The sequence below is a fragment of the Capsicum annuum genome, chromosome 6 (assembly GCF_002878395.1).
Source record: "Capsicum annuum cultivar UCD-10X-F1 chromosome 6, UCD10Xv1.1, whole genome shotgun sequence".
In the NCBI taxonomy this organism is placed as follows: domain Eukaryota; kingdom Viridiplantae; phylum Streptophyta; class Magnoliopsida; order Solanales; family Solanaceae; genus Capsicum; species Capsicum annuum.
The window spans coordinates 133,138,377-133,203,200 of record NC_061116.1 but is presented as its reverse complement, the minus strand read 5'-3'; the positions used below and the strand labels follow the sequence as shown (position 1 = coordinate 133,203,200).

Sequence of the window (64,824 nt, the reverse complement as noted above, 5' to 3'; positions counted from 1 at the left end):
TTGACTATGGTGGTAGTTGGGTTGATCATTTGCCTCTTATAGAGTTTTTGTATAATAATAGCTACCACTCTAGTATTGGGATGGCTCCATTTGAGGCGTTGTATGGTAGGAGGTGTAGGTCTTCTATTGGGTGGTTTGAGGTTAGAGAGGCTGGGATATTTGGCTCGAATTTGGTTCAGTGAGTGATGGAGAAGGTGAAGGTGATTTGGGATAGACTTAAAGCTTTCCAAAGTCGCTAAAAGTACTATATAGATGCGAGGCATAGGGAGTTAGAATTTGTGGTTGATGATCGGGTGTTATTGAAAGTATCTCCCATGAAGGGAGTAATGTGGTTTAGGAAGAAAAGGAAGCTCAGTCCCTGGTATATCGACCCATACTTGATCTTAAATAGGATTGGTAGTGTGTCGCATATGAATTGGAGTTGCCTCTAGTTTGACCTCCACTCATCCGGTGTTCCATGTGTTAATGTTAAGGAAGTGTGTGGGTGATCCATTGCTGATTGTGCCTATCAAGGATATTGGTATTTTAGATTCCTTATCATATGAGGAAATCCCAATTGAAATTTTGGATCAGCAAGTTCGTCGGTTGCGAACGGAGGACGTAGCTTCGATAAAGTTTCTATGTAGGAACCACAAAGTTGAAGAGTCTACTTGAAAAGACAAAGGGGACATGAAGTCCAAGTATCCAATCTTATTTTCCACTCTGAATAATCGTGCATAAGATATGTGTTATTCTTAACATCTTTGTTTTCTGACTTTGTTAAAGGAAAGATTTATACCCTTGACATCTTTATTTTCTGAGTCCGTTAAAGGTAAGAATAGAGGAATATGAAGTAAATCCATGGTAGCAATTGCCTTGACCCATCATTTAAGGACGAATGATCTAAGTCGGGGAGAATTGAAATACCCCAAATTTTGGTCCTTGAAAATTTCTTGAGCTTTGAGCTCACTACCCTAGTTACGACTGAACTCCCTGAGTCGTAGAGTGTCCTGACGAATTGTTGGGATAAGTCGTAACCAAACCAGTAAGCTTGTGGATTGATTCTGCTCTGAGTATGAGTGGATCACTAAGAACCATAATGAGATGTTATGATTCGTAAGGTATAATCGTAGGGTCTCCAGTGTAAGTCCCAAATTGGATTCTGTGTTGGCTACGACTGGACCCTACGAGTTGTAGGGTCCCATTACGATTGGTGCCATTGAGTCGTAAAGATAACAGTGTAGGGTGCCTTGATGATACTTCCTTGCTTACGACTCATGGTGATGAGTCGTAAGGAATGGTTACGAGTCAAGGGGTTGACTTGTAATAAAAAATGATATATTTTAGCTTTTAAGTTGAGGGCATTCTAGACATTTTTCCTCTTAACCAAATAGAACCCCACGACTTATACCCTCTTTTTAGAGTGTCATTATCTCTCAAAAACATCTACGTAACTCCTCAAATACTCTCAAATCCTCAAGGTGAAGAACACTTAGAGTTTTCAAAAGGTTGATCAATTAGGGCTCTCAAGGATGATTTCTCTCTGTACATCTTACTATTATAGGCATGCTACTCTTCTCTCATTGTTAATTTTGAAAAAGCATGTGTTTTAAAGTATTATCCATGTGATGTTTATGCTTGTTTTGAAACAAAGGTTGGGGTTTTTTAAATGTTTATGAATTGAACAATGATTTCTCATGGTTTATATATGATTTTCATGCTTTAAATATGGTTTTGAAATTTTGGGTACATGAGGATGGTGAATGAACTAGGGAATTATGATTTTCCTCAAACTTGTGACTTTTGAAGTGGTTATGTCCCCAACTCCAAAACATGAAATTGAATTCAGTTATAAAAACTATGGAAATTTGTGAAATTGAATTAGTTTTGAATTATTGCATGATATAAAAAGGTATTTGAATACAATGGAATGATTTAATGAACAAAATCAATCAGTGTTCCCCAATATTAACGAACAAAAGGAGTTGTTCTCCCCGAGTTAATGAAACTTGTTTTGGCATGACGTGTACCTTTCAAGTATAGTTGGTATGACGATACCAACATTGTATGCCTTAATGTGGAATGTGGTCAAATGAATAGGAATGTGTGATACTTGTTTGAATTAGGATATAATAAGGGTTGTGTATCTGAGTTGTGAAAGTGGAGGTTTAAGTGATCGATACTGAAAATCATGTTTTTCGATGCAGGGTCAGAGTGACCAGGGAGGTTCGAGTCCCCTTAATTATTATTTCATTATAAGGGAGGTTCGAGTCCCCCGTAAATCATTATAGGATCGGGTGCTTAAGGGGGTGTTTGGATTGGCTTTTAATAAGTAACTTATAAGCCAAAAGTCATAAGTTGGTACTACCTTACTTTTGGCTTTTGGCTTATTTTGACACTTTTAAACTTAAAAATAAGTGCTTAAAAACACTTTTTAACTTTTCCAAACACCACCAAAACTAAAAAAAAAGTGCTTAAAAGCCAAAAGCACCTAAAAATAAGTCAATTCAAACACCCACTAAGTCATCTTGGTATATGTTAGAGGATTCGAGTACCCCATATGGCATATATGAGATTATTCTCCGATTCGTGTTGCTACATGTACTGTGGCCCGACTAGGGGGTGAGATTTGGGGTCCATATAGCCCATGAGTATTTTTATATGACGACGATCTACACAATCCAAGTTAAATTTTTGTAAAGCATGTTAAGCCTTGTTCCTTATCCCGTTATATATGTATATGTGTGTGTATTTGATTAGCTGCATTATTTTTTGGGGGATGATTTTTAAACTGTTGATCATTCATTATGTTATCCTTATCACCAAGTTACATGCTAGCGTTCACCCCACTAACCGTCTTCGAATCTTGTATCCCCATGTGATGCAGGAACTGGTCATACTTCTACTTCTCCTACTCAGTGACTTGAATCCGAGACAGCTAGGAAGTCAGATTGAAGTGGTGAGCTTCCATTCTTCCGAAGACCCCATTTCATAATTATGGTTTCCTTTACATTTTGACTTTTTTTTGGATTTTATTTTTGGCTATTGTCGGGGGCATGTCTCGATACTTTATTAATATTCAGTTTTGGGTCATAATTTAGAATTCTTTGTTTGGCTTACTGTGGCTATTGGGCGGCATCGGTCGGTCGGTTGGACGGTCGTCGGTGTTTGGTTATGGACATGTATTTAAACTTTCTTAGACTGTTGAACGCTATCTTGTTATATGTTCAAAATTCAGTCGACCATGGAGTATGGTGTGTCTGGTTTGGTTAGGTTCAGAGAGTGATCTCAGGTCCACGTTGGACTTAAGATACCTGTCACGGCCAGGCCCCAGTTTTTGTCGTGACAGTTAGCCTTATTTTGACACATAGGTTCTATATTTATTGGTTTTAGTTGATTTTGGGACCGTTCATAAGAAGTAGGGATTTGTGGCTGAAGTGTTGCGAACCGATTTCAGCCTTCAAGGTAGGTTATGGCTTAACTCTTTCAGACTGAGATGGGTAGTAAATATTGGTACAAAATGTATGTTAAGGGCGAGAACTAATCATGATAAATGACTATTTATGTGTTGTGCACGTGTGGGGGCCTATATGTGATGTAATTATTGAAATGAGATATTTTGCGATATGTATGACCGTGTGGGGTTATATGTGATGTTGATAGCCTAAAATATATGTGAGTAATTGTATTGTGTGGTTGAAAATGTCTTTCGTGATACTATTGGCGTATTGTAATATATTCATACTTGTTGGCATATGAAACACTTGGAAATTCATGGCTAAATGAAAATAATGATTGAATATTTGCTCATGTGGTTGTGGAAAATAATGAAGTTTGTTTTTTTGTACAACAGTGTATATATTGTATATTTTATTGTATATTATTTTACATACAATACTGTCTTTTTATTATAATGTGCAATGTTATATATACAATTATTCATAATATACATAATTATACAATATACATATTATATATGATGTTTAAACAATGTATCAAATTGTATATGTGCGTATAAAATGAAGAGGAACAAAAAAATCATCGGAAAAAAGAGCTTGTATTGTATTATACAACACAATATACAAATGTATACAAAAAAAGGACTTCGTCTTCTTTATTGAATCCAAGCGTCCATAAAAAAAAAAACACTTCAAAACTACATCAAATCATCCAAAACTTCATATTTGGGCTCTTAAATACATAGTCGATCTTTTGCAATCATGTCCACTTGAAACAGAACTTGTTTACCAAAAATTGATTTTCAAATTTTGATGCTTGAAACTTCAATAATGGTTGAAAATCCAAAAAATTCGTTGGAATTGGACTACAGATTTTGAACACATAAACTCATGTACCATTGAAATTTGAATGAATGAAGTTTGAGAAATTGAACGATAAGTCACTGTTCATCTTATTCTATATTGTTAAATAAGCACTGACCTACAGATTATAAAGTAATATATTTATTTTATACAATTGAATCATTTTTTGGTAATGTAATATACAGGAGGCTAATGTAACATTGTTGGATGCACTTGTACTTAATTTTTTCTTTTTTGTATGCCTTCAACTTCATAGGTATTGAACTGAACACAGCGCCTGAGCTTTTAACGTTCTGGCGCAGATATTGACGGCATTAGTCAGCGAATTTCGAATACAACCGAAATGTTATATCGCTAATATCTCTTAAACAGTAGCAAAAAAAATGGCAAATTTATAACAAACAATTAGCTAGCGAACAACAGTTCCACGTTACCTACTCATCCCACCCGTACATCTGCACGTTCGGCAAGACCTTGAAGGTAAACTCTTTTAGCAATGCGGCTCCACTGACCCAGTGCCAGGAGACAATTAAAAGAAAATCATGGAGTCAGGCCATAGGAAAATTGCTTAACTGCAAGTTGTGAAACACGTCATTTTGAATATAGCTCACACTGAGTTTACTAAACCTACAGAAATCTATCAGTTTCAACTTTGAATAATTAGACTCTGTATCTAAACATATATCTTCGAAGCCAATCTTCACCTTTTTCATAATAATCCATTCTACTGAATGTTTGCTGTGGGAATTGCATCGCAGAAGCATAGGCCGAAGCACCACGCCATGCATCCATAATTGGATCTGTTGCTCTAACAACCTTTATAGGAGTTCCACATGGCCTGATCATCCCAATCCCTGCTTCCAAGCGCTCAGCCATACCTGGGTATAGACAACTCCCGCCAGTCACAAGTATTGAACTTGTCATTTTATCCTCCAAGCCTAGTCCCCAAGTAGGCAACCTTCTCAATGACACTCCAACCATTTCATCCAACCCCGACTGGTCTATCCCAATGAAGTTGGGATTGAATAAAACTTCAGGACATCTAAATCTTTCAACCCCAAGAATGATTTGAAAATCCTCCTTTGTTAGAGGATGGAAACGTGGCGCCTCTGTGGCAGAGGCTCCAGATTCAGATCCTGGGAAAAATGTAGGGTCGATTTCCTGTGCAGATATGTAATATCAGGATACATCTATTAAAGAACAATCCAACACATCGACTAATCGCAACATGAAGTGTCAAGTAAACGTATTAACCTGAAGCCTAGAGGAGATGCGAGTCAACTCAGCTTCATCCTGGTCTGGCTTATCATCGTCATCGTCGTCATTTTCTCTACTCATTAGCTTGTAGAGTTGCCAATCTTCATCCCTTTGGCCAAAAGTATCTTCACCTTTCCCTCGATCAAATGCTGCTGTGGTTAGCAAGCGCATTCTCTCTCTCTGGGCAGCATTCAACCTCTCCCCGCGACCGACGCCTCCAGAAACATTATTATTGCCATTTGAATGGTTACCATTTGTCTTCAATCGCTTTCGCTGGTCAAGTTTTTCCAAGAGCTCTTTGTATTTGGCTCGCAACTGCTCCAAATAGCGTTCTGGGTTTTCCCTTCACAAAATAAGATGAATTTATAAAATAGAGAGATATCGGAACATGAAATATAGCACTATGCAGAATAAATGTAATTAAAAAAAGGTTACTTTTTGCTTCATCTTTATAAATAACTAACATCCATTTTGAGAAGAAAGAGACACTACTGCACATTATTGTAAACAAGTTTAATAATGCTACAATAAACTAGCTCAAGTATTATCTGACAAGAAATACAACATACAGGCGCTTTTGTTCCTCAAGTTTCTTTTCCTTCTCCTTTTCTAACTCCTCCTCCAGACGCTTTTGTTTTGCTCGCTGCCGTGCTTCAGTTGTGGACTTAAGGAACACCTGTCTTCTCTTCTCCTTCAGCTATTAAGAAGTTTCAGTATTTTCATTTCAGTTAAAAAGTTTTAGTAATAAAAAGATGATTTAGAGTCCGTTTGGATAGGATTAAAAAATTAGTTTTTTAGCTTAACTGATTAAAAGCTTAAAATAAGTGCTTATAAATTAAGCAGATAAGTGTTTGGATAGAAGTGCTGAACCTGAAAAAAAAAATTGTTGATGCGTTTGGTAAACAAGTGATATTAAACATTTCTTCGTTGTCAAAATGACTTAAATGTCCTAAAAGTTGTTAACACCATAAATAAGGTGAATTATTTATAATTTTTAATTCTAATAATTTAAAAATAATGATGGATTCGCTGAATACAAAGGAGAAAGATAAAGAGGAAACTGGAGGGAGGAGACAGAGAAGCGGCAAAGAGAAAAAGAAAGAAAAAGCATATATTTAAGGATTACAAGTCCAGGGTATTGTTAGAATTCAGGAAAATATAAGTGATAAAATAGTAAATGTTTTGGTCAAACCTAAAAAAATTTTAATCTAAAAAGTAAAAAGTTGGGGTACCCAACTTCACACTCACACTTATTGCTTTTTTTAATCAGCTTTTAACTTTTTTTTAAACACTTTTTAATTTTACCAAACACCTAAAAAGGCTAAAAAAGAGATTAAAAGCTGATTTGACCAGATTTTAATCCTATTCAAACGGGCTCTTAGAAAATAAGTGGAAGATGATTTTGCACAAAGTTGACCAAGATTGAAGTGGAGGAGACAATTCCAACAACAAATTTAGATACAGCAGCTCTCATTTTGTTTTAAATCTACTACATAAAGGACCAGTTAAGTTCACGAGACAAAGCATATGGGAATTTAAGTATAATATCTTACAAAAGATTAGCTATTAAAACACTATCATTACATGCATTTATTTCTCATACGAAGTGCATTAGTAACACCACAATATTCAGAATGTAAAGAGAAAAACAATTGGATATCAATTTCTTTACCATCACAGAATTTTCCGATATACAACTACCCACCAACAGTGACTACCAATATGGAGATATACGAGCATACCTGCTCCGCTGAAAGTTCATCATCAGGTATATCAATGAGATAATACTTCTCAGCTGCGGAAGCATCCACTTTCTCTTCACTTGGAACTTGCTCACCCTTGGCCTTCCGAAGTGATTGAGTAACTTTTGCAAAAGCGGATTCCACTTCACGTTTAGAAGTATAACCTCTACTCGCAAGGAACAACACAACTTCATCATCCTCAATGTTCTTGAGCTCCTCTAAGAGGAATTCCAAGCCTTTTAATTCATTTTCAAGCTCATTTATTTTTGAGGATCGTTTTGCTTCAGCCATCTCACGCAGTCTTTGACTTTGTTTCTCCTTCAAAGCTGCCTTTCTAGCAATTTCTTCTTCTGATGGAGGCTCTTCAGCGGGTGATGGAGTCCAAGGAAGCTGCCAACATCTGGTTTTTTCTTCAGCTTCCATATGCCCCCTCTGTCACAATAAAATCAAATACTTTACCTCCGGAGACCAGAGAGAGAGAGGCTGGGCGAGAGATAAGTGCTAATTACCTGAAATACTTGAACCTCTGAAGCATAATCTGCAGCTACGTAACAGTGTTCCATCTTCAGTTCTTCAACCCTTTCCCATGTAAGCTTTGATCTGTTTAAGCATTTAAAAAATGAAAACTGAGAAGCAGCCAAAAGTTCATAGCAACATCATGAATTTCAAAGAATTTATAACCCTACATGTGATGAGGGTACTTCAGTGAAAGAAGCTGCTTCAGATAATCAGTGACATGATATCCACCAACGTTAGTTCGACAGCACGCTTCATAGACAGGTTCTCCATTTATAAACTGAAAATACAACAAATTACGTCATATGTTAGTAGCATATGTTGAGAACTGAGAGCCTACTGCTAGCAAAAACTGCATCGTGATATGTCAAGCAAAAATTAGCCCAAAAGTCTATGAGGTCTTACATTGGTCTCTTTCACATACTTGGGACCTGCACCAAAAGGGAAAAGGGCCAAAATTGCCCTCAACTATGGAAAATGGGGCAACTTTACCCTTCATTTGCAAATGGTCCCAAATATGCCCTTGCGTTAATAAAGTGGGTCATTTCCACCCGTAAAAAATAACAGACCTCCGTCTCATTTTTTAACCCATCTTAATTTATACAAGTGGGAAATAAAGATAAAGATCCAAGAACCTATCTAAGACGTCCCACTAACCCAATTACCCGTTCCAGTCATGACAACATACAACTAGTTTCTCTTTCACTGTCAATCTAGACTGCTAATCTGATACTTGTCCACACTCCACAAAGGCCTATACACTATCTGAACTGCAGTGTGAAAAATTTTAAACTCAGATGGACTCCTCCTTTCTCTCTTTAACCTTGTTAAGAGAATAAACAAGGGGGCAGCCCGGTGCACTAAAGCTCCCGCTATGCGCAAGGTCCGGGGAAGAGCCTGACCACAAGGGTCTATTGTACACAGCCTTACCTTGCATTTCTACTAGAAGCTATTTCCAAGGCTTGAACCCATGACCTCCTTGTTAAGAGAATTGCAGATAATATTTTCGTTCTCCTAGCAAATATCTTAAAGTTCATAGATTAATTGAAAAAAACTATATTCCTCATTCTACCAGTTTAGTAGAACAACCATTCCATTGACATAACTACAACTACTATACAATACACTTTTATCTTGTCCGTTTTTCTGTCTTCGTTTTGTACTCTCATATATACTACCAAACCAATGTTCTTTTCTTTTCTTTTCTTTTCTTTCTGTTGATTTGGTTTTTTCACCGGGGAAAAATGAGTTTTGTTGTTTGTAAAGAATGGATCTTGGGCCTAACTCTACCTCAAAAGCTAGCTCGTGAGGTGAGGATTGCCCAAGCCCATATAAGGAAACCAAGTACCCATCCTTTTTTCGATGTGGGACTCTTAACACTCTCCGCATGCCCATTCTTTGTTAACTGGAGCATGAACAATATAATATGAGGGCCCAACATCGGTGAACAAAGAATTTGGATGGGCCTAACTCTAGTAACACTTGTTGGGTTTGAAATAGATAGGGCATCATGAGAAAGCTAATATAGTTGCAAACCAAGTAGATGATAATTCAAATATAAAAAAACGGCATCCCGGTGCACTAAAGCTCATGCTATGCTCAGGTTCTGGGGAAGGGGCCCACTACAAGGGTGTATTGTACGCAACCTTATCCTGCATTTCTTTCAGACAGAAGTTGTTTTCAAGGCTTGAACCTGTGACCTCCTGGTCAAATGGCAACAACTTTACCAGTTACTCCAATTGGTCAAGTAGATTATAATTCAGATGACAGGAAAAAAACATACGAAAAACATTATTGATATAGTTTGGCCAATTGAACTACATATTATGAAAACTAATATTGAAAACATAAAAATGTTGGGAGAAAAACTCCTAAACAAGACTCTTTAGTGACTACACTGTGGATTCTACTATGTTGTGGAATAAGAAGGATCCTCAATTTATAGTGGTACAAAATCATTCTTCCACAAAAGAGGTCAGCCAAATATGAAATAGAATTATATTTTCCTTTCAGGAAATGTAAAAGTAGTTATGGTAATACTTTTATTTTTCTTCAATAGAGAATTAAAACTCAAATTTAGTAAGAAAATCAAGGCAAAACCCCTAACAAATCTTGACAAAACATGATCCACTTTCTTAACTTGCATGATCTTCCTTCTCCACATAATCTCCATCACTGTTGCTTGTCATGGTTAAAAATAAGGTTTAAAATATAATGGTTAAAAATAAGATTTAAAATATCATGGTTAAAAATAAGATTTAAAATATCATGGTTAAAAATGGGTTAAAAATTAATTTTTTATTTTTATTTTTTTTTTGAAATGCAGCAGAAATGTTGAAAATATGGTTGAAACTTCTTCTCCAAGTGTAGCTGGACAAAATCATCATTATCATCAAATTGGTTGCAGTTTGATTTGAAACTATCTTGGATCTGTCTTTAATCTCGTTTAACCAAACCATTGGACCATTGGACCATTGAACCATAAACTCTGATACATTGTGAAAAATATAATAGAAGAATATTATTGAATTATTGTATCTAAATGATTACACGGAGATCCTATTTATAAACATCATATTATAATACTATTCTTCTCTTATATTTAAAAAAAATAACCCAGTGAGATATAATATAAGAATATTATTGAATTGTTGTATCCACATGATTACACGGAGACCAAATTTATACACACCACATTCCAATTCTTTTCCAAATAGGACACTACATTATAATCATTTTTCAAGTAGGATTCTATACGTTATTCCTATTTCTACTCATATTCTAACACTCTCCCTCAAGCTGGTGAATACAAGACATATGTACCAAGCTTGTTATGGATGTAATTAATAAGAGAATTAGTGATGGACTTGGTGAAGATATCTACAAGAAAACTGATAAGGACTACTCTGGACGTATGTTAGACCTCAATTGAAAAGGAACAAACTGGAAAAGTGGTTGGTAAAGTAGTAAACGTCGTTGAAAAGTTGATTTGTTGCTGGAAAATTGACAGAAACTGGTGTAAAACATATGGGTCATCTCAAAATCAAGAGATGAGTAGATCTTGAACAAGAAAGTCGATGAAAAACTAGCTGAAAACACGCCGAATTATTAGATTTAATGTCTGAGAACTGGTCACAATTTGAGAAAAAATTATATGGGTAGGGTTAGAATGATAGCACGACCGTACTGAAAAAGAGAAATAATATGGGTGGGGTTGAAATGATGGCATGACCCTATTGGAAAAGAGAAATTATATGAGTAGGGTCAGAATGACGGCACGAGCCTACCAAAAAAGAGAAATTATATGGGTAGGATCGAAATGCCAGCTCGACCCTACTGAAAAAGAAAAATTATATGGATAGAGTCAAAATGATGACACGGCCCTACACAATTCAGATCTGAGGAGCCACCAGAAAAGGGCACGGAACTATGCAAATCAGATCCAAGGAGTCACCGGAAAGACGCACAGTGCTATGCAATACAAATGTGAGAAAGTAGTCTAAAAAGATGTGCGATACTACCCAAATTAAATATGAAAAGTAGTTCAGAGAGATGCACGGTGCTACGCAAATTAGATATGAGAAAGCAGGCACCCAAAAGATGCATGGAGCTACGCAAATTAGCTAAGAGAAAATAGTCGCCGAAAAGAAGCACGATGGCCCAATCTTTTGTTAACATAATCATTGAATGGGCTACATATATGGATTATAGCAGCCCGCCGATAGCAGAAGCTATTTGATTTTCTACCAAGATCGCAGAAGCCCTGATACCATCTGAGAAATATAAGATAAGAATATTATTTGAATTGTTGTATCTCTATTTGATTTTCTACCAAGATCGCAGAAGCCCTGATACCATCTGAGAAATATAAGATAAGAATATTATTTGAATTGTTGTATCTACATGATTACACAGAGACCCTAATTATAGACACCATATTCCGATCCTTTTCCATATCGGACACTACATTATAATCCTTTTCCAAATAGGACTCCATATGTTATTCCTATTCCTACTTAAATTCTAACATTCATGAAATTGGCAACTCGCGAAACTTTCTGGCTAGGTAATAATCGAGGACTTTTCTCGTGCAACTCTCTCACTACTAAATTTAGCTTTGAAAGTTTTCTTCCACTTTGTATTTAAGGTTGGGATTTTTTTTTCTAAATTTTATATTTCAGATCTACTAATGTTGAATAAGTGAACGAATAATTTGGAGCTATGAATACAACAAGATACCCAGTGAAAACCCACTAAGTGGGGTCAGTGTGTACGCAAACCTTTCCTCTACTTTTTAGAGGTAGAGCGGTTGTTTTTGAAAGACCCTTGGCTCAAGTGAAGCAAATCAAAGTAGTAGTGAAAAGGAAGAAAAAGAATTGGCCCTGAAGAAACTAATAGGAAAGTAGGGTGGGACTGCAACATAAACAATAAGGTGTGACCACCTAAACATAGTAAACAATAGATGAAAACAGATACCAAAAACCAAAGACTACATGAATAGAATAATACTAGTCCCGGTGCTCTAGACTACCACCAAACTAAAAAACTGTAGGAATAGGTAATAGTTGAAGCTATGAATAGTTTCCCAATATTTAAATGTCACTTTTAAGTAGAGATTTTGAGATTCAGTTTATGATTTAACGTATGATGATGGAGGATAATGTGACTGTGGAGATCAGCGGGTGTAGTGAAGAAGAAAAGCTCTTATGCGTTCGAGTCATTGAATGGGTAATTAGGCTAGTGGGACAAGCTAGATGGATTTTTATTTTCCATCGATACAAATTAAAATGGGTGACAAATGACATGGAAGTCTGTTAGTTTTTAAGGGCACAGATAGTCCAATTTATTAATGGCAAGGGCATATTTGGGACCATTTGCAAATGAAGGGTAAAGTTGTGACCCATTTTCGATAGTTGAGGGGCAATTTGGGCCTTTTTCATTCTTCACAAATGACACATTCTTGCTTTACTTTTGGCATAGTCAACTAGGGGCAACACTGACACCTTTTAACATGTGATAACGGTTTGTTGAAGATATCATTAAGTAGATTAAAGTGTTTTCTATCTAGTATCAAAGCTTTAGAAAATATCATTATGCAGCATACCAAATAAAAAACTTGTCCTCTAGAAATTTTATAGCAAATTAAGGGGTTGTTAACGTCGGAATCTTTTTCGTCGGTGTTGTGCAAAAGTAAAATCACCCCACCGTTCCTCAACCTCAGGTAACTAAATTCCAAAAAAGAAGCTTCGCCAAACACCGCCTCATGTGTTGTCAGTACTATTGGCAGTTTAGACTCTTGCAGTGTTCAGGAATGCGCTCACATCGTCGCATAATGCGATGATGCGAAGCGAGGGGAGCCCCTCTCGCTACGTGTGGTTGATGCAAGCTCATCATGATGTTATTTTTAGGGTCAATTTTAAATTAAAAAAAGAGTTACTTCATGTTGATTTTATATTTAGGGTCAATTTTAAATTTAAAAAAATAGTTTGTTGCAGTGACTACCACTACTGCAATTTTCTGAGGTTAACTTTGAAGTTCATCATTGCGACTTCTTCACTTCAATGATGCCCTCGCATCGCATCACGCTTCGCGTAATGCGTGATGCAGAGCCTTGTCACTTTTTTCCGCATCATGAACACTGGACTCTTGTGACTCGTCGGTCTCATGCGTCGATGGGTAAACCCTTTTCATGCCATTTTTTTACTCCTTGGGTTCCCGTTCCCTGGTCAGAGTTTGAGACCACCCTTCTAAATTACTGTAATTTTCGACCACTGGGGGTAGGGTTCTATCATTCTAGAGTTGTTTCGGCAATATCTCTCTTCTCCGACAACTTTTTTGCGTCCAGTGAGTGTGAGCCATTGCATCCTCCAGTTTAATTTGCAAAATTTGTCGATTTTCTGGCCAGTTTCAGACTGCAAGCTTCACTAATGAAATAAAGGGTTCACTTTATCATTGTGTATTGATGAGTTTTTCCAGCAAATCAATTTTTTTTTATCGGGTAAATGATTTCACTGCGAAAATCGATCGTACACAAGAAGCATACCAAAAAGTAAAGAATGCTACAAACATATATTGTTCTCTACAGGCATTCAATCCTCTATACGACCCTGAACTACATGGGTGCACCCAAAAAAATAAGGATTGAAGACTACTACTCAACTGCCCAAAACTCATTTCTACCCTTTCAAACGCCCTCATGTTTCTCTCTCTCCAAATGATCCACATCAATGCGATGAGAACAACATTCCACACCCTGCCCTATCTCCTACTTCTTCCAGCCTTCCCCGCGAAACAACAGTAGTGAACAATCGGTCCTTCACAGATTTAGTTATCGCCTAAGACATACAAAACCAACTAAACATATCCACCAATGTCTCGTGACTTGGCTGCAAGTAGAAGAAGATTATCTTTAACTTCACCACCTTCTTGCATAAGTAACACAAGTTGATGCAACAACCTTCCTTTTACTAATACTTTCCATCGTCAAGATCTCTCCACTACCAGCTAACCGTGAAAAAGGACACCTTACTCGGCACCTTAGGAATCCAAATCACTTGTACTGGAAAAGCCTCCTCCACCCTCACCAAAAGCTTCTCATAAAAGGACCTAACAAAGAATACATCATTGTTACCCTGCTTATATCTCAATTTATTCGATCTACCCAACCGGCCCAAAATGCTGATAGAGAAGTGCTAACATCCTTTGAAACTCATTCACCTCCCAATCTTAGAAATCCTCCTGAACCTCAAATCCCAAAACATTTCACCTTCTTGTGTACCCCGTATCTGTTGGATTACCGCCTGACAGGGACCTATACATGCTCAGAAACTCATCTTTTTGTAAGATGTCTCCACACCATACATTTCCCCAAAAAGGGTCTCTTCTCCCATCCCCTACCTTGAAATAAATGTTCTCATAAGAATCTACCAATCCTTTCATGATATTCCTCAACACTCTACAATCAAATGCTAATGTGATATCATTGATTCTCCAACCCTATTCCATCGGCCCCATATTTATCTACAATCACTCCTCACCATAGTGATTGGACCTCCACCCCAATCACCACAACCATTTCCCCAACAAGGCTTTGTCGAAGACCCTCAAATCTTTTAACTCTAAACCCTCCCAATTTATTGGGAATTGTCTATCGAGCAAATGAAGCTTGCTTAACCCATTCGTTGAATCCCAAAGAAAGGTTCTTAGAAATCTTTCCAATTTTCCTATGACACTGATGGGAGCATGAAACAAAGACATACAATATGTGGAGATGCTTAGTAATGTGCTCTTAATGAGCACTTTTTCCCCGCCTTTGGAAAGATACCTCTTCTTCCAACCTGCAAGCCTCTTCTCGGCCCTCCGAACTACCGAATTCCACACACTAATGTCCTTACTTGAGGTCCCCGATGATAACCCAAGGTATGCAGTCGGGAGAGTCCACACCTTGCAATGCAAAACCTGAGTGAGCAACTCAATGTTGTCCATCTCGCCACCAGGAATGATCTCACATTTTCTGAGATTAATTTTAAGGCCAGACACCATCAGAAACCAAGTTAAGACTTGGCCTAGAAAATCTAGATGAGCCCAATCCACCCAACAAAACACTAAGGTATCATCTGCAAACAAAAGATGAGAAATCAATAATGATCCAACACCTTCAACCACAACACTGAACCCTTTCAAGTGTCCTCCTAGAACAACTCTATCAACAGTCCTACTAAAAGATTCCATCACCAAAATGAAGAGCATAGGTGATAAAGGATCCCCTTGCCTCAGACCCCTCACACTTTAAAAAAAATAAAAAATAAACACACGGGTTACCATTCACCAACACTGAGTAGTGCACTGAGAAAATATAAAAACGGATCCACTTTCTCGACTGTTCTCCAAAACCCATATTTAACATATTGAAATAAAAATCAAGGAACTATTGGTTTACGTTATCATAAACCTTTCCAAGATCCAACTTGCACACCACTTACGGCAAGACTGATTTCTTTCTCGAATCAACCACTTCATTAGCCACCAAAGTTGCATCCAATATTTGCCCTACCTTCCACAAAACCATTTTGTGAAGTTAATATTGTCTTGTTCAGAACCTACCTAAGTCATTTAAAAAGCATCTTAAATATAATCTTGTAGATACTTTCCACTAGACTAATAGGTCTATAATTCCCGATGTTATTAGCTCCCTTCCGTTAGGGATAGTGATAGTGAAAGAAGCATTTAAACTCCTCTCGACCAGCCTTCTTTCTTGGAACTCATCAATGATTTCCATAACACTGCTCTTACAATGCTCCGGCAATGTTGGAAGAGACCAAATAAAACCGCCAGAACTCGAGTCCTTGTCTCCCGGACAAAATCCCTCTCCAACTACCTATTACCTCTTCCAATGTGACTAAACGCTCCCCCCCCCCCCCCCCCCCCCCCCCCCCCCCCTCTTGACCAAACCCCCCCCCCCCCCCCCCCCCTCGGGGTTTAGCATATGGAATCAGATACTCTTCTGATCAACCTTTTTGGCTATATTTTGGGGGATTTTTTAAAATTTTTGGCTAGAACTCTTCAATCCAACATCTTGTAGCTTGATTTTGATGTTTGTATGGTTCCAAAAATACGATATTCGAACTTGAGCCCCATGATTACTTTGGAACCCTTACTTGGAGTTTCTAACTAAAGGTGGCAGAATTAGCCATGATGACATGACCACCCAAGTTTGGGCAGGTTAACTATTTGCTGCACCCATTTATTAGCTCAGCCATTTTGACCTGCCCAATTCAATCCCAACCCAAAGTTGACTAATTTGGGCTACATATATGGCCTAAATTAATCCATAATTAACCTTGACAAAATATTATAAAAGACTTTGTTTGATGTGTGTTATATATAACTAGAATAAACAGGAAAAAAATTTACAAGTTTTGTATAACAATGAAACAAAGAAATTAAAACGTGTTAATAGTTGCGCAGATCGGGCTATAACCCATTGCTTAGCCCATCTTGGCTCAACCTATCTCAGCCAAAGCAACCTTATTAACCAGCACATTCATTAACTCTACGCATATTTACTTATCTAAATTCAGGCCAACCCACCCATTTGACCCTCCTGGTTCTAACTGCTTCGTTTGGGAGATTCAGTAGAGTACCTGTGAAATCAAATCGTCTCAATTAAAACCTCATAATCTGATCTCCTTTTAAGTGAGTATCGGCATTCAGTTCCTACATCCTATGTTAGATGACTAGGACTGTGTTATGCTCAAGGTCTATTTCTTAACATGATATCAATACAGGCATAGGTTCTGATACGGGAATTCCTAGCTCGAGACCTTTCACACGAAGCCAAGAACGTGAGTTGCAACGACTCCAAGCCTTGTTCACATTCTTGGCCATGTGTGAGGCCCGTATGAACCCATCTAAGGACCTATATTTAATAAAATGTGAAGAGGCCTACCAAGACCCCAAACCCACCCACTTAAATGCCAAGGGTATTTTGGTCTTTGTCCCTCCTTTCTAAGTGACTATATAAGCCATGTAATAGGGCTAGTCTTGCTTTAGTTGATTCCTATTATTCAAGAAACACAAACAACAACAACAAACCCAGTGTATTCCCACCTAGTGGAGTCTGGGGGTAAGATGTACGCAGTCCATACCTCTACCTCTAAAGAAGTAGAAAGGTTGTTTCCGATAGACCCCCGGCTCAAGGCACGAGATACCACACAAACACATAGTAAAGCACAGAAGCAGATTACATAACATAAATACGTCACCCATAAGTAATATAAAACAGAGGAAAGCAGAGGAAAGCACACAGATTCGTAATAAAACATGGAACACAGAACACGGAATCATAACAGGAATAAAACCCCCACCAAGTAATTCCCTACACTAGCGACCCAAACTGGCCCTAGTCCTCTGCCCTAATTCGCGTCCTCCAGACCTTCCTATCTAGGGTCATGTCCTCGGTGAGCTGTAACTGCTCCATGTCCCGCCTAATCACCTCACCCCAGTACTTCTTCGGCCTACCCCTACCCCGCCTAAAACCATCCAACGCTAGCCTCTCACACCTACGGACCGGGGCATCCATGCCCCTCCTCTTCACGTGTCCAAACCATCTCAATCGGACTTCCCGCATCTTGCACTCCACTAAAGTCACACCAACCTTCTCCCGGATAGTCTCATTCCGAACTCTATCCCCTCTAGTCAGCGCACACATCCAGCGCAACATCTGCATTTCTGCCACCTTCATTTTTTGGATGTGGGAGTTCTTAACTGGCCAACACTCCGCTCCATACAACAGGGTCAGACGGACTACCACCCTATAGAATTTGCCTTTAAGCTTGGGCGGCACCTTCTTATCATACAGCACCCCCGACGCGAGCTTCCACTTCATCCACCCCGCCCCAATACGGTGCGAGACATCCTCGTCAATCTCACCGTTACTCTGGATCACGGACCCAAGATACTTGAAATTATCCCTCTTACATACCTCCTGTGCTTCCAGCTTCACTACTACCTCATTCTCCCGCCTCACGTCATTAAACTTGCATTCCACATACTCTGTCTTGCTTCTACTCACCCTGAACCCTTTAGACTCAAGGGTTTGCCTCCAGACCTCTAATTTGTCATTCACACCCCCTCGAGTCTCATCTATCAGAACTACATCGTCTGCAAAAAGCATACACCACAGCACCACCCCTTGAATACGCCGCGTCAACACATCCATCACCAACGCAAACAAAAAGGGACTAAGAGTAGATCCCTGGTGTAATCCTGTCAGGACAGTGAAATGCTCTGAGTCTCCTCCCGCCGTCCTCACCTGGGTTTTCGCTCCATCATACATATCCTTAATTGCTCTGATATATGCCAGCGGTACTTCCCTCACCTCCAAGCATCTCCAAAGCACCTCCTTGGGGACTTTGTCGTAAGCCTTCTCCAGGTCGATAAACACCATATGCAGATCCTTCTTCCTTTCCCTATACTGTTCCACCAACCTCCGTAGCAGGTGGATTGCCTCCGTCGTCAAGCGGCCGGGCATAAATCTGAACTGGTTTTCCGAAATAGACACTATCCGTCTCAGCCTCACCTCGACCACTCTCTCCCAGATCTTCATAGAGTGACTCAATAACTTAATCCCCCTATAGTTATTGCAACTCTGAATGTCCCCCTTATTCTTATAGAGAGGGATCATGGTACTCCACCTCCAAGCCTCGGGCATCTTTGCCGTCCTGAAGATTTCATTAAACAATCCAGTCAACCACCTTACACCAGCCTCTCCAACGAACTTCCAAAACTCCACCGGTATCTCATCCGGCCCCGTCGCCCTACCCCTTCGCATCCTGCGAACAGCCTGTCTAACCTCTTCTACCTTAAAACGTCTACAATAGCTAAAATCCCGACACTCCTCTGAGTGCTCCAGTTCCCCTAACATAATAGCTCTATCCCCTTCATCATTCAAGAGCCTATGAAAGTACGACTGTCATCTATTCTTAATGTGGCCATCCTCCACCAACACTCTACCGTCCTCCCCCTTAATGCACCTCACCTGATCGAGGTCACGACCCTTCCTCTCCCTAGCCTTAGCGAGTCTAAACAACTTTTTCTCCCCTCCTTTCCCCTGTAACCCTGCATACAAGCTCTCAAAAGCGGCCGTCTTAGCTGCCGTGACTGCCGACTTAGCCTCCTTCCTCGCAAGGTTGTACTCTTTCCTGTTTACCCGCTTCTCCTCTTCGTCCCTACTCTCCACCAACTTAGCATACGCCCCTTTCTTGGTCCCCACTTTCTTCTCCACCTCTTCATTCCACCACCAATCCCCCCAATGGTGCCCGGCCCGGTCCCTAGAAACACCCAACACCTCACTTGCATTCTCCCTGATGCACCTTGCCGCCCTGTCCCACATACTATCCACGTCCCCCCTACACTCCCACACCCCCATTCCCGCCAACCTCTCCTCTATCTCCCACGCATTCACTGGCGTCAGGCCGCCCCACTTAATTCTAGGTCTACACTCCTTACTCCTCCTCTTTCTATTCTTCTTTATACCCAAATCCATAACCAAGAGCCTATGCTGGGTCGAAAGATTCTCACTCGGGATGACTTTACAGTCCTTACACAACGCCCTATCTCCTTTCCTAAGCAACAAAAAGTCAATCTAGGTCCTGGCTATCGCGCTTCGAAAGGTGATCAGGTGCTCGTCCTTCTTCGGGAAGCCCGAGTTCACCACCACCAGCCCAAAGGCCCTCGCAAACTCCAATAGGGTAGCCCCTCTTCATTTCTCTCCCCAAAACCAAAACCACCATGCACATCACCAAAGCCTCCTAGTAACGCCCCGATGTGCCCGTTGAAATCCCCTGCTACAACAATCTTCTCCGAACTAGGCACGCCTCTCACCACCTCCTCCAAAGCCTCCTAAAACCGCATTTTCTCCTCCCCTCCGATCCCACTTGCGGCGCATAAGCACTACACACGTTCAGGGTAAACCCCCGAATGACCAACTTAATAGTCATCAACCGTCGTTGATCCTCCTCACCTCTACTACCTGACCTCTAAGCTCTTCATCTACTAAGATGCCAACTCCATTCCTACGCCTCTCGCTCCCAGAGTACCACAGCTTGTAACCATCCACATCCCTAGCTTAGACCCTACCCACTTGGTCTCTTGAACACACGCAATGTTGATCCTCCTCTTCCTAAGAATCTTCACAAGCTCTATGGACTTACCCTGAAGGGTCCCTATATTCCAAAACCCAACCCTCAGCCTACCGTCACTATCCACACGCCCTCCACTACCCCCCCCCCCCCCCGCTGCCAAACCTTGGCCTCCCTCCCACTCCCGCCCTCTCCTCATTCCCCGCCCCCACCACGGCCCCACGCCCCAACCCCCTCGGACATGACCCTATCCACCCATTACCACCCACAGCCACAACTACACGAAAGTATAAGAAAATATAAAGATATACACGGTGGTAGTATCAAAGCAGCAACAAGAAATACAAGGCTCACACACATTCAAAGAAATACTCCCGAAACAAAACTATACTCAATTAGGGGGCAAACACCACTGGACTCAACACCCACAGCCCCAAATACAGATTCCTAGCCGATAACCCAATCCAATGCAGTGCAAGAAACGACCACAGCAACAGCAACAAACAGACAACAGACAATATCCACAAATCCCACGCAAGTCAAGGTACAGGGGCTACTACTAGCATAATACTAAGAATGAAATATGAAATAATGAAATAAAATGAAATATGAAATAACGAAATAACAAAGGTTAGAAGTCACCAGGTTACGCTTGTAGACCAAGCCGGAAACCAATCCCAGTGTTGACCAGCTTCCGGGAGATTCCGGTGCTGAGATGGAGAGGCAAAAACTGAATTCTCACTAGTAGAGTGATACTAGTGTTGTATCTTGGCTAGAAACTAGGTTCTTGGGGTACTTTGAGTTCCTCTTGGTCCAAGTAAGAACTTGGTATTGATATTTATTAGTCTTCGGGTCCTTTCTCTTGTTAGGGTTCTTAGATTAATGAAGATTGTGTGTCAAGTTTCTTAGATTAATGAATATTGTGTGTCAAGTTTCTATCTCTTTCTTTGTAAATCTTGTTAACACTGTGTTGTTGAATATAAAAGTCTAGTGAAGCCATGTGGGGCTCTTTAGATTCGCTAGCAATATTGTCTTTGTTGTTTTTGTTGTTAAACTCACTTTTTTAGTTCAAACAAGTGTTGCAAGCCTAGTGAAGCCGTGTGTGGCCATTTTCGATTCACTAGCACTTTGTTGTTCATCTTGTTGTTCTTGTGTTGGTTGGAATCTCTTGATACACACTTAGCATTGTATCATTTGGTATCAAAGCTCAAGGCTAGGTTTTGTTCTTACAAAATCAATCTTGGGAAGCTCTTACCAAAAAGTATGTTCTTGAACATTTTGGTCGAAAAATTGGTTGTAGATCTACAAAAGATTTTACTTGTTTAGTTTGTTTCCTGTGTTGATTTCTTCCTCATCAACACAAAAAGTGTCTAAATCTAAAGTTGAGCTTAATTGGAAGAGAATTGTTGTTGTGAAAACTTGAAGTGGCCGTGAGTTTTAACTTGTGTTGGGGCGTTGGAAGTGACCATTGTGGTGTATTGTTGTTATGTTCTTGAAGGTGTTGATGTTGTGTTCATCCTAAACTTCTCATCGTATGTTTTAACTTCTACAAAGAGAAATAGATCCAAAAAAAAAACGGTTGTAAGAAAAAATTGAAAAAAATTGTTTATGAGAGTACTTGCCAACATCACCTTTTCAAGACTTGACAACCATTTTTCCTTCAAACAAAGAACCTTGTCTCGTGGGACTAGTGAGGTCAAACATCACCTTTTGAGTTTGAAAAAAAAAAAAAAAGTTGAAAAAATTTACAAGACCTTATGTTTTCCATCCCAATAACAAGTCATCCATTACAAAAGATCTAAGGGGACTAAGACTTCAAGTTGATGAACTACTTATGTGGACCCGCGGCCAATGACATGCTGCCACGTCACCTAAGTTACTGTTCACGTGATAATTAAACTCAAATTTGGATGTTCTAGTTTCTAATTATTGATTCCTAGTTTCCTCTAATTGACTTGAGAACTAATTAACAAACTAGTACATTCCTACTAGCTTGTCAATTAGTCCCTTGAACCCTTGTGTTCGTGTCAACGTTTGTTTGTGTGCTTCTGTCGTTTGAATACGCTGTAACTCTTGGCTCTAGTCCGACGAGAATTCTTTGAGTTTCAAACAAGAATCCATTCCGGGCAAGAGCATACTCATACCTTACGGATTCACGGGTTCCTAGCCAATCTACAACACTTATGGAACTTGAGTGTGAGTGAGGAGAGGAATTTTAAACTAACTTGTTTGTTGCTTGTGTAGGTGATACCTTGATAATAGAGGGAACCACATCTCAAACCATGGATTCTAATGAAATGGAGAATATGAGGGTCACTCTTGAGGCTATGACCCGAGCTCTTGAAAGGTTGTGTACGAAAGTGGGAGCCATAAGGGGAGAAGTGACAACTATTAGTAGGAGGTTAGAACAAGTGGAGAGTCAAAGGAACTCTCGTCCTTCTACTCCTTGACATGTTTCGTCAAGTGGACATGATAGAAATTCCTCCGCCACCGTTACTCCCGAAACATGGCCACAATTGCCAAATCCTTCACTAGCTACACTAAATGCCGCAAGCCAAACCACTTATAACCCTCTAAACCGAGACTCCAATAGACCAACCCATTCCCAAACGCCTCAAGTTCCGCAAGAGGTACTCGGACGTCAAATGCCTCCACAAAATCTGAAACCCCCCTTCCAAGCTCCACTAAACCAAAGACCACCACCTCCACCAGATCCAATTCCTCCGAATCAAGTTCCAAATGTCCAAAACTGTCCCGTCCACCTTGAGGAATATGGTAGAGAGGATTATGAAGGGTATGGAGCCTTTGACGATGCCTACATGAGGGAGGAAGAAATGAGAGGGGGTCATGTGGATCCAAGGAGATATCGAGGGTATGGAGAAAGGGGAAACCGACACCTAGAGAGAGACGTAGGCATCAATACCATCAAATTGAGCCTACCTATCTTTAAGGGTTTAAGTGACCCCGAGGTGTACCTTGTTTAGGAGTCGGCGTGTGATAAAGTGTTTCAAGTAAATGATATCTCAGAGGAGAAGAAGAGTTGTTATGCCATAGCTCATTTTGAAGGCTATGCTAACACTTGGTGGGAATACGTCAAGCGGTTCGGCAACGAGTTGGTAGAGGGACAACCACCACCATGGTTTCGGTTGAGGTACCTAATGAGGCAATGGTATCTTCCTAAAAGTTATTGTCATGAGTTGCTTGCTAGGTTGTACAATTTGCAACAAGGGAATCGAAGTGTTATGGCATACTCTGACGAGTTTCAACAACTCATGTTGAAGCTTGATCATCAAGGAGAACAAATTGACCATGACATCATTCGGTTCAAGTGTGAGTTGAACAAAGAGATCTTCACTCATTTGACGCTTCACAAGTTTGATATCAATGAAGGGATTTTCCAAGCGGCTCTTAAGATTGAAAGGGAGCTTAAAGAGAGGTCGTCGTTCAAGGCAAAGGGACCATCAACCTCGGGGTTGGCCGAGGAGCAAAGATATGGTTCAACCATCTTCGGGTTGGCCTAAAAACAAGGACCAACCCACCACTACAAGGATGCCCAAGCCTAAAACAGTCCACAAATTTCCTCCCCGGCAAGAAGCTCACAAGTATCCTAATCCTAAAGGGTTCCAATGTTTCAAGTGCCAAGGTTGGGGATATAAAGCCAATGAATGTCCAAACTGGCGCAATGTGATCCTAAGGGAAGGGAGATTGTATTACCTTGGTGAGGAAGTGGGTCTTGAAAAAGAAGAGAATGAGGCCGAGCCTCAAGATGGAGAGGAACCCAAAAATAATCCACATAATGATGATGAAGATTGTGAGGATGCTTATCCGCAAGAAGGGGAGTGTGTGGTTCCAAACTTTGTAGTGAGGCGTGCCATAATTAGTAAGGCAATAGATGATCCTAGCCAATGGGAGAATCTATTCCATACTAAATGTCTTGTGAAGGGAAGTATGTGCACCATGGTGATAGATAATGGAAGTTGTCCGAATGTGGTTAGTGTTACAATGGTGAACTTCTTGAAATTGTCGACTACGCCTCACACTAGTCCTTACAAGTTGCAATGGTTGAATGAATACGGCGAGTTAAAGGTCACAAGGCAATGTGTGATACGTTTTAAGGTAGCCAACTACCATGACGAGGTGCTTTGTGACGTGATACCAATGCAAGCTTGTAACTTGTTGTTAGGAAGGCCTTGGCAATACGATAGGTCGACCAAACATGATGGAAGGTCCAATCGGTATACACTTGAGAAAGATGGCCGCAAGGTCGCTCTTCATCCATTATTGTCTTCCCAAGTGAATGAATTACACCAAAAGATGCGAGAATTAAGGGAAAAGGGAAAGAAGGACGAGAGTGAGGGGAAAAGAGGGGAACCCGAGAGTGAGGGAGTAAGGGAAACCGAGGGATCCTAATTTCTAAGGGGCAAGGAAGTGTGGTGATGATGGCTAGGAGGAAAGAATTATTTGTGGATCATGACGAGGACACTCCGATGCTCCTCTTGGCTCATTGTTTTAATACTGACGCCACTAACATTTCCATTTCTCCTCCTATTTCTCATGTTTTGCAGGATTACGAGGATGTCTTCCCAAAGGAATTACTGCAAGGATTGCCCCCACTTCGGGGAATTGAGCACCAAATAGATTTTGTGCCGGGTTCACAATTGCCCAACAAACCAGCTTATAGGAGCAACCCGATGGATACCAAGGAATAGCAACGCCAAGTTAAGGAACTCCTCAACAAAGGGTATATCAAAAAGAGTATGAGCCCTTGTGCGGTCCCGATGCTACTAGTTCCCAAGAAAGATAGGACTTGGTATATTTGCGTTGATTGCCGAACCATCAACAAGATAACGGTAAAATATTGTCTCCCTATTCCTAGGTTAGATGATATGCTTGATAAATTGAGTGGTTCGTGTTTGTTTTCTAAAATTGATTTGAGGAGTGGCTATCACCAAACTTGTATGCAACCGGGTGATGAATGGAAAACCGCCTTCAAGACCAAATTCGGTCTCTATGAATGGATGGTTATGCCATTCGGCCTAAAAAACGCTCCAAGTACTTTAATGAGGCTAATGAATCATGTGATGAAGCCATTTATTGGAAAGTTTGTTCTTGTTAACTCAGATGATGTGTTGGTGTATAGTAAGTCCTTAAATGAGCATGTAAAGCATTTACAATGTGTGTTTGATGTCCTCCGAAGGGAGAAGTTATATGCTAATCTAGAAAAGTGTTCTTTTGGTGTCCATGAGGTTGTATTTCTTGGGTTTGCGGTAAGCTCAAGAGGGGTCGAAGTGGATGAATCTAAGATTGACACCATTAAAAATTGGCCAACTCCCAAAACCGTAGGTGAAGTGAGAAGCTTCCACGGGTTGGCTAGTTTTTATAGACGTTTTGTCAAAGGATTGAGCACCATTGTCGCCTCCTTGACCGAAGTGATTAAGAAGGATCGGCCTTTCAAGTGGGGAGATGAACAAGCTAAGGCCTTCGAGGACTTGAAAGCTATGCTCATCTCGGCCTCTTTGCTACAATTGCCGAATTTTGACAAGACTTTTGAGGTTGAATGTGATGCTAGCAAAGTCGGCATAGGCGCGGTTTTAATGCAAGAATTGAAGCCTATTACCTACTTTAGCGAAAAGCTCAAAGGAGCAACTCTAAACTACTCTACGTACGATTTAGAGTTGTATGCCTTGATTAGAGCCTTGACCACTTGGCAACATTATTTGTGGCCTAAAGAATTCAAGATCTGAACGGATCATGAATCCTTGAAGCATCTACGGGCACAAAACAAGCTTAACTGGCGGCATGCCAAATGGATTGAATTTCTTGAAACTTTCCTTTATGTTATTCAATACATGAAGGGTAAAGACAATGTGGTTGACGATGCTTTGTCTCGAAAATATGTGCTTGTGTCTACTTTGTCGTCTAAGTCGATGGGGTTTGAAAGCCTCAAGTCTTTATATCCCGAAGACCCTCATTTCGCTCCTCTCTATAGGGAAAGTGAAGAGTTGGATAGGGATAGGTAGGTTACGGATAGGGGTTCCCAGCCCTATATCAAATTTGATGGATACTTATTTAAAGATAGACGATTGTGTGTTCCCTCAAGTTCGTAGAGAGAATTATTTGTGAGGGAAGCACACAATGGCGGTCTAATGGGCCATTTTGGGGTCGAGAAGACCCTCGAAATTTTGGAAGAACAATTTTATTGGCCTAGAATGCACAAGGATGTGGCCCAAATTTGCGGCCAATATGTTGAGTGCAAAGGAGCCAAGTTACGGCTCCAACCCCACGGGTTGTACACCCCATTGTCCACCCCTTTGCGTCCTTGGCTTGACATATCAATGGACTTCGTGTTGGGATTGCCTAGGACTAGAAGGGGGCGGGATAGTATTTTTGTCGTGGTGGATCGGTTTTCCAAGATGGCTCACTTTATTCCTTGTTCTAAATGTGATGATGCGCCTAGTATAGCCTCTTTGTTTGTTGATAATGTTGTAAAACTTCATGGTGTTCCGAGGACCATAGTGAGTGATAGAGATTCTAAATTCCTAAGCCACTTTTGAAAGTCCATGTAGGGTAGACTCGATACTAAGTTGTTGTTTTCGACTTCATGCCACCCACAAACCGATGGCCAAACGAAAGTAGTAAATAGGACCTTAGGGTCTATGCTACGGTCTATGGTTAAAGGAAAAACAACTTCTTGGGAGGAACACTTACGTTGATTGAGTTTGCTTATAATCGTGTTATACACTCGAGCACGGGGATAACACCCTTTGAGTGTGTATACGGCATCAACCCCCTCACCCTTTTGGATTTAACCCCTTTGCCAAGTGATCTTGTGATAAGTTTAGATGGAAGCAAACGGACCGAGGCCATGAAGAAGCTACATGAGAAGGTGACGTTGCGGTTGGAGAAGAAAAACCAAGAAGTTTCGAGGCGAGCCAACAAAGAAAGAAGAAAGCTCATTCTTGAACTGAGAGATTGGGTGTGGGTGCACCTAAGGAAGGATAGATTCCCATCTCAAAGGAATGCTAAATTGATGCCACGGGGTGATAGCCCGTTCCAAGTATTAGAAAGGATCAACGACAAAGGCTACAAGATTGATCTACCCCCGGAATATCAAGTGCACAACACTTTCAACGTGTGTGATCTCTCTCGGGTGGAAACGGTGGAGGATGGCAATGATCTGAATTTGAGGACAAATTTCCTTCAAGATGAAGAGGATGATACCGGAATTCCTAGCTCGAGACCTTTCACACGAAGCCAAGCACGTGAGTTGCAACGACTCCAAGCCTTGTTCATATTCTTAGCCATGTGTGAGGCCCATGTGAGCCCATCTAAGGGCCTATATTTAATAAAATGTGAAGAGGCCCACCAAGACACCCCAAACCCACCCACTTAAATGCCAAGGGTATTTTGGTCTTTGTCCCTCCTTTTTAAGTGACTATATAAGCCATGTAATAGGGCTAGTCTTGCTTTAGTTGATTCCTATTATTCAAGAAACAAAAGACTTGAAAATTTTTTACTTCTCTTTCTCATTTGGAGAGGCCAAAACCGAATTCTCATTAGTAGAGTGATACTAGTGTTGTATCTTGGCTAGAAACTAGGTTCTTGGGGTTCTTTGAGTTCCTCTTGGTCCAAGTAAGAACTTGGTATTGATATTTATTAGTCTTAGGGTCCTTTCTCTTGTTAGGGTTCTTAGATTAATGAATATTGTGTGTCAAGTTTCTATCTCTTTCTTTATAAATCTTGTTAACATTGTGTTGTTAAATATAAAAGTCTAGTGAAGCCGTGTGGGGCTCTTTCGATTCACTAGCAATATTGTCTTTGTTGTTCTTGTTGTTAAACTCACTTTTCTAGTTCGAACAAGTGTTGCAAGCCTAGTGAAGCTGTGTGTGGCCATTTTCGATTCACTAGCACTTTGTTGTTCATCTTGTTGTTCTTGTGTTGGTTGGAATCTCTTGATACACACTTAGCATTGTATCAGGTTCTAGCTTGAGTCTCACCGCCATTCATCATCACAAAAAAGTTCATGTGTTTGACTCGTTAAAAAGGAATCAAGCCAGTAGGTGAGGGGCGCGTGGAAGATACAACTAAGTAAATAAAAGTGTGTTTTCTCTAATAGTTTAAAATTTTATATGCGATGGTCACATACCTCAACACTACCCATAATTTGTTTTTTCCTTTCTAAATAGATAAGGCACAATGCTACTACCATGTCAATTCATTACAGCTGAATGATAGGCCTCTAAAGCATACCGGGATGACATGAGTTGTGGTAAATCCTGAGCTGATTGCAAGGCCTGTGTCATTACAAATTCCAAGCTTTTGGTTGTATTTATAACTGAATGCAGCATCTACACCAAATGCTGCAACATAGTAAAAATGTCCATTGTGAGCAACAAACAACAATAACAACAAACCCAGTAAAAATGTCCATTGTGAGCAACAAAGTTCACATAAATGCCACACAAAGTCATGTTATCAATTATAAAATCTGCAAACTGTTGTTTGGTGAGAAGTGAACCAAGTAACTATTGTCACTAATGAAAGAACTTTCAACAAGATCATGATAAAACAAAGCAATCTTTAGGATGCTAAAAAAGATTACACGATTACAAATACGCCAGAGGTCTTCATGAACAAAAATCGAAAACAATGCACAACAGCCCTGGACAACTGACATGGGTGTTCATACCTATGGAAGGAACTCCATATGACTCAAAGAGAAGCTCAGCCATTTTGCCACGAGATTGAACTGGATTGCAAGCACATTCAGTAATTAAGATAGGATGGTCAATCTGCCCTGCCACCGATTTTAGAATGAGAATTGGTTCAAGGGGCTGCAAACTGAAGTTTAATAACAGGATATATGCAGCAGAAAGTAAATGCACAAAATCAGATGGACATGATATGTTTGAAGAAAAGGGGGAAAAAAAAAAAGAATGTGAAAGGTTTGCCTTTCACCATAACTTAAACATCTTAGCTTTGCCAGTCAAACTTATTTTGTTCTCAATAAAGTTAACGATTCTACTAATATGATAAGGAAATTGTGGATGTATACTTAGGGGTCGTTTGGTACGACGGATAAGGTGGGATATATTATAATTAAGTTTGATATTAGATTTATACCATGTTTGGTTGATGGTATAAATTTATCCCAGTTTGATGACGATAATTACCTTCACCAACACTGACGCCAACTGAATGCAGCTTGGTGTGTAATTACAGCAAAAGTTCATGGGTTGATTAAGGACATGTATGATGGAGCCAAAACCCGAGTATAGACAGAGGGGGGAAACTCAGAGAACTTTCCCGTGTTGATAGGGTTGCACCAGGAATCAACCCTTAGCCCGTTTTTATATGTCTTGGTGATGGATGTTTTGATGCGGCATAGTCAAGGTGAGGTGTCTTGATAAATGTTATTTGTGGATGACGTAGTTTAAATTGATGAGACTCGCAACGGAGCTAACAATAAGTTGGAGGTTTGGAGACAAACCTTGGAGTCCAAAGGGTTTAGGTTGAGCAGGTTCAAGATTGACTACTTAGAGCGCAAGTTCAGTGATGTGATACATGAGATTGATGTGGAAGTGAGGCTTGACACAGGCCATCCAAAAGATCTTAGGTCTATTTATCCAAGAAAATGGGGAGATTAACAAGGATGTCACTCATCGTATCGTAAGATGGATGAAATGGAGACTCTCTTTCGAAGTCTTATGTGATAAGAAGGTGCTAGCTAAACTAAAAGAAAAATTTTACATAGTGGTAGTTAGACTGGCTATGTTGTATGGGGCGAAGTGTTAGTCAGTCAAGAACTTTCATATTCAGAAGATAAAGTTATTTATGTAACTATATACTTCAGTATGGTATTCGATATTTCGGTATGTCATTTATACATACCAAATACCGTACCATATACCAAAAAAAATTAAATTAAAATACCAATACCATAATACTAAAACCAAGGTATCAAAAATATTGGTCTGGTATGGTAATTTAGTATATACCATACCATGCCCACTCCTAGTGACAACGCTCCGAGTCCAGATGGTTTCTCTTTGGCTTTTTTAAGCTTTGCTGGAAACAGTTAAAATTGATGTGATGGATACTAGTTTGATGAGTTTCATGAAAGAGGTGAATTCGAGAAAAGCATGAATGTTTTGGTCATTATCATCATCCCCAAAAGGGAGGGAGCTACGTGCACGAAGGATTATAGGTCTATCAGCCTAGTGGGAAGCATCTATAAGATCAAGTCTAAGGTGCTTTCTATTAGACTTAGGGGTCGTTTGGTAGAGCGTATTAAGAAAAATAATGCTTGCATTAGCTTTGTGTATTACTAATATCTTGCTTGGTACATTTTTTAATCCCATGTATTACTAATGTTTGTTTTAATTATATACTCTATTTGGTATTAAGGAGTGAATTACCAATGCATAGAAATCCACGGTATTAGTAATGCACTGGATTCTAATGCATGCATTAGCATGGTTATAGTCATAATTGTCCCTCAAAATCTTTTCCATATTCTTTCCGCCATATTTATAAAGGGTATTTTGTAATATTCTTTTTTAGAAAGTATGTAATTCATGTTATTTTTAATGCACCCAACTAAACATTGCATAAGAAAAATGCAAGCATAACTAACGCAAGTATTACTAATACACAATATTTTGCACTATTCTTATACACCCTACCAAACGACCCCTTAAGGTGTTAGACGAGACTGTCTCTACTTCACAGAATGTTTTTGAGGAGGATAGACAGATTCTAGATGCAATGCTGGTGGCAAAAGAATTGGTGGATTCAAGGTGAAAACATGTGGGTCGAGCGTGTTGTGCAAATTGGATCTTGAAAAGGCCTATGATCATGTAAACAGAAAACTCTAGGATCTTATTATGCTTCAATGGGATTTGGGGAGAAGTAGAGGAAATGGATTTATTTATGCATCTCTTCCGTGAAATTGTTTGTGTTAGTGAATGGTAGCCCATGCAATATTTTGCGAGTTCGAGGGGTTTGATGAAAGGGGATCCTTTATCACCGATGTTGTCATTTCAGTTATAGAAGCATTGACTAGGATGATGGATAGAGCTATTTTAGGGGGTTACTTCAAGGGTTCCAATTATGCAGTGGGAAGTTTAGGGTCCAGTCTCAGTGTCTTAGTTATTCGCGAATGATATCTTGGTCTTTTGTGCAACTAAGACCCAATTGGATTATTTAGGCCAGGTCCTTACTTGGTTTCAGAAGATATTAGGCCTCAAAATCAATTTGAGGAAGTGTGAGATGAATAACATTGGATCAGTCGCTCAAGTTTTGAATTGTAGGATTGGGGCCTCTCCGACTACCAAACTTAGAGTTACTTTAGGTGCTTTGAACAAGGATCAAATGATGTGAAATTCGCTTCTTCGAAGGTTTGAAAAGAGACTACCAGGGCGACAGAAAAGATACTTGTCCAAATAAGGGAAAGAAGTGCTTATTAAGAGCAAATTGTCGAGCATCCTCACTTAGCACTTATGTCTATTCTTTGCTCCAACTTAGGTCACGAAAAAGTTGAAAAAGATTCAGAGAAATTTCCTATGGGATACAGCAGATGGGTTAAGAAAGTTTCATTTGGTGTGTTAGGAGTCTGTCATATCTTCTAAATTGGGGATCGATGGGAATTAAAGATGTAAAGGTCTTTAACAGCGCTTTATTGGGTAATTATTGTGGAGATTCAAGTCAGAAGTTCAAGCTTTATGGAGGGGCGATTGTTGATAAACATGGAGTTATAAAAGGGAGCTGGAGAACTAGAGATATCACTTCGCCTAGTGGGTTGTGAAGGAATATCTTGAAGGGATGGGATAATTTTCAGGACAATACCTCATTCAAGGTTAGAAATGAGAAAGAACAAATTTTGCGGAAATAGACGGTGTGGGACATGATTTGGAAAGATGAATTCAAGAGTTTGTACAAAATATCTTGCTAGACAGATTTGACAGTTCAACGTAGCAAAAAGTTACAACATGAAGATATTTGGGACTAGAGATTTAGAAGGGATTTTCATGATTGAGAAGTGACTGAGTTCCTGAGATTATTAGCCATTTAGCCTTACTGCATAGACAAGTCATTCGGGATGATAACCCCGATACTTAGTGGTGGGGCTTGGGAATATTGGAGTGTTCTCTATAAAGTCCTTTTATGAGAAGCTTCCGGTTAGGGAGTTTGATTTCCTAAATAATGTCGTATGGATTCCAAAGGTGTCAACAGTGTGCTTCTTCACTTGGCTAGCCACTAGGGGTGATTTTGCCAGTGGAAAATATCAGAAAGCGGAAGGTTGTTTGAGTTTATCGGTGCTACATGTGTAAGGAGGCGGGTGAGGACGTGAATCATCTTCAACTACACTATGGACTAACTATAAGGTTATGGGTGGGATATGCCCAACTGGTTGGCTCTTCATGGGTAATGCTAATCATTGTGAGAAGAGTTGATGTTCAATTAGAAGAGCGCGAGAAGAAGGAGAAGACAAAGGACATGGAATATGGTTTCATTTGCGCTAATGTGGGTTGTTTGGAGATAGAGAAATAGGAGAGCTTTTGAAGGTGTAGAGTTGAATTTAGAGCTTTTGAAGGTGTAGAGTTGAGTTTTTTTCAATTGAGAAGCAATCTCCGTTCCCTTATTTTCTTTTTGTGCTCCCAGAAAGTCACTTGTTGTTTAGAGGATGGAGTTTGTTGAAAATCATAGCTTTTTGTAAATTCTCTACGTTTTGGTATATCTCTTGTATACAGCCATTGTGGCCATCTTTTTGAATGAAAATACTTTTACTTGATCAAAACAAAGTTGGATGGAAGCAAGCATACCTGTGACTGATCAGCACCTAATCGATCAAACCCAAAGTCCAGGATCTGTAGATGGCAAAAATAATGGTGACATGAGTACCTTTTCAAGAAAATAAAAAAAACATTATGGTAGCATGATTAATGCAAACAAGACAAAGTAGAAAAATGAGTTAATATCTACCCATTTGTTTCATCTGGTTAGCAACACAGCGTCACATAAACCAAATGTATGCATTCAACTATTGTCTACACCAAGAGTGCCATGTTTGGCGTCAGTGCCAGCCAAAAGTAGGAAAATAAGTCATTATTGATGAGTTTTGAGCTACAATAGGCCACGCATAAATATTTTAGACAGATTACACTGTATTGAAACTCTAATATAGCATCATGAATTTGCCTTGCCCCCTTGGCCTTACATCCCAAGGAGGTTACAGTTAAAATCCAGAGAGAGTCTTCTCTCTTGAAAATAGGAACAGGTCATAGAACACAGTAGTTAGACTTGAAGTCTAGATAAATTGTCAGCTCTCTTGCTAGATTCATGCCCTGGTAGATATAGTTTGATCTTGCTTTCTTTGTTTCGGGGAGGGGGTTGTGAATAAAATTATTTCACAAATTTCATGGTCAAGCCTACAAACTTAAAATCTTTTACCCAAATACTATCCCCACCAAATAGAAAATCTTACATATTCCATTATTTCAAACTGATAAACAACATTGCTCTCAAATGCTGAACGAGGTCCTGAACGCGTGCAATCAAAGTACTTCAGAAGCGCTGGATTATGATCACCAACAACTGTTACTGTTTCACCTGCAATATGATATGGTAAACATAACAAAAATTTGAAGCCAACATTCACCATTGAAATGATGATGCATTATATGTATCACTATTTAAAAACATGTTCATGGTAGATGAAGTTTAACAATAAGTAATTTCGATCATTTCTTCACCAAACTTCACTACAGAGTGCAGATTTTTCATTATGGGAACTTTTTTTTTCTTCTGAAAATGGTTGTGTCCAGGATAACATGCACGCACCTCAACTATTTAAAATTATCTTCATAGAAAGAGTTTTTTAGCAAGTCATTTTGATCATTTCTTCACCAAACTTCACTATAATCTGATCATCTTAGAACTTTTTTTAAAAAAGATGGTGTTCAGATCAAGTCGCTTGCCCCTTGACAAATCTACCAAGTGCTTGCTACCTCCCATTGGCACAAGTATGGAGTAACTCTATCCGCCAAGACTCATACAAATGGGAAGATCTTGTTTCTCTACAAGGATTTGAACCTTGGTCTCCTTTGGTCCATTTAAACTTCATTAACCTTTAGGCCATACGCTTGTGCTTCATTACAGAATATTTTTAATCATAAATGGAGAATTAAGCACATATCAAGTCAGAAATAACAGTAAACTCACCATCCAAACTGGTCCAGACATTGCTTCCAAAAGTGTTATCATTTTTCAATCAACTACCAAATGATCTATCAGTTACATGATCAGTGGATGTTTTATGGTGACAACCAGTAAACCTACTGTGGAGGTAGAAAATTTGGTACAAATCCCTTCTTCTCAATTAGATAACTTAGGATGTGTTTGGTACGATTTCAAACTATCCGTTGGTCAAAAATTTTGGAAAAGGATCCTTAAAAATGACTTCCCTAGCTGAAGTAGAAAAAATTAGTTCCACATGTGACAATAAATATCGATTAAGTCCTCCCCACTCTCCAATACACATCATCTTCAACCCCGCTGCAGTAGCCCACCACCCCTAGCCGACCTTCACCTCCCATAAAATTTGTCGCATTTAGGATAATATTTTTTCCTCACGTACCGAACACAAGAAAATATGCCAGAAACACACTTATTTTCACATTTTCCTTCATAATGTACACAGCCTTAATTTAAAATCTTCTTAGTCGAGGAAAATCATGAAAATGTGGTTCATTTTTGTTATGATGTTTGACCTCAATTGGAGGAAAAATTAACAAGAAAACATACCAGTGGTTTTGTGACGAGGCCTCTGAACAATATTTCGGAAGATAACACGAGGGTCATTCTCACCAGCCCACCTGTCAATTAACAAATCCAGAGGAACTGTTAAACCATACTAAATACAGAGACAAAAAATATAGAGAATTGGGGGAATGAATACCCAATACGGAAATAGGAAGCGCCATTGTCAATGACAATAGGGCAACTAGAGTTGAAGGAACTGTAATCTGATTGCCTCTCTGTTTTCGATATGAAAGGCATTCTTCTCTTCTTCGCTCGCTTCTGGCTAGCTCTGTCCGAGTGTGTCACCAACAAATTAGTCGTAGCCCAAACTTTTTAATATGCGGGACTTCAGCCAATAATTGTTGAGTGACCCTAATTTTTTGACAAGTGTTTTAAGAAAAATTGAAATCAGCTAGGCATTTCTATTTATATAAGAGCTGGTTTCGACCGGTCGGATTTACTTTTTTAATCTCATTATTTATTATATTACATCTATATTTGTAGACATCTAAAATTTGTGGACTCTTCAATAAAAATTTAAATTTTGTTAGAATTTTAGAAGGCCACTTTACCTAAATCTTCTATTTAAAGATAACATGCTTCCCCTATTTAAAGGTAACATGTTCCCTGAAACAGGCATCTTGAATATCCCATAAACATTTTAGAAGGCTATTTTACCCTAAATCTCACCTATTTAAAGGTAACATATTCCCCCTATTTAAAGGTAACATGTTCCCTGAAACAGGCATCTTGAATATCTCATAAACTGATGGGTATTCGTAAAAAGATCGGGATCTCCAATATCCCACAAAAAATCATGGGATATTCATAAAAAGATCATCCAATATTCGAGAATAAGCCACTAACGGCCCTTGAATTACAGAGAAAATCAAGAGAAAAGAATCAAGGGAGGAACAGATTTGTAACTACAATTGTTTATCAATATCAAATTTTTGTTTCTTCATATTTTTTGTTTGTGGTTAAAATTTATTTTCCATGAATTTAAATTATGTTGCAAACAATATTACCCCTAATTAATTATTATAAGTCATTTATAGAAAATTAATAATATTTAATTAAAAATAGATATTTATAACGTTTGTTTCAGCTGTTTTAACCATGATTTTACTATATCATCCCTAATTAATTATTATAAGTCATTTATGAATTAAAAAATTAATAATATTTTATTCAAAAAATGAATTGCTATATTACCCCCTATCATTTACTATATTACCCCTAATTGCTCTGTGATTTACTATGTTATCCCTAATTAATTATTATAAGTCATTTATATATTAGAATTAATAATATTCTTTTATTATATTATTCCGAATTAATTATTATCAATCATTTATATATTAGAATTAATAATATTTAATTAAAAATATATATTTATGACGTTTGTTTTAACTGCTTTAATCGTAATTTAACTATATCATCCCTAATTAATCATTATAAGTCATATTCGTATTAAAAAATTAATAATATTTAATTAAAAAATAGACGACATATCTGCCTGCCCTGGTTTCAACCAATGCTTCATTATTTACTATATTATCCCTAATTGTTTCGTGATTTACTATATTACCCCTAATTAATTATTATAAGTCATTTATATATTAAAATTAATAATTTTTTATTATATTACCCCTAGTTAATTATTATAAGTTATTTATATATTAGAATTAATATATTTAATTAAAAACTAGAAATTTATGACGTTTGTTTCAGCTGCTTTAATCGTGATTTTACTATATCATTCCTAATTAATTATTATAAGTCATTTATGTATTAAAAAATTAATAATATTTAATTAAAAATAGATGGCATGTCTGTCTATATTATGCTTAATTGCTCCGTAATTTATTATATTACCCCTAATTAATTATTATAAATCATTTATATATTCGAATTAATAATATTTTTTTAATATATTACCCCTATTTAATTATTATTAGTCATTTGGTTTCGACCACCGCTTTGTCATTTACTATATTACCCTTAATTGCTTCATGATTTATATATTACCCCTAATTAATTATTACAAGTCATTGATATATTAGAATTAATAATTTTTTTATTATATTACCCCTAATTAATTATTATAAGTCATTTATATATTAAAATTAATAATATTTAATTAAAAAAATAGATATTTATGATATTTGTTTCAACTGCTTTAACCATGATTTTACTATATCATCCCTAATTAATCATTATAAGTCATTTATATATTAAAAAATTAATAATATTTAATTAAAAATAGATGACATGTCTGCCTATATTACCCCTAATTGCTTCGTGATTTACTATATTACCCCTTATTAATTATTATAAGTCGTTTATATATTAAAATTAATAATATTTTTTACTATATTACCCCTAATTAATTATTATAAGTCATTTATATATTAGAATTAATAATATTTAATTTAAAAAATAGATATTTATGACGTTTGTTTCAGCTTCTTTATCTGTGATTTTACTATATCATCCCTAATTAATTATTATAAGTCATTTATGCATTAAAAAATTAATAATATTTAATTAAAAAATAGATGACATGTTTGCCTATATTATCCCTAATTGCTCCGTGATTTACTATACTACCCCTAATTAATTATTATAAGTCATTTATATATCATAATTAATAATATTTAATTAAATCAATGTACATTTATGTTTGTATCTCATCAATATCAAATTTTAGTGTTAAAAAATATTTATAGTGTCGGGCCCGTGGTGACACGGGCCATGCACCTCTAGTTTTAAAAAGAAATGACCCAACTATAATGTATTGACAAAAAGTAATATGATCCAAATCTAACATCTTTTAGGGTGTGTTTGGTATGAAGGAAAGTGTTTTCCATGGAAAATATTTTTTTAGAAAATATTTTTCTAGAGAACAAGTTGAGTTTTTACTTGTTTTTTTTATGTTTAGTTGGTGGATGGAAAATATTTTTTAGAAAATATTTTCTAATATTTGGTTGGAGAATGAAAACATATTTTTCAAAAAATACATTTTAGTGTTTAGCTAAAGCGTAAAAATACATTTTAGAATCCTTTTTTAAAAAATAAATTAAAAAAATTAAATCCTTTTTTAGAAAAGGGGTTGGTAGGCGAGTGGGTGGGGATGTCAGAATAGGCAGTAGGGGTGGGGTAAGAAAAAGTTTTAAATTTTTTTTGTTAAAAATTTTTTAAAAATTGGTACGGGGGAGGGGGTAGGTGTGGGAAGGGGGGTTAATAAGAGCTAGGGATCAGGGTAGGGAAGTGAGGGGAAGAAAAAAATTAAAATTTTTTTAAAAATAATTTTTTTTTAGGTTGGGGTAGGGGTGGGGAGGGATAGGAGAGAGGGTTGGTAAGGGAGAGGGTAGGGGTGTGGGGTAAGAGAAAAGTTTGAATTTTTTTAATAAAGTGTAGATATTATTTTTGGACGGGGGGCTAGTAGGGGTAGGGGTGGGGTGGGGGTAGGGATGGACTAAGAAAAAAATTTAAAATAATTTTTAAAATAATTAAATTTTAGGGGGTGAAGGATTGGGATAGGTGTAGGGGTGGGGTGGGGTGGGGGTAGGGGTGGTGTCGGGGTGATAGGGTGTTGGGGGTGGGGTAGATGATTTTGAGAATTGTATGAACATTTTAGTTTTAAACTGAGGTTGAAAGAGAGTTTTGGAAAATGTTTTCCTTACTTTTTGAACGAAAGTCATTTTCCTTAGATTTAAGGAAAATAAGTTGGTTTGAAAAATATTTTCCAAAATATATAAGCCAACCAAACATAAGAAAATTGAAAAATATTTTCTGGAAAATGTTTTCCTTCATACCAAACACACCCTTAATTAGTAGTAAAAAGAAATATCAATTATTTTATTAGTGTACTTTTTATTTTTGATTATTCTTTTCAAAATAGGATTTTTTTTCTCTACTTTCTTATTTCAAATAGGGTTCTTCTCTACTGCATCTATTAAGATCAACTCATATCTCAATCTAGTGTTTAATTTGTGTCTATTTTTTCTGTGCATTGTAACCATTGTAAATGAAATATGTTGTGACGGAGTGAAAGAACAAAATGAAGGTTGTTTTGAAATTGACTGGTAGAGGGATCAAATTAAATCCAAATTTGTTGTTAATGATGACGATTTTGTTGAATTACCAACTCTTGATGTTCAATTGAATTATTTGAACATTGTTCATCCTCATAAATTGTCAAAAGAGTTACAGAAATACTTAGTACTCCCTCTAATCGAATGACACGATCTCAAAGTCATACACCATCTGCTACAAAAAACACATCTTAATGTAATATTCCTTGTCAAATTACTAGATCTCAAAATTAAGTATCTGTTGACCCATCAAGACTACAACAAAAAAAATCTTCTAAAGAAAAAGAAAATATAGGGTTGAATGATAATTGTCTTGTTGTTCCTCCAAAAAAAACAAAAAAGAGGAATTCAATCAAGAGATGGTGAGGATGATGTTCAATCATCAAAAAATAAAAGAAAAATAATTTTTGTTCATCGAAAGAGAAAAATACCCAACCTATCTAATTTTGATGTACATTGTGTATGCCTTGTATCTGTATATTTAGTGTATAAATTGCATTTGTAGTATGTTAAATCTAGTACTACAATATATTAGGTTTAATGAAAATACCAGCACCTGTATTCTTACTGCAGAGAATTTGTATCACTATTATATAGGAGATGTGTATGATTTACATATATGTTTAATTATTGTATAACAAGTATTTCAATATTGGGATAGATATGTTATTACTATGTAAGACATGTATCAGTATTGTATATGAAATGTATAGTGTTATGATGCATGTATTTTTTTACTGCATAAAAATTGTATCAACATTGTATAGGAGATGTTTAGAGTTGGGATATATGGTGTTATTACTATATAATGTCTGTATCAACAGTATCAACATTGTGTAGGAGATATATTGAATTGAATATTTGTGTTGTTACTATATAGAATTTGTAACAAGCTTGTATTAAATATGTTGTATCGATTTCTATAGATGGTAAGTACTATATGACACATGTATTTATGCAGGAGGAGTACTATATGATATATGTATTTATGCAAGAGTGTGTATAAACTGTATGATTTAATCTAGTTATATGATTATTGTATAGAAGTTGTACAATATATGTAGCTTTTTTGAGATATTTAGAACTTAAAAGTATACTTATTCATTCCAGGTTTGGGATTTGTTTGTTGGTCCGGCGATCACTATAAGATCAAATCAGTATGCACATAAATTGTGCTATTGTGACTACCTTGGAAGCTAAGTTCGATGAGAAACATCTTGCTTTATTTGAGAATAGTTGCTTAGAGTATTTCTTATCCTTCCCAAGTGTTCATCCAAAATAAACTAATTTATGGAATATTTCTTAGGAAAATTATGTGTGAGAAAGATGATGAGATAAAGATTCAAGTGAATAACACTAAGTTACTGTTTAGATTAAAAGAGTTTGTTATAATTAGTGGATTAAAGTGCACTGTCAATTACAATAATGATTTTGATCTTAGTTGGTCAAGTCACCTTATGGAGTTATACTTTCCAGGAAAGTCCAAGGTCATAAATCTTGACATAGAAAACTGTTTCATGGAGAAAAAATAGTAATGTGATGAGGATGAATTAAAAATTGCTATTTTATTTTTCTTTCATGGCTTTTTTTCTATCACGTATGGTGATGTTATAACAAATACTAATTTCTTGTTGGTTGAATTGGGAAATTATGAAGCATTTCCTTAGGGGAATTATGTTTCTGTCTTATGTTGTAGTCAATGAAGTCTAAGGTTTATCAGAGAAAAAGTATGTATAGTTGTGGTGGTTTTTCCTTAGTATTTCAGTGTTTGTTTTATTAGTGCAACCCATATGTTGATGGCGATCTTACTGGTTATAATGATCCTTTAGGTTTTTTTCTCGATTTATGTGCATGTTTGACATTTTGATCCTTTCCAGAGTGGCTACATATCATTTATCACTTACCGAAATGGTCAGTCTGATTATCAAATAGTTAATTCGTGTTTTAGGATTATTTTCTTATTTTGGAGATTTCGGTGTTAAAAAATTGGTCTTGGATCAAAACTCATAGTAAACGACCTTGTATGAGAATTACAATAACACTATCAGCTCTGAAACATTAATTTTAGGCTAGGGGACCCTAGGTTCAGGTCCTGAGGCAAATTTAGACTCATTTTTGGCTTTTGGGTGAATTCTATGAAAATGGAACTATAAGTATGGGCCCTACATTTAGTCACAATGATCTCGGATGAAAGTTTTGATGGTTTTATTGAGTCCACAATGTTGAATTTGATATGGTAGCATAGTTCGTTTGTGCACACGGGGTTCTGAAAGAATTTCGAACACTCGATCGAAGTCCATTTTGGATATAGCAAAATCTGGTTTGACTGATTTAGTGATCATGGAGTCTCTTTAGAGGCAAGCACTTTAGTGCCCATGATCTAATTTAGTGGCCTTGACCATTGGGCTAGGGTCCACTTTAGCGGTTAAGGATCGCTTAAGCGAACATCGATTTAGCGCTAAAGTGACTGCTTTTGTGGTAACTTCGCCTCGTGCTAGACCTCTTTAGTGATTGAAGATCTGCTTTAGCAAATTTCTTAAGTGATTGGGTGATTGCTTTAGCGATACTTGGGATTATTAAATCCCCTTCTTCACCCGATGTTTCATTATTTTTTTTACCATTTTTACACTGTTTTAAGAGCTGAAGAGAGAAAAAAGTGGGGAATCATCCATTGAACCTAAGGTAGCCCAACACTCCTTAGTCATTTCCATTAATTTTTTCGTCAATTTTCATCCTATTTCATTATCGAATTCTTAGAAATTAGGTCTTAAATGACTAGACCATAGGGGCTAATTTGGGTCTCGATTTATGCACCATTTGTGCTTAACTTTTGAGCATATATTCCTTGTCCTTTAAGGGACCTCATGACAAATTCAATTTTGGATTACATTTGCGAGCCCTATGTGCCCGTTCTAGACTTGAATTTTGACTCGACCCTTTATATAGTAATATAGGTCTCACTTTACTCCTAATTATGTATAGATGACTATTTTAATAGTGTGGCGGCAGTTCAGAATCATACAACAAAGACGGATGATTTATGGACGATTCAAGAACTTGCAGATTGGCATTGAGGTAGGCTTTGGTCTGCTTTTCTTTACGAGATAGTGTATGATATATAATACATGCTAGGTAAGAATGATAGGATATGATTATAGATAAGATACTGTGACGTAGCTTAATTTATGAGTTTGGGGATTGGAGGATGAACCAACCCTTAAGTTGAAATCCGTATTATAGTGATAGAAGTCAGTCACCCTAGCTTATAAACATATTAACCAAAGTTGATACTGAGTATCTTTTAGTACTAGTAGCCGGCGTTGATGAGATTTCTACTTTCTAGTTCTGATTCGAAATAGAGTGAGCTTGTTATCGTCTGAGGCTGATCATCTTGTATCTGTTCGAGTTTAGTCTTTTGTACTCGAGATTGCTTGTATATATTGTGTATGTTTTGGATTCTGTATAGTACTCTGGGTATCTTTTAGTAGTGGCTTTAGTACCGACCTTACCAGATCTTGGAAGGAATTCATTTGTATATTTAAATCCTTTTTTTCTCTCGTTTTGATATACTTTATATGTTTCCTTTCTATTTTTTTGCTTACTAGTATTACCATTATCATTATATATGGTATTTTCTGGTTTCTGCCAGTTACATATCATTTTGGGCTATGGCTTGGCTTGTCTGCTGGTAGGGTTAGGTAGGCGTCATCATGACTTAAGATATAGTATTGATATTGTGATAGTTATGTACTATTGGGCCCGAGTCCTGGTTATGATACCAGTTGGACTCCAGGTGAGTATTCTACCTTTATAAAGGAAACAATTTAGTCTATAGACGCTTGGATGCTTATGATTATATTGTTTGGATACTGGTGATGGTATGCATAAATTAGGGTACACTCATGCTCACTTAGTGGTATGATTCCAACTAAAATCTTGATTTTACTACTATTTTTCTAAAAAGGTATTTATTTTCACTTTTCACTTTTAAAATGATTTCTTTTATAATGAAAATCGTACCATCTTAATGGATGATTTATGAGCTTTTGAAACTAAAAATAGTGTTTTAGAAATTTGATCGAGGTAGATTCTGGTCCATGGTTTTACCACTATATTTTACTTTGGTTGTGAGAGTTTCCGACCCTTCATACTATATTATGATAATTTAGTCCTAAAGTTAACCCCAGTAATATATTTACAGACTTACACTCTTTTATCATGATTTAAGTATGTGCATTTATTATATATACATCTCTTCAGTATTGGACGGAGTAGATTGATAAGGATGATATGATGATGATGAATGGAAATCCTGGATTAAGACCGGGTTAGTATATACGGGCACTCCTGAATTCCCCAGGGGATCCTTTATCCATGATCTATCGTGTCAGAGAAGATAGGTCATTGTAGGTCATGTATTTGCAAGCCATCGAGCTGGGGGAGGTGTATACACTGGGTATGTTATGACATTTTGATCGATTATGGTATTATGGATTTACTTTGCATTCATTTATGCATGCGGATTGCCTATCACTAGTATATTGTTTGGTTTCTATATTTATCAACCTTATGGGTTGCTGTATAGGTATAGGATATGAGTATTATTTGTTGTGTGTTGTATGACTAAACCTTCCAGTTTATATGGCTCGGTTATACATTGATTGTCCTGACTAGCTAATTACTTTATTGTTGATTATTATGGTTAGTTCGTGGAGGATTGAGTATGGACTGGTACTGAGATTTGAGGTATGATTCTAATTCCTTTCTTTTACGTTTATTATATTATGGATTATTATCTCATGGTTAGGCATTATGATTAGGGAACCTGATTATGCCACCACTAGTTTCCTACTTTATTAGGATGACTTGAGATGCTAGATTGACTACCTTAGATTGTTACCTTTGAGTTAGACTTGTATACCTATATATAAATATATATATATATATATATATATATATATATATATATATCTAGCTATGGTATTACCGTATATCCCTATCTTTCTTGGGGCATTCATATTGTATATGTATTCCTTAACCTTGTATACTGATATATATGTATCTTTCTTCTATTCTTCTTTGTATATTAGCATGTGATATACTATATAGTGCTTTAGTTCCTAAATACGACTTAAATAAGATAATTTATCGTTATTGCCTTTTTAGTCTTAGTGTGTATAGCTTCCTAAATAGTTGCTTGTAATTTACATTCCTGCTCTGCATGTTATTTATATTTGTATTATCTTTGGAGCTCAATCGGCAGTTGCCTACTGAGTACCACGTGTTTGATGCTCATATATATTTCTGCAGTTTCTAGATCATAGTAGAGATTTTTGTGTGCATCGTATGGCACAACTATGAATCGGGGATTCTTGGTGAGATCTTGGCGTTCAGAGTACTTCCATTCTCCCTCTTGTGGTTTAGATTGATCTCTATATTGTATTCAAATATGGGTTGTATTTATTAATTTATTTAGTAATGGACCTTTTATCCATATTATGTTAGAAGCTCTTGTACTGATTTCACTAGTTTTTGGAGCTATCTTTATGTACTAGTATTTATCATATTTATTTTGCTACCTTCATATATTTTTCTTGATAGTCCGTTACTAGCATTTCTAGATTACTGGTTGGCTTACCTGCTAGTGGGTTATAGCAGGTACCATGATGACCTAAGACATTGAGTCGTGACACTAATTGAGTTGGCAAGAGTGTGTTGAAATTCAAGAGAGGGTGAATTGAATTTTTTTTTATGAGTCGACTATTGACTCCTCACGATCGACTCTCCTGCAAATCAGTGCACTTCATAAATAGATTAGATTTAAAATAATTAAGCAAATAAATAACAGAACATAAAGTAATAACACAAAGATTTATCCTGGTTTAGAACACCAATGTGGTGCCTACTTTTTGTCCCCTTGGGTTTCAAAGTTTCCTTAGATCGTTAAATGTTGGGCTCGAATACAATGACAGGAAACAAGTTCTGAAGACTTATTTTGCTCTTCAGATCTTGTGACACAACTTAAGTTGATGTTACAAAGTTGACTTGATCCTACTCTTTATATAACAATTGTAAACTACAAGTTACAAAGCCTAGTGAGACTAAGACTGAGCCACTTTAAATTTTCTGCTTGAAATTGCGTAACCCGTGTCCGTCTTCACCTTTTATAGTCTTTGGATATTACTTCTTCATAAGGAAACCTAAGAGATTTCTTGTCAATAAAGGATTTAAATTGATTCCTTGATTGTGGAATGTAGCCGTTTGATACGTCTATACACGACTTTGGATCACGTCCATATCAGATATGTTCGTGATCTATTTTTCTTTTTTGACTTGTATAGATTGATGCCTTTCCATATGTGCTTATGATCTTTACTTCCTTTTCTTGTCGTTAATGATCTGATTTGTCAAGAATTTTGGGAAAGAGATTGTAATACCCCGATCGTTCCTTAAGCCTAAATCTGTCTTTTGAGTGGATAGGGGTGGCTTCTAAAGTTATTGATGTTTATATTGTGTTGTATTTCTCTAATTTCTACTTTTTATCATGTAGAGCATTGAATAAGCTTTCCATTGATACCAATTTCATCAAAATTTGACATCGGACGAAGAAGGTATGGCCGTTTTACTGAGCGTTGTCAGAATCACCCAGGTTTGACGGTCGATCTGGTGGACTGTTAAGTCCTTGGCGGACTGTCAGTTGTCCCATCAAGCCAAGGTAATAACCCCTTTTTTTGGCCATCGTGCGACGACCAAAATGGTGGGCCGCCAAAAATTTGACGGACCTTCAAGAAGACCGTCAGTCGAGGCAGAATATCCTATTTTTGACCCCCGAGTGATGGAAGATCTGGTGGACCATCAGTTGCTCTGACGGACCGTCAGTTCGACCATCACAGATCTTGATCAACAATTTTCAACTCTTTTTAAAAGGGCATTTTGGTCATTTCGCCCCTTTTGGTCTTATATATATATATATCCAAGTAGAGAAGAGCCATTTATTTTCTCTTCAATCTCTTCTAAGAAATATCTAGAGAACTAGGGTTTCTCTTTTCCAAATCCAAATCATCTCTAAGAAATTCAAGAATCTTCCTTAGATTTCTCCAAGTTGTTCAAAAATTAAGTTCCCCAAGTCAAAGGCATCAAGAATCTTAGCCTAAAAGAGCGAAAAATAAGTTCCAATCAAGTCTCTTATTCTCAAGTTTATAATCCAAGGTATGTGGAGCTTGAACAAAAATATTCTTTCATTCTTGTGCCCAAAGAATTGATTTTTACCATGGGAATTTCATGATCTTTGCAAGTGGGTTTACGCCCAAATTACTTTATTGATGAATTACGAGATTTGAGTTGATTAAGTTTGTTATTGTGATTTATTTACCATCATATTTCTTAAATTAAGGATTTATGCCATGAGATGCATATTGTTATTACGTATTGATGAATTCTAAATGATTTGAGATAAGTGTCATAATTCAAGATTTTTTATGAAATATTGATTATTGAATATATATATTGATATTTGGGACTGAAAGTCAAGAATGAGTCTTTTGATGTCTTCCTAAAGTTTTGACATTTGACATGATTTGATGAGCAATACACTTGATGTTGAGAAAGATTGTTTTGATTTTTGAGTCGAGTTAGAAATCCACAGTTGTATATGATTTACAAAAGAGATATATTTATTTTTTGGTCTCTATGATAAACCCATGAGTTGATATTGATTAAGGTGGATTTCCTAACGTGTTCTGAGCTGAGTCTGGGAAGAGTATTTAGCACCGAGCAGGAAATCTGGTATTTCCCTAAAACTACGTGCCACCGTAGCATTGATATTGATAATTATGGGCCAGAGGCCGAGTATGGGATTGTGATAACGGAATTAAGGTTGTTCTCCCTGGCAAGAGTACGACTCTCCCGCCAATGTGGGGTTCTCTCCTTAGGAGGGCAAAATGTTGGACTCTATGTGGCTCACATAGTTTAGTTTATGTCGGTTATAAGAAACTCCCAAGTCCATAATGATCTAAGTTCCCTGAGTTACCAAGTCAGTCTAAGTCATAAGCCAAAGAGTTTGAGTTGAGTCCAATGATTTATGAGATTTATGAAGTATATGTTATTATTGATAATTTATGGAAATTATGTTTCAGGGAATTCAAGCGAAGAGAGTCATTATTGTCAGCATACATGATTTTATTTTATATTTATGATATTATTTAAAAACGATGCATACACCCCCACATACTCAGTACATTCCCAAGTACTGACTCCCATACTCTTCTGTGTTCTATATTTCCTTGTGATATAGGTTTAGGTGCTCAATCTCAACACTGACAGTGATCTTCGAGTACCTTCATCTAGATTTCTACAGTTGGTGAGTCCTCATGGTTCGAGGACCTGTATCTTCAATTTTGTCTTGTTAATAGATGGTTGTTGACTTTCAGTTCAGTATGAGTCAGTTGGGGGATCTGTCCCAATGGCTCCTCAGTCTTATGTAGTAGAGGCTTTGTCAGACTAGAGTACCAGTATGTACAGAATTTCAGTATTTTGTTTGTATAGGCCAGTACCTTTTCATATTCCAGTATGTACATGGCATGATTATTCTTTTTTACTCTAGCTTGATTGTCATCATAGTAAGTTCTGAAAGTGATGACAGGCTTAGAGGGTTAGCTTGAGGCCACATGTGGCCTTAAGAACCATATGACATCTCGGGATAGGTTCTTGGGGCATTACACACTTGGTATCAGAGCCTAAGGTTCAAAGAGTCCTAGGGAGTCTAACAAGCTTATGTAGAGTCTTGATCATCGGTGAATAGCGCACCATATCTATGAGTAAGAGGCTACGGGGCGTTTTGGGAAAAGCTATTTCTTTTTTTCAAAAGTTTATCGTGCCTATAACTGTTTCTCTCTGCTATTAATTCGTGCTCTTTTACCATAGAAAATGCCTCCTCGTAGAGCTCGCAGGAATAATGAGCGACCTCAACCTATTGATCCTTTAGGTGAGATAGTGTCCCACGCTGAGTTCCAGAAAGCTTTTAAGGCGCTAGCCCAGGCGGTTACCGCCAATGCTCAGGCCAATGTTCAGGCCGTAGTTCCATCTCCAGAAGAAGGTAATTCAGGGGCAGCTTGAGTTCGCGATTTTATGCGGATGAATCTGCCAGAGTTTTATGGGTTAAGGTCAGGTGAGGACCCACAGGTGTATCTTGATGAAGTGAAGAAGATCACCCAAATCATGCATGTAACAGAAGAAGAAAGCGTGGAGTTAGCTTCCTATCGCTTGAAAGATGTTGCTTATGATTGGGTGGAGATGTGGAGGAAGAGTAGAGGGGAGAATGCCGCTCCCATGACTTGGTAGTTATTCCAGGACGCATTCTTAGACCAATTCTTTCCCCCTGACCTGAGGGAAGCGAAGCTTGAAGAATTTATGAACTTGAGACAGGGCTTCATGACAGTTAAGGAGTATTGTCATAGGTTCATTCAATTATCTAAGTATGTTCTTGGTATGATGGCTGATTCTAGAACTAGTATGAGTAAGTTTTTGGCTGGTGTATCTGGTTATATTGTGAAAGAGTGTAATTCCGCTATGCTTAATAGGGACATGGACCTTTTTAGATTAATGATACATGCTCAGCAGATTGAGGCGAACAAGGTAAAAGAGAGAAAAAGTGAGTGACAGGGAATAAGAGAGTTAGATCAGAGCAGCAGGGGTGTGGTTAGACTAGATTTTCTGGAGGGAATCACCCTCAGTACCAGAACTATTCACTTGTATCAGCGCCTTCATCAGCCAGTGCTCTCATATTCAGAATCAGGCAGGAGCAAGGTAATAGGTCTACTATGTCCAGGTCCAAGGACAATGTGAGTAACAAACCTCGTCCTCCTCCATGTCCAAAGTGCGGTAGGGACCATCCTGGTGAGTGCTTAGTTGATCGAACGGGTTGTTTTAGTTATGATAAGTTGGACCACAAATTCTAGGATTGCCCATATGCCAGACAGGGGAGTCGTGATGTTCATCCCCAGAGTCAGGCTATTAGTGCTCCAGCCCTTTTAATTCGTCCTACTCCTCCTCAAGGTGCCTTATCTAGTACTACAGGTGGTCAGCGCTAGAATAGCTTTTATGCTATACCACCCCGCCAGGAGCAAAAGAATTCACCAGATGTTGTTACTGATATACTTCGTGTATTTTATTTTGATGTGTATGTATTTATGGACCCTGGGTCAAGTCTTTCTTATGTGACTCCGTTGGTGGCTGTGAATTTTGAAATTAGTGCTGAAAAGATTCTTGAGCCTTTTCTAGTTTCTACACCAGTGGGTGAATCTGTTGTTGCCAAGCAAGTGTATAGGAAGTGTCCTATCACTGTCCTTAACAGAATTATGTATGCAGACTTGATTGATCTAGACAAAGTTGATTTTGACATTATTCTAGGTATGGATTGGCTTCACTCTTGCTATGCGTCGATAGACTGTCGTACTCGTGTAGTCAAGTTTCAGTTTTCTAACGAGCCAGTTTTTGAGTGGTCTAAAAATTCTGTAGCTCTCAAAAGTTAATTTATATCATACTTTAAAGCCAGGAAATTGATATCTAAGGGTTGTATTTATCATTTGATTTGAGTTAAAGACACTAAGTCCGAGACTCCGCCTATTTATTCTATTAGCGTTGTCAATGAATTTCTTGATATTTTCTCGAAAGATCTCCTAGGGGTACCTCTCGATAGAGAGATAGAATTGGGAATGATCTTCTTCCTGATACGCAGCCTATTTCTATTTCTCTGTATCATATAACCCTCGCAGAACTTACAAAGTTAAAAGATCAACTCAGAGATCTTCTAGATAAGGGTTTCAAAAGGCCCAGTATGTCTCCGTGGGGCGCACCCGTTCTATTCGTGTGAAAGAAAGATGGTTCATTACGCATGTGCATTATTATCGTCAGCTCAACAAGGTCACAATCAAGAACAAGTACCCTCTTCCAAGGATTGATAACCTGTTTGATCAACTGCAAGGTGCTAGTTATTTCTCAAAAATAGATTTGAGATTTGATTATCACCAACTTAAAGTCAGAAAGTGTGATATTCCAAAGACAGCTTTCTGTACCCGTTATGGTCATTTTAAATTCCTGGTCATGTCCTTCGGGCTAACAAATACCCCAGCAGCTTTTATGGACCTTATGAATCAGGTGTTCAAATAGTACATGGATATGTTTGTTATTGTATTCATAGATGATATTCTTGTGTACTCCCAAAATGAAAACGACCTTGCAGATCATCTTCGAATTATCTTGCAGACCCTTAGAGATCATCAGTTGTTCGCCAAATTTAGCAAGTGAGAATTTTGGTTAAGGTTAGTTGCTTTTCTGGGTCATATTATTTATTCTAAAAGTATTCGAGTTGATCCTCAAAAGGTAGAAGTTGTGAAAAATTAGCCTAAACCTATCTCTCTGTCTGATAGTAGGAGTTTCTTGGGCCTAGCCGATTACTACCATCATTTTGTGGAAGATTAATCTTCCATTGTTGCTCCTTTAACCCGATTAACCCAAAAGAAAGTTAAATTTTTGTGGTCAGATTCCTACGAGAAGAGTTTTCAGGAGTTGAAGACTCGACTCACTTCAGCACCTGTGATGACCCTGCCTAATGGTGTTGATGATATTGTGGTGTATTGTGATGCTTTAAGAGTTAGTTTGCGGTGTGTGTTGATGCAGAAAAGTAAGGTTATAACCTATGCCTCCCGGTAGTTGAAACCGCATGAGAAGAATTATCTGACCCATGATCTCGAATTAGCTGAAGTAGTTTTTCCCTTGAAAATTTGGAGACACTACTTGTACGGTGTTCATGTTGATGTCTTTACGGATCATAAGAGTTTGTAGTATATGTTTTCTCAGAGAGAGTAGAATCTTCAACTGAGGCGATGGTTGGAGTTGCTAAAGGACTATGAAATGAATGTGGTGTATCACCCGGGCAAGGCCAATGTAGTTGCAGATGCCTTAGCAGATCGTCCATGGGCAGTGTAGCGCATATATAAGAAAATAAGAAGAAGTTGGCACGTGAAGTGCATCGTTTGGCTAGGCTAGGTGTTAGATTGCTTGACACAGCTAAGGGTAATGTTTGGGTTTGGAGTAGTTCGAAATCTTCCCTAGTTTCGAAAGTGAAGGAGAAGCAGGATATGGATTCTCGTTTGGTTGTACTGAAAGGGTTCGTTAAAGACCAAAAGGTGGAGGTTTTCTCCCAAGGGGGAGATGGTGTATTGAGATTTCAGAATAGATTATGTGTGCCTGATGTTGATAATTTAAGGGAGAGAATTATGGCTGAAACGCATAGCGTGAGATACTCTTTTCATCCCAGTGCTACCAAGATGTACCGCGATTTGCGGAAAATTTATTGGTGGAATGGTATGAAAAAGGATATAGCAAAGTTCGTAAGAAGTGTTCAACTTGCCAACTATTCAAGATAGAGTACCAAAGACCTGGTGGGATGATGCAAGAATTTAGCATTTCTACATGGAAGTGGGAAGAGGTGAACATGGATTTCATCACCGGTTTACCTCTTTCTGGTCGTTATGATGATTCTATTTGGGTTGTTGTAGACAGGTTGACTAAGTTCGCGCATTTCCTGCCTGTACATACATCTTTCACCGCTGAGGACTATGCTAAGCTGTACCTTCGAGAGTTAGTCAGGTTGCATAGAGTTTTGTTGTCTATCATCTGTGATAGAGGTACTCAATTTGCTTCTCAGTTTTGGAGAGCCTTCCAGAAGGGTCTTGGCACCCAAGTTTATCTTAGCTGCGTTTTTCATCCGCAGATAGATGGTCAAGCTGAGAGGACTATCTAGACTTTGAAGGATATGTTGAGAGCATGTGTTTTTAATTTCAATGGGAGTTGGGATGAACATTTACCATTGATTGAATTTGCGTATAACAACAGTTTTCATACTAGCATTGGAATGGCTTCATTTGAGGCTTTGTATGGCCGGAGGTGTAGATCACCCATAGGTTGCTTTGAAGTAAGTGAGGCTACCATGATTGGACCTAATGCTGTGTTCGAGGCTATGGAGAAAGTTAAGTTGACTTGGGAGAGGTTGAAGACAACCCAAAGTCGTCAAAAGTCGTATGTAGATGTGAGAAGAAGAGCTCTTGAGTTTGAAGTTAATGATTTGGTGTACTTGAAAGTTTCACCCATGAAAAGGGTGAAGAAGTTTGGTAGGAAAGGGAAGCTTCGTCCCTGTTATGTTGGTGCTTATAGAGTGTTGAATCATGTTGGGAAAGCAACTTATGAGATTAAGTTGCCTGCAGAGTTGTCAGCTATCCACCCTGTCTTCCAAGTTTTAATGCTCAAGAAGCACATTGGTGACTCTGTTGTTGTTGATTCGTCAGAAAGCTTTGATGTGCAGGATAGCCTTTCGTATGATGAGGTTCCAATCGAGATCCTAGATTATCAAGTTTGAAAACTAAGGAACAAGGAAGTTCCCTTGGTTAATATTTTGTGGCGAAATCAATCAGTCGAGGGCGCTACTTGGGAAGCTGAAGCAGACATGCGAGACAAGTATCCTCAGCTCTTCTCTAAGAGTTCAAATCAAGCCGAAGGTACTATTATTCCTTAATTCAGTTGTGCATTCATCTATATGGTTACTCTCTCTATGATTCATGTATTTTGTGTAGTACCCAAAAGTTTAGAGTATAGTAAGCCCTTCAAGTGGGTCATTCCAGCTGTGCATCATTATTTTTTCTCATGTTCTTGACCTATCTGGCAACATTCGAGGATGAATGTTTCCAAGGAGGAGATATTGTAATAACCGATCGTTATTTAAGCCTAAATCTATCTTTTGAGTGGTTAGGGGTGGATTCTAAAGAGATTGATGTATATATTGTGTTGTATTTCACTAATTTCTACTTTCTATCATGTAGATCATTGAATAAGCTTTCCATCGATACCAATTTCATCAAAATACAACATCGGATGAAGAAGTTATGGCCGTTTTACTGAGCATTGTCGGAATCGCCCAGGTTTGACGGTCGATCTGGTAGACCGTTAAGTCTTTGGCGGACCATCAGTTGTCCTGTCAAGCCAAGGCAGTAACCCTTTTTTCTGGCCATCGTGCGACGACCAAATTGGTGGGCCACCAAAACTTTGACGGACCATCAAGAGGACCGTTAAGTCGAGGCAGAATATCCCATATATGACCCCCGAGTGACGAACGATCTGGTGGACCGTTAGTTGATCTGACGGACAGTCAGTTCGACCATCACAGATCCCGATCAGTAATTTTCAACTCTTTTGAAAAAGGCATTTTGGTTATTTCCTCCCCTTTTGGTCTTATATTATATATCCAATTAGAGAAGAGCCATTCATTTTCTCTTCAATCTCTTCTAAGGAATATCTAGAGAACTAGGGTTTCTCTTTTCCAAATCCAAATCATCTCCAAGAAATTCAAGAATCTTCCATAGATTTCTCCAAGTTGTTTAAAAATTAAGTTCCTCAAGTCAAAGGCATCAAGAATCTTAGCCTAAAAGTGCGAGAAATAAGTTACAATCAAGTCTCTTATTCTCAAGTTTATAATCCAAGGTATGTGGGGCTTGAACAAGAATATCCTTTCATTCTTGTGCCTAAAGAATTGATTTTTACTATGGGAATTTCATGATCTTTGCAAGTGGGTTTACACCCAAATTACTTTATTGATGAATTACGAGATTTAAGTTGATTAAGTTTGTTACTATGATTTATTTACCATCATATTTCTTAAATTAAGGATTTATGCCATGAGATGCATATTGTTATTACGTATTGATGAATTCTAAATGATTTGAGATAAGTGTCATAATTCAAGATTTTTTATGAAATATTGATTATTGAATATATATATTGATATTTGGGACTGAAAGTCAAGAATGAGTCTTTTGATGTCTTCCTAAAGTTTTGACATTTGACATGATTTGATGAGCAATACACTTGATGTTGAGAAAGATTGTTTTGATTTTTGAGTCGAGTTAGAAATCCACAGTTGTATATGATTTACAAAAGAGATATATTTATGTTTTGATCTCTATTATAGACCTATGAGTTGATGTTGATTAAGGTGGATTTCCTGACGCGTTCTGAGCTGAGTCTGGGAAGAGTATTTAGCACCGAGCGGGAAATATGGTATTTCCCCAAAACTACGTGACACCAAACGATTGATATTGATACTTGTGGTCTAGAGGCCGAGTATGGGATTGTGATAACGAAATTGAGTATGTACTCCCTGTCAAGAGTATGACGCTCCCGCCAATGTGGGGTTCTCTCCTAAGGAGGGCAAAACGTTGGACTCCATACGACTCACATGGTTTAGTTTATGTCAGTTATAAGAAACTCCCAAGTCCATAATGATCTATGTTCCCTGGGTTACCAAGTCAGTCTAAGTCATAAGCCAAAGAGTTTGAGTTGAGTCCAATGATTTATGTGATTTATGAAGAATGTGTTATCATTGTGATTTATGGAAATTATGTTTTAGGGAATTCAAGCGAAGAGAGTCATTATTGTCAGCATGCATGATTTTATTTTATATTTATGATATTATTTAAAAACGTTGCATACACCCCTACATACTCAGTACATTCCCAAGTACTGACTCCCATACTCTTCTATGATCTATATTTCCTCGTGATATAGGTTCAGGTGTTCAGCCTCAGCACTGACAGTGATCTTCGAGTACCTTCATCTAGATTTCTGCAGTTGGTGAGTCCTCATGGTTCGAGGACCTGTATCTTTGATTTTGTATTGTTAATAGATGGTTGTTGACTTTCAGTTCAGTACGAGTTAGTTGGGAGATCTATCCCAATGGCTCCTCAATCTTATATAGTAGAGGCTTTGTCAGACTAGAGTACCAGTATGTACAGAATTTCAGTATTTCTTTTGTACAGGCTAGTACCTTTTCATATTCTAGTATGTTCATGCTATGAATATTCTTTCTTACTCTAGCTTGATTTTCATCGTAGTGAGTTCTGAAAGTGATGACAGGCTTAGAGGGTTAGCTTGAGGCCACGTGTGGCCTTAAGCACCATGTGACGTCTCGGGATAGGTTCTTGGGGCATTACAAGCTTGGTATCAGAGCCTAAGGTTCAAAGAGTCCTATGGAGTCTGACAAGCCGCATTACGTAGAGTCTTGATCATCGGTGTGTAGCGCGCCATATCTATGAGCAAGAGGCTACGGGGCGTTTTGAGAAAAGCTATTTCTTTCTTTCAAAAGTCTATCGTGCCTATGACTATTTGTATCTGCTATTAATTCGTGCTATTTTACAACAAAAAATGCCTCCTCATAGAGCTCACAGAAACAAGGAACGACCTCAACCCGTTGATCCTTTAGGTGAGATGGTGTCCCACGCTGAGTTTTGGGCAGCTTTTCAGGCGCTACCCAGGTGATTACCTCCAATGCTTAGGCCTATGTTTAGGCCGTAGTTCTACCTCCATAAGAAGGTAATTCAGCAGCAGCTCGGGTTCGCGATTTTATGTGGATAAATTTGCCAGAGTTGTATGGGTTAAGGGCAGGTGAGGACCCACAGATGTATCTTGATGAGGTGAAGAAGATCACCCAAACTATGCATGTAATAGAAGAAGAAAGCATGGAGTTAGCTTCCTATCACTTGAAAGATATTGCTTATGATTGGGTGGAGATGTGGAGGAAGAGTAGAGGGGAGGATGCCGCTCCCATGACTTGGCAGTTGTTCCAGGACGCGTTCTTAGATCAATTCTCCCCCCTAAGGTGAGGGAAGCAAAGCTAGAAGAATTTATGAACTTGAGACAGGGCTCCATGATAGTTAAGGAGTATTGTCATAAATTCAATCAATTATCTAAGTATGCTCTCGGTATGATGGCTGATTCTAGAACTAGTATGAGTAAGTTTTTGGCTGGTGTATCTGGTTATATTGTGAAAGTGTGTAAGTCCTCTATGTTTAATAGGGACATGGACCTTTCTAGATTGATGATTCATGCTCAGCAGATTGAGGCGAACAAGGTAAAAGAGAGAGAGAGAGTGAGAGGGAATAAGGGAGTTAGATCAGAGCAGTAGGGGTATGGTCAGACTAGATTTTCTGGAGGGAATCGCCCTCAGTCCTAGAACCGTTCACTTATGCCAGCGCCTTCATCAGCCAGTGCTCCCGTATTCAGAATCAGGCAGGAGCAAGGTAATAGGTCTACTATATCCAGGTCCCAGGACAGTGTGAGTAACAAACCTCGTCCTTCCCCATATTTGAAGTGCGGTAGGGACCATCCTGGTAAGTGCTTAGTCGATCGAAGTGGTTGTTTTGGTTGCGGTAAGTTGGACTATAAATTCAGGGATTGCCCATATGTCAAACAGGAGAGTCATGATGTTCGTCCCCAGAGTCAGGCTATTAGTGCTCCAGCCTCTTTAATTCGTCCTACTCCTTCTTAGGGTGCCTCATCTAGTGCTGCAGTTGGTCAGCACTAGAATAACTTTTATGCTATACCACCCCGCCAGGAGCAGGAGGATTCACCAGATGTTATTACTGGTATGCTTCGTGTATTTCATTTTGATGTGTATATATTGATGGACCCTGGGTCAACTCTTTCTTATGTGACTCCGTTGGTGGCTGTGAATTTTTAAATCAGTGCTGCAAAGATTCCTGAGCCTTTTCTAGTTTCTACACCAGTGGGTGAATCTGTTGTTGCTAAGAAAGTGTATAAGAAGTGTCCTATCACTGTCCTTTACAAAATTATGTTTACTGAATTGATTGAGCTAAACATGGTTAATTTTGACATTATTCTACGTATGGATTGGCTTCACTCTTTCTATGCGTCTATAGACTGTCGTACCCGTGTAGTCAAGTTTTAGTTTCCTAATGATCTAGTTTTTGAGTGGTCCAAAATTTTGTAGCTCCCAAGAGCCATTTTATTTCCTACTTTAAAGCCAGGAAATTGATATCTAAGGGTTGTATTTATCATTTTGTTTGAGTTAAAGACACTAAGTCCGAGACTCCACCTATTCAGTCTATTAGCGTTGTCAATGAATTTCTTGATGTTTTTTCGAAAGATATCCCAGGGGTACCTCCCGATAGAGAGATAGAATTTGGGATTGATCTTCTTCCTGATACATAGCCTATTTCTATTCCTCCATATTGTATGGCCTCCGTAGAACTTAAGTAGTTCAAAGAGCAAATGAACCATATGAATCGGGTGTTCAGACAGTACATGAATATGTTTGTTATTGTATTCATACATGATATTCTTGTGTACTCCCAAAATGAAAATTACCATGCAGATCATCTTCGAATTGTCTTGCAGACCCTTAGAAATCATCAGTTGTTCACCAAATTTAGCAAGTGTGAATTATGGCTAAGGTCAGCTATTGTTTTGGGTCATATTATTTCTTCTGAAGGTATTCGAGTTGATCCTCAAAAGGTAAAAGCTGTGAAAAATTAGCCTAAACCTATCTCTCCGTCTGATATTAGGAGTTTCTTGGGCCTAGTCGGTTACTACCATCGTTTTATGGAACGTTTCTCTTCCATTGCTGCTACTTTGACCAGGTTAACCCAAAATAAAGTTAAATTCCTGTAGTCAGATTCCTGCGAGAAGAGTTTTCAGGAGTTGAAGACTTGATTCACTTCAGCCCCTGTGATGACCCTGCCTAATGGTGTAGATGATTTTGTGGTGTATTGTGATGCTTCGAGAATTGGTTTGGGGTGAGTGCTGATGCAGAAAGGTAAGGTTATAGCCTATGCCTCCCGACAGTTGAAACCGCATGAGAAGAATTATCCGACCCCTGATCTCGAATTAGCTGCAGTGGTTTTTGCCTTGAAAATTTAGAGACACTACTTGTACGGTGTTCATGTCGATGTCTTTACGGATCACAAGAGTTTGTAGTATGTGTTTAGTCAGAGAGAGTTGAATCTTTAATATAGGCGATGGTTGGAATTTCTAAAGGACTGTGATATAAATGTATTGTATCACCCGGGCAAGGCCAATGTAGTGGCAGATTGTAATACCCCGAGACTCTAACCAATAGTGCAACCATGAATCAAGCTCATAAGAAATAAATTATAAAGTTTTGGGTTGTTGTTTTCTGATCAAGGATGCTGTGTATTAACGCCTTAAAGATGTCCTAATGATTGGGTGAATCAAAACATTCCTTACTGATTGAATTCTTGGGAAGGATATTGGTATAGTCAACTTCAAACAAGTATATCTCTCATTATACTTGGAATTTTTGAGCTCATGACCTATCAAAAGATAGATAATTGAATTAACTTTTGAACGATACCAATTTCGCCAAAATCTGATACCGGAGCAAAGAGTTATACCCATTTTGCTCCAGTATGTCAATCTGGAAAAAAGTGACGACATTTTTGATGGCCTGTCACATTTCTGATGACATTTCTGACGACGTCGTCACGTTTCTGATGACATTTCTGACGACGTCGTCAGCCTTAGGCAGAAAATCATGAAATTCGATCCTTTTGTGACGATATTTCATGATGGCCTATCACTGGTCTGACGGCCTGTCACGGATATCGTTAGCTATTTTTTTCAGCAATTTAGAGATATTTTTGCAAGGGTATTTGATCTTTTACCATCTTTTGGAGGCCTCTATAAATATGAGAATCCCATCCAAACCCTAATTCCATCATTTTCTCTTCCAATTCTCTTGAGATAATATATCTAGGGTTATATCAAGAACATAAATCTTCCAAGAGTCATCCATAAATCTTCAAAATTTCTTCAAGAACCAAGTTTCTCATAGTGTGGGCTTCAAGAATTATTTATTTCAAGTGTGGATAAAGTCTCAAGCACTAAAGTTCATCCAATTTCAAAGATTAAGGTATGTGGGGTTTTGAACAAGAACACTTTTTTCGTTCTTGTGCCCAAAGATTTAATTTCTACTGAATTTCATGAATTTTGCAAAGTAGGCTTACACCCAAATTACTTTATCAAGCATTTATGAGATTTGAGCTATACAAATTGACACATATGACTACTTCATTGTCTTATTTCTTAAATTTAGAATTTATGTCATGAGTTGTATATTGTTATCATGAAATGATAATTTCTAAGTGATTTATGATAAGTGTCATGATTTATGTTTTTCCATGAGAAGTTTGTCTATTAAATATATATTGATATTGAGCTTGAGAGTCAAGAACGAGTTCTATGATGTTTTCTGGAAGATTTGATACTTGATATGATTTGATAAGCAATTGTACTTGATGATGAGAAAGATTATTTTGAGATTTAGTCGAGTTAGGAATCCACAAGTTGATTATGATTTACAAGTAAGATATATATTTATATTTTGGTCTTTATGATAGACCCTTGAGGTGATTAAGGTAGATTTCCTAACGTGTTCTGAGCTTAAGTCTAGGAGTAATATTTAGCACCGAGCGGGAAGTATGGGTTTAGCGCATCCTACTTCCCCAGAACTACGTGCCGCTGTAGGATTAAGATTAAGGGCCAAAGGCTAAGATAGTTATCACTAAAGTTTCTACTCCGATGGCAAGGATAGAACAACTCTCCCTAACGTGGGAAAGACGTTGGACTCCATGTAAGCTCACATGGTTTATGTCAGTTATAAAAAACTCCCAAGTCCATAATAGTCCAAGTTTCATGAGTTACCGAGTTACTCTAAGTCATGAGTCAAAGATTTGGAGTTGAGTCCAACGGTTTTTGAGATTTATGAAGTATGTGTCATTATTGATGATTTATGGAAATTATGTTTCAGGTAACTCAAGTGAAGAGAGTTATTATTATCAACATGCATGATTTTCTTATACATTTATGATATTATTTAAATATTTCCAGCACATCCATATATTCAGTACATTCCCAAGTACTGATTCCTATACTCTTCTGTGTTTTATATTTTCTCGTGATGTAGGTTCAACTGCTCAGTCTCAGCAGCGACAGTGATCTTTGAGTACCTCCATCTGCATTTGTACAGTTAGTGAGTCCTCATGGTTCGAGGACCTATGTCCCCAATTTTTATCTTGATAGTAGATGGTTGTTTATTTCCAGTTCAGTACGGTCAGTTGGGGATCTATCCCAATTGCTCCTCAGTCTTATGTAGTAGAGGCTTTGTCAGACTAAAGTAACAGTATGTACAAAACTTCAGTATTTTGATTGTACAAAATAGTATTTCTTTGTATTCCAGTATGTTTATGACATGATTATTTTTCTTTATTACAACTTGATTATTGTCATAGTAAGTTATAGAAGTGATGACAAGCTTAGAGGGTTACCTTGAGGTCGCGTGTGGCCTTAAGCACCGTGTGATGTCTTGGGATGGGATCTTGGGGCGTTACAAGCTTGGTATCAATGCCTAAGGTTTAAAGGAGTCCTAAGAAGTCTGACAAGCTGCGTTACGTAGCATCTTGATCATTTGTGTGTAGTGCGCCATATCTATGAGCAAGAGCCTATGGGACGTTTTGGGAAAAGTCATTTCTTTCTTTCAAAAGTCTTTCATGCCTACGACTGTTTCTCTCTACCATTAATTCATGCTCTCTTATGATAGAAAATGCCTCCTCGTAGAGCTCGCAGAAATAATAAACAACCTCAACCCGTTGATCCTTTAAATGAAATGTGACTCATGCGGAATTTCAGGCAGCTTTTCAGGCGCTAGCCCAAGCATTTACCACCAATGCTCAGGCCAATGTTCAGGCCATTGTTCTACCTTCACAAGAAAGTAATTCTGCAGCAGCTCGAGTTTGGTATTTTATGAGGATGAATCCGCTAGAGTTTTATGGGTCAAGGGTAGGTGAGGACCCATAGATGTATCTTGATAAGGTGAAAAAAATCACCCAAATTATGCATGTAATAGAGGAAAAAAGTGTGGAGCTAGCTTTCTATCGCTTGAAAGATGTTGCTTATGATTGGGTGGAGTTGTGGAGGAAGAGTATAGGGGAGGATGTCGCTTCCATGACTTGGTAGTTATTCCAGGATGCGTTATTAGACCAATTCTTTCCCCCGGAGCTGAGGGAAGCAAAACTAGAAGAATTTATGAACTTAAGACAAGGCTCCATGACAGTTAAGGAATATTATCTTAAATTTAACCAGTTGTCTAAGTATGCTCCCGGTATGATGGCTGATTCCAAGACAGTATGAGTAAGTTTTAGACTGGTGTATCGAGTTATGTTGTGAAAGAGTGTAGGTCTGCTATGTTCAATAGGGACATAGATCTTTCGATATTGATGATACATGCCCCGCAGATTGAAGCGAATAAGGTAAAAGAGAAAGAGAGAGTGTGAGAGAGAATAAGAGAGTTAGATCAGAGCAATAGGGGTATAGTCAGATTAGATTTTCTGAAGGGATCCGCCCTCAGTTTCAGAGCCGTTCTTTTGTGCCAGCACTATCATCAGTTAGTACTCCCACATCTAAAGTCAGGAAAGAGCAGGGTAATAGACCTACCGTGTCTAGGTCTTAGGATAGGGTGAGTAATAGATCTAACTATCCCCCATGTGCTAAGTGTGGTAGGATGCATCCCAGAGAGTGTATGGCTGAGCCGACAGGTTGTTTTGGTTATGGTAAGTTGGGCCACAAATTTAGGAATTGCTCATATGCTAGACAGGGGAGCCGTGATGTTCGTCCCCAGAGTCAGGCTATTAGTGATCCAGCCCCTTGGGTTCGTCTTACTCCTCCTCAGGGTGCCTCATCTAGTACTACCGATGGTCAGCGCCAGAATTGCTTTTATACTATACCACCCCTCCAGGAGCAGGAGAATTCACCAGATGTTGTTGCTGGTATGCTCCGTGTATTTCATTTTTATGTGTATGTGTTGATGGACCCTGGGTCAAGTCTTTTTTATGTGACTCCATTAGTGGTTGTGAATTTTGAGATCAATACTGAAAAGATTCTTGAGCCTTTTCTAGTTTCTACTTTAGTAGTTGAACGTGTTGTTGCTAAGCAAGTATATAAAAAGTGTCCTATCACTGTCCTTCACAGAGTTATGTTTGTAGATTTGATTGAACTAGACATGGTTGATTTTGACTTATTCTGGGTATGGATTGGCTTCACTCTTATTATGCGTCTATAGACTGTCATAGCCGTGTAGTCAAGTTTCAGTTTCCCAATAAGCCAACCTTTGAGTGGTTCAAAAATTCTGTATCTCCCAGGAGTCATTTCATATCTTATCTTAGAGCTAGGAAATTGATATCAAAGGGTTGCATCTATCATTTGGTTCGAGTTATAGATACTAAGTTTGAGACTCTTACCATTCAGTTGATCAGCATTGTTAATGAGTTTTGTGATGTTTTTCTAGAAGATCTCCCAAGGGTACCTCCCTATAGAGAGATAGAATTTGGGATTGATCTTCTCCTTGACATGCAGCCTATTTTTATTTCTCTATATCATATGGCCCCCGCAGAACTTAAGGAGTTGAAAGAGCAACTCAAAGATCTTCTAGATAAGGGTTTCATAAGGCCTAGCGTATCTCCTTGGGGTGCCCCCGTTCTATTCGTGCGAAAGAAAGATTGTTCATTGTGAATGTGCATTGATTATCGTCAGCTTAACAAGGTCACAGTCAAGAACAAGTAACCTCTTCCTAGAATTGATGACCTATTTTATCAGCTGCAAGGTGCTAACTATTTCTCAAAAATAGACTTGAGATCCGGTTATCACCAGCTTAAAGTTAGGGAGTGTGATATTCCAAAGACAGCTTTTCGCACCTGATATGGTCATTTTAAGTTCTTGGTCATATCCTTTGGGCTAACAAATATCCCAGAAGCCTTTATGGACCTCATGAATCGGGTGTTCAGACAGTACCTTGATATATTTGTTATTGTGTTCATAGATGATATTCTTGTATACTCCCGAAGTGAGAACGACCATGCAAATTATCTCCAAATAGTCTTGCAAACCCTTATAGATCATCAACTATTTGCCAAATTTAGCAAGTGTGAATTTTGGCTAAGGTCAGTTGCTTTTCTGGGTCATATTGTTTCTTCTGAAGGTATTCGAGTTGACCCTCAAAAGATAAAAGCTGTGAAAAATTAGCCTAAACCTATTTCCCTGTCTAATATTAAGAGTTTCTTGGGTCTAGCTGTCTACTACCGTTATTTTGTTGAGGGTTTCTCTTTCATTGCATCTCCTTTGACTCGGTTTACCCGAAAGAAAATTAAATTCCTGTGTTCTGACTCTTATGAGAAGAGTTTTCAGGAGTTGAAGACTCGACTTACTTCGACACCTGTGTTGACCCTTCCAAATAGTGTAGAAGATTTTGTTGTGTACTGTGATACTTCTAAAGTTGGGTTGGGTTGCGTGTTGATGAAGAAAGGTAAGGTTATAGCCTATGCCTCCAGACAGTTGAAACCGCATGAGAAGAGCTACTCGACCCATGACCTCAAGTTAGCTGCAATGGTTTTTGCCTTGAAAATCTGGAGACACTATTTATATGGTGTTCATGTTGATGTCTTTATGGATCACAAGAGTTTGCAGTATGTGTTTACTCAGAGAGAGTTGAATCTTCATCAGAGGCGATGGTTAGAATTGTTAAAGGACTATGTTAGGAATGTACTGTATCACCCGGGTAAGGCCAATGTAGTGGCACAGGTCGAGTAAGATAGGAAAGAGTTAGCTCGTGAGGTGCATCATCTGGCTAGGTTGGGAGTTAGGTTTCTTGATTTAGCTGAGGGTAATGTTTGGGTCCAGAGTAGTTCCGAGTCTTCTCTAGTTTCAGAAGTAAAGGAGAAGCAAGATATGGATCTTAGTTTGGCCAGATTGAAGGAGTCAGTTAAAGACCAAAAGGTGGAGGTTTTATCCTAAGGGGGAGATGGTGTATTGAGATTTCAGAATAGATTATGTCTGCCTGATGTTGAAGATTCAAGGCAGAGAATTATGGCTGAAGCGCATAGCGCGCGATATTCTATTTATCCCAGTGCTACCAAGATGTACCGCAATTTGCGAGAAATCAATTGGTGGAATAGTATGAAAAAGGATATAGCAAAATTCGTAGAGAAGGGTACAACTTGCCAACAGGTTAAGATAGAACACCAAAGACCCGGTGGAATGATACAAGAATTCAGTATTTCTACTTGGAAGTGAGAGGAAGTAAATATGGATTTTGTGACTGGTTTACCTCCTTCTCGACGTCATCATGATTCAATTTGGGTCATTGTAGACAGGTTGACTAAGTTCGCGTATTTCTTGCCAGTGCATACATCTTTCACTACTGAGGACTATGCTAAGCTGTACATTCGAGAGTTAGTCAGGTTGCATGGAGTTTCTTTGTCTATTACTCCGACAGGGGTACTCAATTTACTTCTCATTTTTGAAGGGCTTTTCAGAAGGGTCTTGGTACCCAAGTTCATCTTAACTTCGCTTTTCATCCGCAGATCGATGGTCAGGCTGAGAGGACCATCCAGACCTTGGAGGATATGTTGAGGGAATGTGTTCTTGATTTCTAAGGAAGTTGGGATGAACATTTTCCATTGATTAAATTTACTTACAACAACAGTTTTCATGCTGGCATTGGAATGGCTCCATTTGAGGCTTTATATGGAAGGTGATGTAGATCACCCAT

General features: G+C 38.1%; 1 protein-coding gene across 4 annotated transcripts; it reads right to left on the bottom strand.

Annotated features, from left to right (window-relative positions):
* Positions 1-4,366: 4,366 nt before the first annotated feature.
* LOC107873328 (actin-related protein 5) lies at positions 4,367-35,654 on the bottom strand. Of its 4 annotated transcripts, none has more exons than XM_016720131.2 (13): positions 35,417-35,641; positions 35,263-35,333; positions 33,944-34,068; positions 33,282-33,326; positions 29,147-29,249; positions 28,708-28,817; positions 7,987-8,096; positions 7,810-7,900; positions 7,301-7,732; positions 6,128-6,255; positions 5,556-5,901; positions 5,006-5,462; positions 4,367-4,873 (listed from the first exon to the last, which is right to left on the bottom strand). In XM_016720131.2, exons 1-13 carry the CDS (start codon positions 35,515-35,517, stop codon positions 4,842-4,844), a joined length of 2,151 nt encoding a protein of 716 aa, XP_016575617.1. In that variant the 5' UTR covers positions 35,518-35,641; the 3' UTR covers positions 4,367-4,841. The 4 variants fall into 4 exon arrangements, with proteins under 4 accessions (XP_016575617.1, XP_016575618.1, XP_047270849.1 ...); XM_016720132.2 differs by having other exon boundaries at positions 4,367-4,808; XM_047414893.1 differs by having other exon boundaries at positions 4,367-5,462; positions 35,417-35,654.
* Positions 35,655-64,824: the final 29,170 nt, after the last annotated feature.

Excerpts from the sequence above, each read along its gene's own strand:
- LOC107873328 (XM_047414893.1), bottom strand. The coding sequence starts at position 35,517 with ATGCCTTTCATATCGAAAACAGAGAGGCAATCAGATTACAGTTCCTTC. Across the intron at positions 28,818-29,146 it reads ATATGGAGTTCCTTCCATAG|CATTTGGTGTAGATGCTGCA; the intron begins GTATGAACACCC and ends ACTATGTTGCAG. Across the intron at positions 5,902-6,127 it reads CTTGAGGAACAAAAGCGCCT|GGAAAACCCAGAACGCTATT; the intron begins GTATGTTGTATT and ends TATTTTGTGAAG.